Genomic DNA, 72,089 nt, shown 5'->3' on the forward strand with positions numbered 1-72,089 from the left:
CTTGGGTCCTGCACCCCATGGGAGACCAGGAGAAGCACATGGCTTCTGCCTTCGGATCAGCGCGGTGCGCCGGCCGCATCGGCTATTGGAGGGTGAACCAATGGCAAAAGAAGACCTTTCTCTCTGTCTCTCTCTCTCACTGTCCACTCTGCCTGTAAAAAAAAAAAAAAAAGAAAAAAGAAAAAAAAAAGTAATAGACACATTGAATTAAAAGAAGATGTTCTAAGATTTGTTATTATATAATCAATCATTAGGTATTATTAGAATGCTTGAACTTACAGGGTATCAGCCCTACTATCCATTCAAACCAATTAGGACTTCTTTTTTTATTTTTATTTATTTTTTTTATTTGACAGAGTTAGACAATGAGAGAGAGAGACAGAGAAAAAGGACTTCCTTCTGTTGGTTCACTCCCCAAATGGCTGCTACGGCCGGTGCTGTGCCGATCCAAAGCCAGGAGCCAGGTGCTTCTTCCTGGTCTCCCATGTGGGTGCAGGAGCCCAAGGACTTGGGCCATCCTCCACTGTCCTCCTTGGCCACAACAGAGAGCTGGACTGGAAGAGGAACAACCTGGACTAGAATTTGGTGCCCATATGGGATGCCAGTGCCACAGGTGGAAGATTAACCAAGTGAGCCATGGTGTATGTATTTTTCTATATTAAATATCTTTGAATGAATCCATTACAATGAATACAAAAAATTTAAGTAGTCAGGGGCTGGTGCTGTGGTACAGTGGGTTAACGCCCTGGCCTACAGCCTGGCATCCCATATGGGAGCCGGTTCAAGACCTGGCTGCTCCACTTCTGATCCAGCTCCCTGCTATGGCCTGGGAAAGCAGTGGAAAATAGCCCAATTCCTTGGGCCCTTACACCTGCGTGGGAGGCTGGGAAGTGACTCCTTGCTCCTGGCTTTGGATTGGCGCAGCTCCAGCCAATGAGGCCAATTGGGGAGTGAACCAGAGGATGGAAGACCTCTCTATCTCTCTCTGCCTCTCCTTCTCTCTGTGTGTAACTCTTTCAAATAAATAAATAAATCTTTTAAAAAATTTAAGTACTCATAAAAGCCCCCATTCTTGAAATTACTTCTCACATGACAGCATGAGTATTTCAGTGGACCAGCTCCCAGGTGAAACAGAAATAATTAATCTCAATTATTCAAAGACACAGTTACTTAATAGTCCATGGAATTTTCCTAAGGACATGCTAGAGAAAAATAAAAACCATATATCAACTTCTTGGTGAAAACAGCCAAAGCCTGTGGCACTTAGTCTATGACCTGTTCCTCTGCCCCTTTTTGAGACCAGTGACACTGCAATGCAGGTGTGGACTAGACCACTGGACTTCCTCAGCCCATGGCTCACAGTTGAAAGAGAACCATTTATCCCAAAGTTTGTAAAATGCAGTGAGAGCATGTGACATTCATACAGGACCTGCTCTGAGTCACCCCTCCTAGCCAAATCAAAGCAATTCTATTATAGATAAGACTAGATTTGACCACAAGGCTACTTCCCCCACAGCTCCAAAGAGGAGACAGAACAGTCTCCCTTCTCCCATTCAGCCACAGTCATAATTCAGAGGTTCTATTCAGACACAGCACCCTGAGAATCCAATTACTGGCTAGTCATTGCCCACTTCATTCATAGTTTGGCAGTTACACAGTGGGAGTAGCAAACTAAGAATAGAAGCCAGAGACTCACTCCTCAAGAATCACAATCAGAGATGTGTGTCACTGTCCCTGCCCCAAGTTCACTGTGATTCCGTTATCAAGAAATTACAAGAGGCATACTGAGATGACACAAAGTAAATTAGTACTTTCTTAGTACTGGAGGAATAGGAAATTGGTGTTTACAAGCACAAGGGATAAAGGGTATAAGATTTTTTTACAGTAACGAAATGCTAAAAAATTAATGGTGGTGGTAGCTACACATTTGCGTAAGTATACTGTAAAACCCTGAATTGTAAACTTTGAATTGACCTGTATATATAGGAGTTATAGTTTACCTACATTCTTATGAAAAAAAAAATCCCTGGAGCCATGCTATACAAGAAATGCAGGTCAGTTATATAATGAATGACTTTATTGCTGGTTCTGTGTCAGAGAGACTATAGACACAGGTCTCCTTGCAACTGCTCTTGGCATTGCTCTATAATCTCTTATGAAGAAGCATAGTTAAATTACTTATGTAAGTCATAGACTCCAAACTAGGTCAAAATATTTATTCATAAAAGAGACCCTAAAGGGGCCAGCACTGCGGTGTAGAAAATAAAGCCACCATCTGCAGTGCCGGCATCTCATATGGGTGCCAGTTTGAGTCCCAGCTGCTCCATTTCCGATCCAGCTCCCTGCTACTGGCCTGGGAAAGCCGTGGAAGATGCCCCAAGTCCTTAGGCCCCTGCATCCCCGTTGGCTCAGCTCCTGCCATTGCAGCCATCTAGGGGAATAAAACAACAGATGAAAGACTTCTCTTTCTACTTTCTCTCTCTCTCTCTCTCTCTCTCTCTCTCTCTCTCTCTCTCTCCCTCCCTCTCCTATCTCTCTCGCTCTCTCTCTCTCTGCCTCTGTTTCTCCTTAACTCTGACTTTCAAGTAAATAAATAAAATCTTTTAAAAAAGACACTAAAAGCACTCATACAAGCATTAGATTAGTTATGTTGCTTTTTCCACCTGCAATTCCAGTCCACAAAATCTGTTTGTTTATATGATGTATTTAATTTGATCAATATAAGTTATATTTTAACTACTTGATACAATTCTTCTGGAGTATAGCACGAAGAGTGACAGAAAGAGACAGCTTATGGAGAGGAAGCATCACATTTCACCAGGATGTCTGTGAAATCTGTTTCAGTTCTGCTACTGCTGCTACAGCTGAGCTGTTGCTTCAGCTCTGGGAGTTGTGGGAAAGTGCTGGTGTGGCCTATGGAATTCAGTCATTGGATGAATATGAAGGTAATCCTGGATGAACTTGTCCAGAAGGGTCATGAAATCACTGTTCTGAGATCTTCAGCTTCTGTTTTAATTGATCACAAGAAACAATCTGGAATTAAATTTGAAACTTTTCCTACAACTTCCACTCAAGAAGAACTGGACGTCTTTTTCACAAACTGGGTCAATATATTGATAAATGATGTGTCAAGAGAAAAATATTGGGAATATTTTCCACTATGGCAAAAATTCTTTTTACAATATTCTGAAATTTATGAGAATTTTTGCAAAGACCTAGTTTTAAACAAGAAACTCATGACAAAACTGCAAGAATCAAAGTTTGATGTGGTTTTTGCAGACGCCATTGCTCCCTGTGGTGAGCTGCTGGCTGAGTTTCTGAAAATACCCCTTGTGTACAGTCTTCGCTTCACTCCTGGCTACACGTATGAAAAGTATAGTGGAGGACTTCTGTTTCCTCCTTCCTATGTGCCTGCTATTACATCTGTTATAAGTGGTCAAATGACATTTACAGAAAGGGTAAAAAATGTGCTATGGATGCTTTATTTTGACTTTTGGTTCCAAACATTTAACGTGAAGAGGTGGGATCAATTCTACAGTGAAGTACTAGGTAAGAAATGCTTTTAATTTTTGATTTGAAGCCCTAACATACCTTTGATGTTGAAGATGAGTATGTATGAATGTAAAATCAGAGGAAGTAGTCTTTTATATGTAAAATATGAATTGAAACTATAACAAAGCCAAACAATCTTCCAAATTTATAGAAAGGGTTACTTTACAGGGTCAATGAGAAGCTAGCGGCTTGTCGTTAAGAAAGGACATTCTATAAAGTCACACAATGACAAATGCAGTAGTGTGGATTTTTATAAGCAACTACATGTCTATTGTATTCTATTTTATTCATGTTGTACAATGTTGTAGACAATTCTCTAATATGTTGATGAATGTAATCATGTACATTGAGGCATGTTTCTAGAACAACTATCAGTGTGCCACTGAGAAAATAATTGTTCCTTGTTTAAATCTGTCTCCTTCTTAAAATTAACATATTATCTGTATTACCTAAAAGATGCCTTTTCAGGTGAGAGCTACTTAGTAATATGCCATACACAAAAACCTATACATTGAGGTTTTTAATGTTCCTACATTCCTTCTTTAAGTCTGTGTAGTGCTTAAAATCTTTGGAAATATAGGCATATATATATATATAATTAGTCTATATTTTTAAATTATGTTTCTCCACTTTTTACAAAAGTGATCCAAATAAAGGTGAATAAAATATTTTTCTATAATTTAAAAAATTATGTAGTATCTGTTAAGTATTTCTATGTAAATAAATGCTAAGTTTGAAGGCAAAGCAAAAAGCAGCAGATGAAATTCAACCACATTCAAAGAATTCACAGTTCACCTGAAAAATCAAGGATTAGGGATAGCTTGTTAAATTGTGGAAACTGGACTGAATATTCCTGGAAAAGCGCTATGATTATGGTAGTATTACTTGATTGTGAAGCTAAAATAATTATTTATATTTCCATCCATTGCTTTTGTAACTTTATACAGAAAACAGTTGCTTGTTTCATTCTATAGTGGCCTATTTTTAAAGATTGATTTATTTACATGGAAGGAAGAGAAACAGAGGGACACACACACACATACACACACACACGCGTGTCCCTGCCTACAGGGAGATAGCATTATCTTCCATTTGCTGAATCACTACATGAATGGCCATAAATGGCTTACTCTAGGCCAGGTTGAAGCCAGAAGTCTGGAACAACTTTTTGGTCTCCCACATGGATGGTGGAGGCCTACTTGGTCCAAGCAGTCACATTAGCAGAGACTTGGATCAGAAGCACAGAATATGAGACTCAAACTGATACTCCAATATCAGATGCTGGTGTAGCAAGCAGTGGCTTAATGGACTGTGTCAAAATGCTGGCCCCTATGATAGACTATTTTAGTGACTATGATTGGTAATATGCTCAAGTGATATTAGAGAGTGTCCCCTTACATTGCATTTTGCAAATATTTGTAACATGTGAACAATGTACACATTATACATGTAAATTATACATAAATAAAAATGTTTGCGGCTGGTGCTGTGGCGCAGTGGGTTAAAGCCCTGGCCTGAAGTGCCAGCATCCCATATGGGTGCCGGTTCCTGTCCCGACTGCTCCTCTTCTAATCCAGCTCTCTGCTATGGCCTGGGAAAGCAGTAGAAGATGGCCTAAGTCCTTGGGCCCCTGCATGCACCTGAGAGACCCAGAAGAAGCTCCTGGCTCCTGGCTTCGGATAGGTGCAGCTCTGGCAGTTGTGGCCATCTGGGGAGTGAACCAGCAGATGTAAGACCTCTCTCTCCATCTCTACCTCTCTCTGTAACGCTTTCTTTCAAATAAATAAAATAAATCTTTAAAAAAATAAAAATAAAAATGTTTTATCTCTATGAAGACACTTTCTACATCATTAACTGCATCATTCTAACCTCTCCCAGGAAATTACATGGTACACTTCATGCAACAATTATCTCATTATCTTATCTTTTCTTCATTTTTTCTCTGCTCAGGAAGACCTGTTAGTTTCTATGAGCTAGTGGGGAAAGCTGATATTTGGCTCATTCGAAGCTACTGGGATTTGGAGTTTCCTCGCCCACTACTGCCAAATTTTGAATTTGTCGGAGGGCTCCAATGCAAACCTGCCAAACCTCTGCCTAAGGTAAATGTGTTACTATTCATTTTCTTATTTTGCTTTGCTTTTTCAGTACAAATGACTCTCCATTCTTCATTTAGCACATCTGACTCACAGGAAGAGATATTGGATCTGGGATAAAATGCCACACCAGCCAGAAACTTATTTAAGAGGACATCAAAAAGTATATGGAAATTTTGAATTAAAAGATAATATGCATTGTCCATGAACTTTTTGAAGTCCCCTTGTGTATTTCTATACCAACACATACATCCAGGCCTTATTACCATTGTAGAATAAAACAGAATATGTGGAAGAATTTGACAACAGAGCCAGTTAAATTAAGGTCTTCATTATTTGACATATAAAAATCAACATTTCATTCAAAGTATATTCACAGAGAGCCTTGGATATCAGAGAGACAAGTGCTGGACATAGAAACAAGGGAGGCACAAAGGTTCCACTCTCTGGACACCTGACTTTCTATTTAGAAGATAAACAATTAAAATAGTGGGAAAATATTTTGAAAAAGGAGGTCCACAATACTAACAGAACATAGAGTAGAGATCACAGACCAGCAAGAAAAGGAAAAGTTTTATTGGCATCACTATAAATTATAGAACATGTTTGAGGCCGGTGCCGTGGCTCACTAGGCTAATCCTCCGCCTTGCGGCGCCAGCATACCAGGTTCTAGTCCCGGTCGGGGCGCCGGATTCTGTCCCTGTTGCCCCTCTTCCATGCCAGCTCTCTGCTGTGGCCCGGGAGTGCAGTGGAGGATGGCCCAAGTGCTTGGGCCCTGCACCCCATGGGAGACCAGGAGAAGCACCTGGCTCCTGCCATTGGATCAGCGCTGTGCGCCGGCTGCAGTGCGCCGTGTGGCCATTGGAGGGTGAACCAACGGCAAAAGGAAGACCTTTCTCTCTGTCTCTCTCTCTCACTGTCCACTCTGCCTGCCAAAAAAAAAAAAAAAAAACAAAAAAACACTAAAAACATGTTTGAAGACATAGATACATTTACTAAGATTTTAACATTGCACAGTGTTTACAAGTATTAAAATATCTCACGTGTGCTATGAATAAGTATAGCTTTTATGTGTCAGGTAAAAATGAAAATATAAATGAATACATTAAATATCTGTGACAATCAGTAATCCAGAATTGACGTTGTGATTGTTTCTGTTTTTATTAGTACAATTAATCATCTAAAATGCAAACACTTCAGATATAGCCTCATTCAACAGGAAGTGGTTTACAAATGAATAAAATTACATTCTTAAGCCAAGTCATAGAGAAGAAAAATGCTTTAGTTTCATTTAAAAGTAAATATCTAAGTTTGGCAAAATGATGAACAAGATGAGGACTAAAGTTGTATTATAAGCACTGAGGCTCTTCACCAGTATCCAGCCTAACAGGAAAACAATTTCTCAATAATACACACGTGTGCCCTTCAAAAATATTTGCAGCCAATTCCAACGTTTAATTGCTTCCATCACAACATTACATCATTCCTCATTGCAATCCCAGAGGATTATATCAAACATGAAAGAATGGTGTTACCTTATGAGAGCCGTGTTTTCTGTCTAAGAGCAGCCTCCTGGATACCCCAGTAAAGCTCTCTCAGGAAACGTTTGTCTCAGCATCATCGATGCCTGACAGAAGTTGGTGACAAGGGAAACGCTCACTGCATTTGGAATGAAGACCCAGGAATTCCTGCCACTTTCACCTAGAAACAGCCTTTACTTGGTAATTGAAATAAATTTTGTCAGCCAGTAAAATAGTATACTTTACAAACAAACACAAGGATTTAACCTATTTCAGATTCATATCCCACTATAAAGATTTACGTAGAAAACAAGTATTTTTACTGCAATATTATGCAATCTTTTAAATACTTCTTAATCTACCTGCTATTATAACAATATAAAACTAATATCAAATAGCTAATACCCAATTCCTACTTTGGATGCCAGTAGTTTCAGCTTTTTAAAGTAAATTTCACAGGTACAAAGGCTCAGGCAATATTAGCAAAAGTCTTTCACAATGCATCTCTATGCTCATAATTTCCTGATTTGTCTGAAGAGAAGGTGACAGTGTTAGTAGCAGGAGGAAAAGAACAAGACATGAGAAACAGAGGAAGGGAGGCACTATTATGTTGATGACTATTTACAATATCTGTTGTTTCTCAATTGTGCAGACAAGATTTGAATCCAACACAAAGATTCTGAAGTCAGTCTTTGAAATATCTTTCTGGGCACGTGCCATGACACAGTGGGTTAAGACACCACCGTGATGCTGGCATATGGGAATGCTGGTATTTCAGTCCTGGCTCCTCTGCTTCTGATCCAGCTACCTGCTAATGCACCTGGGAAGGCAGAGGATGATCTGCTGCCCATATGGGAGACCTGGATGGAATTCCTGGCTCCTGACCTCAGCCCTGGCTGTTGTGGTGATCTGGGGAGTGAACCAGGGAATAGAAGTATTCTTTCTTTTTCTCTTCCTCCTTCTCTGTCACATTGCCTTTGAAACAAATGAATACATCTTTAAAAAAATCTTTAATTCTCAGTTAATCTGTCCTTTCAGAAAAAGAAATAAGAAATTTGACAGATTGCATCATGAGTTTTAAAAATACTTATAGCCTTTGTCTGTATAAGATACCACACATGAAACTATACAGAGAAGAATAACTTGGATGTGCAAAATCAATATTTATAGCAGCTATTTATAAAAACAACCACTAGAAATAAATAGTGTTTATAACACTATTATAAGTAATTCACCAAAAAATTTTAATAACACTAAATCAGTCAAATGTGGGATGTAATTGATAGTAGTTGGACAAAGAAGATAAATATGCTTACTTTTTTTTCTGCAGATGACAAATAAATATAAATGGATTACAATTCTCTATGTCATATAAAATGTACATAAACTATGAAGGCTTTATAAGAAAAATAATTGGGGCACATTGGTAGCACAACAATGTGATAATAAATAATAGGACCACCGATACACTTTGAAATGGAGAAGATGAAAATTTTATAGCTATATGTCTTACCACAGTCCCCACTCTAATAATGACTGCTTCTACTCCATTTTTTCTCCTTCGTTGACTGCGCTAGTCATTTCAATACTGTTTGCTGTGCTGCTGCACGTTTGTGATGGAGCAAATTTTCTCTTCCCAGGAGATGGAAGCCTTTGTGCAGAGCTCTGGGGAAGAGGGAGTGGTGGTGTTTTCCCTGGGGTCCATGGTCAGCAACATGACAGAGGAAAGGACCACTGTGATCGCATCAGCCCTTGCCCAGCTGCCACAAAAGGTGAGAAAAAATGTCCTAAGGGTGGGCAGCGACTTAGTGAGTCTGACAAACTCTGCAAAGTGACCGGTTACAGAAACTTCCTGTGTGAAAGGTAAACTGTTTATAGCAATGATTTATCTCAGATATCACTTTACCAACAAACACTGGCTGGCATTGTGGCACAACAAGTTAAGCTGCCATACTGGTTTATCAAATCAGAGTGTTGGTTTCAGCCCTAACTACTCCACTTTTTATCCAGCTTCCTTCTAAAGAACATAGGAAAGCAGGGAAACATCGTCCAACTATTGGGTCCCTTGTCACTCAGGTGGGAGACCAAGATGAAATTCCTGATTCATGACTTTGTCCTATCCCATTTGGGGAGGGAGTCAATGGATGGAATATATCTCCCTTTCTCTCTCTCTCTCTCTCTCTCTCTCTCTGCTATTCTCCCTTTCCAATAAATAAATAAATCCTAAAAAAAAAAAAAAAAAACCTAAACTCTACTTATCAGGTGCAAAAATTTTCACAGAATGTGTGTAAATATTTTGGAATTAGTATTTGATCAGAAAGAGATATATTTAACAGGTGCAATGGGAAGCTTCGTTATCATCACAACACTGCCCTCAGGGACACAGAAATCACCATGCCCCAACCTCTAGCCCTGTAATTTGATGCCACTGTGTGCATTAAAGGTGTTATCAGAAAGGAGTTAAATTGTAGTTGTTAACTGCACTGATAAAACAGCAGTAAGCAGGATTGGATAAAATTTCTGAAGTGTTAATATGTAGCTTTGGATTCCCAGGTAATTCCTGACTCTTTAATCCCCCCAATTTTGCATTAGGCCCCTTCACAGTGCTGTTCAGTAATCTATTTAGTGGAAGGAAGATCAGGGCTCACTAACCCTGGGCTCAGGATTCAACTCCATCAAACAGATTTAGAAAAAAATAGAATACTCTTAAGGCTGGATTTGGCTGTGCCTGAAGCAGGAAGATGTAAGAAAAAGTGGGGAGATGGGTTTTCCCAAAATAGACCCAGTGCATTATAATATGTGGCCCCACAGGATGTGTTCCTGGCCCATTAGATTAACACCTCCTGCAGACTGAGGAACAATAAAGGAATATAAGAAGGAGTCAGAGGAGCAGGCCTGCCTTGGGAAGAGGTTCAAATGTTCCCTATAGATACTAATTTTCTAATCTGTGCAAGAAAACTTTGACCTTCTAGTATTTAGAAACCTTTTAGCTTCCTATCTGATATGGGTTTCTATTAATCACCTATGTTAGATTTTGGCAGAGAACCTGACATTACTTTTACCACTCACATAGCAAACAGAAACCAAATCCTTGTGGACTGTACCCTGATCTATAAGAAGAATTTATAATTTCCAAGATCAGTGCCTTATTTTGCTGCGGGGCTATAACAGCGTTTAGTGACTTTGGCTGTCAGTGTGTTGTAATGCATCATGGAGGCCTTTCTAGTCAGTTAAGCAAAAATTTAACCTGACAGTTTCGCATCTTTTCCAGCCACCATGTTACGTATGAGCTGGCTCTTCTTTTCTACCACTAAAGACTTTCAAATACTAGAAACAGTGATAATACTGGTGTTTATTTCAAACATGGCACTTGAGTGGCAGGTGTTGTGGTGCAGCTGATAAGCTACTGCTTGGGATGTTCACACTCCATATCGGAGACTTTGGGATGAAGTGTCACCTCTGCTTCCGATTCACTTTCCTGCACATCTGTGTCCTGAGAGGCAGGTCGTGGTATATATACTCCTTATCCCTGAAACCCACAGGGCTCTCCCAGGTGGAGTTTATAGCTTGTACGGCCTCACCCTAGCTGTTGTGGGCACTGGGCAGTGAACCAGTGGATGGAAGATTTTTCTCTATCACTCTTTCAAGTAAACAAGCAAACTTTTTCAAAAATGTCACCTGAAATTCTTCCTGGAAATGAGGCTTAATCATTTGTAATCTAAAACATTAGGCATAGTTCCTAAGTATAATTTGTTTCTCACACATAGCTTACTTCATGCATTTACTTTTTTGTGAATTTAAAGATGTGAAATTCTAATGAAATAAATTATAAACCAGTGGATATTAGTAAAACCTCATTTCATCTTAAAAAATAAAGTTGAAGATAAAACTAACATAGAAAATACATGTATTTAAAAGTGTAGATCCTTAATAATGTTATTCTTTTTTTGCACTAGAAGTACACATGCATACCTTTTCTTAAATATTATACTTTGTCACTGATCATCTCACTTGACTAAAGCACTAAGTGTGAAAATTGTGATTATTTCACACCTGGTTGAATATAAAAATAGTACTGCAAATGTTAGTATTATACTTACTCAACATTTTAGCAGTTCTCATCCTTGATATCTCTTGTCTTCCTTTCCTTGTCTTTCCTGTGGAAGGCATTTAACTAGGGAACCTCTCAACCTCTGTAGAATTCTAACATGTTCTAATTTGAAATTCAACTCATGAAACAGATATTTTGTTTTTACCTAATAGGTTCTTTGGAGATTCGATGGAAAGGAACCAGATACCCTAGGTCCTAATACTAAGCTATATAAGTGGATGCCTCAGAATGACCTTCTTGGTAAGACACTGGAGAGCAAATGCTGAAAACACGAGTAACAACCAAACAGGATGAGAGTAGTTCAACAGGAAACTCATTGACCATTCATTAAAAAATAAGAAAAATTAAACCAAATGTCTTCCTGTTTGTTTTCCAGTTCTAGGGAAAATATAATGAAGTAAACTCTTGGCTTTTTATCATACATAATCAAATTCTTACTGTGTAGAATCAAAGTATACTTATGTTGACTATAGTTACCTCTTACTGAGATTTCTCAATAATTCCTGTGGGAAGGGAATTTGGCACAGCTGTTAAGATGCTTCTTGTGATACCAGCATCCCACATTGGACTGCCTAGGTTCAAGTGCCTGATCCACTTACAACTACACCTTCCTGTTCATGTATACATTGGGAGGTAGTATGTGATGCTTCAAGTCTTTAAATTGCTGTTGCCACATGGGAAACCCAGACTGGATTCCTAGATCATGTCCCAACCCCAGTGGTTGTAGGCACTTAGATAGTAAACCAGCAGATGGAAAATTTCAAAAATCTCTCTCAGTAAAATAGGTAAACTTTAAAAAGTAACAGTAAGAATAATCTCTTGGGTTGTCTCCCTGTGTCCTATTTCAGTTATTACATCTGTCCTTTCTCCTAGTATGCTTTTTGAATGCCACCAAAAATGATCTGTCACCCATTATGACTGAAATCATATTTTCTAAGGGAAAAACCTATGATATCTATCATAAAATGATAATAAATTTTAAGAGGAAGGTTGGCCTCTCCTGTTTTTTTAAAAAAAATTATTTGAAAGAATTACAGAGTGAGGTAGAGACACAGAGAGAGAGAGAGAGGTCCTCCATCCACTGGTTCACTCCTCAGATGGCCCCAGTGGCTGGAGCTGAGCTGAGCCGAAGTCAGGAACCAGGAGTTTAATCCGAATGCAGGGGCCCAAGGACTTGGGCAATCTTCTACTGCTTTCTCAGGCTATAGCAGAGAGCTGGATTGGAAGAGGAGCAGCTGGGACTCGAACTGGAACCCATATGGGATGCCGGTGTTTCGGGCTAGTGCTTTCACCCACTACGCCACAGCGCTGGCCCCTCTCCTCCTTCTGCTTCCAGCACCATGATCATGCCATCCTCTGTTGCCTTATATATCCTCCATGCAATACTCAGTGGATGCACCACTTCATTCAGAGAAAATGTTTTAACATGCACTTGGCCATTTTTAATTTTTTTCTGGCATATGCAAATTTCTTTTATCCAGAATACACTATCTTTTTTCCACTTGTGAATCTTGCATTCACTGTTCAAATTTCTATTTTATACACCACCTCTTCCATGTAGCCTTCACCTACCTCTGCAGGGGACTTAGATGTCTCTTCCTCTTGACCTGAAAGGAATTTAAATACAGTTACATGGCTATTAAATTTTCTAGACAGCTCTGACTCTGTTAGTGGCTCATGCTATAAATTTCTCATTTCATTTCTAGGACTTTCCATTAATAATTTTACTGAAAATCGCTTAATTCTAGGTCATCCCAAAACCAAAGCTTTTATAACGCATGGTGGATCCAATGGCATCTATGAGGCGATTTACCATGGAATCCCTATGGTGGGGCTTCCCTTGTTCTCAGAGCAACCTGATAACATTGCCTACATGGCAGCCAAGGGAGCAGCTGTTAGACTGGACTGGAAAACAATGTCAAGTACAGATTTCCTCAATGCCTTGAAGACAGTCATTAATGATCCTTCGTGAGTATTGCTTTCTTTTGATTCCGTAGTATTTCTAGATAAGTTTTCACTTGAAGTCTAAGGAGACAATAGTTATTCTGAAGATGAACAATATGTTGACATTCATGAATAATTCATCAGGGTTTTATAGAAGTATTTTCAGAAGTTCAAAGACAGTATGCAATGTGTCTAGTAGCCAATAAATAGAATGAGGGGAATCACAGAACAAGGTAGCGGGATTACAAGGAAGCATTAGGAACAGAGCTGAAGCTGGGAACTGTGAATGTTATAATAGTTCTTGCTGACTTTCAGCAGTTATAACTTTCCTACAACATAAGAACTCACCACTTATTATCTTAAAATAAATTCTATTCTATATATTTCATTTATAAAACATGGTATATGGAATATATAGATAGTAAGAGAAAAAGAAGAAATTAATTAATTTCCATTATCTCATATAGTTACTCATATATTTGTCTTGTAAAATTATTTTAAATGATTTATTTTCAGTAAATCAGTATAACTTAAAAATATCTACTTCCCTTGACAATTAATACTTCCCCAAATTTCTCTTCTAATATTTTCATTCTATTTCTTTTAAGTAGTAAACAACTAGGGTTTTCAAATTTACTCCATTAAAACTAGTTTTTTTTTAAAAAAGGCAGTATTTCTTTTAATTTTTTTAAATGTATGCTTATTTTATTTTTAAAAGTTTGATTAGTTTTTACAGATTTGATGTGCTTTGTAGATACAATTCTAAGAACATAATGATATTCTAATCCTTCCTCCCTCCATCCTTCCCTCCCCTTTCCCTCACACCCTCTTTTCTTTTTGCTTTTTGACTTTATTTTAGTTTTTTGTGAAATAACATATTTTAAATTTACATTCCAGTAACAAAGCCTAATACTTCACTGAATAAGATTAAAAAGGAAAAAGCAAAAATCTCTTAGTTTAGTGGGAATATAGACAATGGATATAAAAATAATTAAATTGAAAAATCATCATTTCACTCACATATACTACATTTAGTAATCACAGATCATTAACTACAGTAGTATAAATTCTTTTTTGAGAGATATAAAGCAAAGTTTAACAAGCCTATATTTGCAATAATACTGTTAAACATAGACTTTTCTTTTTTCTCTTTTCTCCTAATTTTAGTGTTTTTTTTTTTTTTTTTTTTTTACATCTAGCTCTGACATACAAGGAATAAGATGTATTATTTGTCTTTCTGGGTCCAGCTTATTTCACTCAACATGGTAGCCGTTTGTATTTCTTCTTTTGAGAACTGTCTGTTGAAGTCCTTTGTCCATTCCTAAACTGGATGGATTTTTCTGTTGCCCTTGTTGAATTTTTTAAGTTGCTGATGTATTCAGGGTATTAATTCTTTGTCTTATAGGTGGTTTGTAAATATTTTTCCCATTCTGTTGGATGTCTTTTCATTCTGTTGATAATTTCCTTTTCTGTGCAAAACCTTCAGCATCTTAAATTGCCCCATTTGTTAAGTTTCTTGCTTTTGCTGCCTGTGCTTTGGGGTCTTGTCTAAGTTGTCTCCTATACCAATGTCTTGGGGTTTTTTACTTATGTTTTCTTCCGGCAACTTTATAGTCTCAGGTCTTAAGTTCTTTGACTATCTTGAGTTTATTTTGGTATATTATGAGAGGAATATATATATCCAGTTTTTCCAGCACAATTTGCTGAAGAGAATATCCTTACATCTCTGTATGTTCTGAGCACTTTTGTTAAAAATCAGTTGTATATATGTATGTGGATTAATTTCTGGGCCCTATTCTGTTCCATTGATCTATGTATCAGTTTCTTTGCTAGTCCAAACTGTTTTAATTACAATAGCTTTGTAATATGCTTTGAAGGCAGATATTGTGATGCCTTGAGCTTGTTTTATCTTGTTCAGGATTGCTTTGGCTATTCTGGGTCTTTTGTGATTCCATATGAATTTTCCAATTGCTTTTTCTTGTTACGTGAAGAATGTTATCCGTATTTTGATAGGGATTGCATTGAATCTGCAGATTGCTTTAGTGAGTATGCACTTTTTTTATTTTTATGTAAGGTATACAAACTACATGCATTTCATAAATACAAATTTAGAACATATGGATTCTTTGCACCCTGCTCTCTCTCCCACATGCATTTCCACCCTTCTTTTTCCTCTCTCTCCTATTCCCATTCTTGTTTTACTGAGATCTATTTTCAATTAATGTTATTCACATAAGATTAACCCTATAATAAGAAAAGAGTTCAACAAATAGTATAAAAAAAAAAAAAATCTGTTCCTCAACAGTTGAGACAGGAGCTATTCAAAGTCAACACATCTCAAAGTGTCAAGGTGTGATATTGATTCTTCTGATTCATGAGCAAGGAATATCTTTAAATTTTTTTGTGTCTTTGATGGTTTCTGTCATCATTGTTTGATAATTTTCATTGTAGAGGGTTTTCACTTCTTTGGTTAAATTTATCCAGATATATTTGATTGTTTTATTTCTATTGTGAATGGAATTTCTTTCCTAATTTCTCCATCTGTGAGTTCATCATTAGAGTACCAACTCATGACGTTTATTGATTTGAGAATGTTGAATCACCCTTGCATTTCTGGGATATATCCCACTAGATAATGGTATATGATATTTATGATGTGTGTTTGAACTCAACTTGCTAGTACTTTGTTAAGAATCTTTGCATCTATGTTCATGAAGGTTATAGGTCTGTAGTTTCCTTCTCATGTTGTGTTTTTAGTTTTGTTATCAAAGTAATGCTGGCCTCATAAAAATAATTCATCATACTTAAATACTGTTTAATATTTCAGAATAGTTTTTTTAAAAGATTTTATTTATTTTATTTGAGAGATGGAGTTACAGACAGTGAGAGGGAGAGACAGAGAGAAAAGTCTTCCTTCCATTGGTTCACTCCCAAGTAGCTGCAATGGCTGGAGCTGCACCAATCCGAAGCCAGGAGCCAGGTGCTTCTTCTGGGTCTCCCACGTGGATGCGGGGCCCAAGCACCTGGGCCATATTCTACTGCTTTCTCAGGCCATAGCAGAGAGCTGGATTGGAAGTGGAGCAGCAGGACTAGAACCAGCACTCATATGGGATGCCAGAACCACAAGTGGAGCATTAACCTATTGTGCCACTGCAAAGGCCCCAGGAATAGTTTGAAGAATATTGGAATTACTTCCTTTTTGAAGTTTTATAGAAGTTGATAGGAAAGGAGTCAGGTCCCAGACTTTTCCTTGATGGAAGATTTTTGATTACGGCTTCAATTTTGTTGCTTGTTATGGATTTGTCTAGATCATTTATATCTATTTGATTTAATCTTGGTAGGTTATATGAATCCAGCAATTAATCCATTTCTTCAAGGTTTTCCAGTTCATTAGCATATAGTATGTCATAGTAGTTTCTTACAGTCTTTTCATTTCAGTGGTGTCAGTTATAATGTCTACTTGTTCATCTTTAATTTTTATCTATTTGAGTTTTTTCTTTCTTTTCATTTTGTTAGTCTGGAAAGAGGTTGATCTATTTTGTTTATCTTCTCAAAAAATTTTTTTGCTGTGTTGATCTTGTATTTTTTTGCTTCAATTTCATTTATTTCTGCTCTGATCCTTTTGATTTCTCATTCTTTACCAATTTGGAATTTGGTTTTTTTTATGCCTTCAAGATGCATCATTAGATCTTTAAATGTGAAACATTTCTCATTTTAATGTAAGCATTAATTCCATAACCTCATCTCATAATAATGCTTATGCAAAAAAAAAAAAACACTTATGCTCTATCCCAGAGGTTTTAATATGTGTGTTTTCATTTTAATTTATTTCAACAAAGTTTTTTATTTCCTTTTAATTTCTTCAATGACCCATTGATAATCCAATAGTATATTGTTTAATTTCCAAGTCTTTAAGAGTATTTATTATTTTTATTATTGATTTGTAATTTTATTCCTTTATTGTCTGAGAAGATACTTGGTATGATTTCAATCTTTTTAAATTTTCTGAGATTTGATATATGGCTTAATACGTGGTCTATCCTAGAAAATGTTCCATGTACTGATGAGAAGAATGAATATTATGTAGCTTTTGGGTGAAATTTCTTGTAAATGTCTGTTAGGTCCATTTGCTTGATTGTATGCTTCAACACTATTGTATCTTTATTGATTTTTTGGTCTGGATGACCTGTCCACTGATGAGTCACCCACTATTGTTGTATTAAAGTCTATCTCTCTCTTTAGGCCTAATAATATTTTTTATATATCTGGGTGCTGCTTTTCTCTTATACTCTTTAGGATTCTTTCCTTGTCTTTAACTTTTTTTTTTTTTTTTGACAGGCAGAGTGGACAGTGAGAGAGAGAGACAGAGAGAAAGGTCTTCCTTTGCCATTGGTTCACCCTCCAATGGCCGCCGCGGCCGGCACGCTGCGGCCAGTGCCATGCGCTGATCCGATGGCAGGAGCCAGGTACTTATCCTGGTCTCCCATGGGGTGCAGGGCCCAAGCACTTGGGCTATCCTCCACTGCACTCCCTGGCCACAGCAGAGAGCTGGCCTGGAAGAGGGGCAACTGGGACAGAATCTGGCGCCCCGACCGGGACTAGAACCTGATGTGCCAGCGTAAGGCGGAGGATTAGCCTAGTGAGCCGCGGTGCCGGCCTCCTTGTCTTTAACTTTTTACAATTGACAACAATGTGCCTTGGCAAAGACATTTTCTGTTGAGTCTCCTTGGGATTCTTTGACCTTTATGTTCAGGATCCAATTCTAAGGGAATATTGTATTCTTGAGTTGGAGGTGTCATGCTATCTTGATTCTTCATGTCTTCTGTGTCCCTATGTCAATGTCTGCCCATCTGGTGTAGAGGTCCCTTCTTTTTTATGGAATAAGAAAAGACCTTATGGTTTAGCTGGAAAACATGGTATCACTTGGCTTGTTGCCTTGACTTTGGTTACACATGAGCACAGGATTGTTGCAGTTGATTTCTCAACAATGTTGCAGTGGATTCATTTTTGAGAGGAGGAGCATGGTGGAGGCAAGAGGCGTGGAGTCACCACACAGACCCTGGGAGTTGGGTGAAAGCGGGCCTGAAGCGAGCAGCCCACAGACTCGTTTATTTCAGTTAGTACAACAGCTTATATAGTCAAGACCAGTCAATCCGGTCAAGGGGTGGTCTATGCCCCAACCAATCACAGCCTGTTGCCAGGCAGTTTCCAAAGCCATCCAATCATAGCATGTTGCCAGGCAGGCTCTTGTTGCCAGGCAGTTTCTGAAACCATCCAATTTCGGCCTGCCATCAGTCAAGTTTTTTTGTCATGTGGTTTCCTCTGTTGTCATGTGGTTTCCGAAGCCATCCAATCACGGCCTGTTGCCAAGCAGTTTCTGGTGTCAGTGGCCATCTTGGCATGACCTTTTCACTTCAGCGGCCATCTTGGCATGAAATTTTCACCTCAGTGGCCATCTTGATATGACCTTTTCACCTCATTCCACCACATTTTCCCCTTTTTGTTTATTTTTGCTACAGCTGTTTATATAGCCAAGGCCAGCCAACCCAGTCAAGGGGCAGTCTATGCCCCAACCAATCACAATCTGTTGCCAGGCAGGCTCCATTTGCCAGGTGGGTTTCAAAGTCATTCCTGAGTAACTGACGCTCGCTTGCCAGTGGCCATCTTAGCATGGCCTTCTCATTCCACCAAATTTCCCCCTTTTCATTTATTTTTGAGCAACGGGAGGCATGATTCTCGACCATACCATTATTGACCCCATTTCCATGTGGTCTCTGTACACAGCTGTGCCTGTCTTAGGTTGTCCCCATATCTTACCCGTCATTGACTAACAGTGGTCAAAACAAGAGACCACAGGAGTGCTTGCTCAGATAGGGGTAGGAATGAGGAATAATTGTTATCAGGAATGGCATGACCACACACAGGCTATGGGCCATTTGAGTGTCTGACCAGAGTTAGTGTGGTACAAAACAGTAACAGATGTGGCTATGGGCAGTTTCTCAGGGTAGGATGATAGGGCAGGTGCGTCTGCTAACAAGGCAGACTCTCAGTCTTGTTCAGCTGATTCTGATTAGCTGTCAGTTGCAGGCTTGATGTTTCTGGCTGGTATCTAAATGGGCTATCCCACATTCTCTGGAAAGACATAAGCGGCCGGCGCAGCCATAGCTCAATAGGCTAATCCTCCACCTGCAACGCCGGCACACCGGGTTCTAGTCCCGGTTGGGGTGCCGGATTCTGTCCCGGTTGCTCCTCTTCCAGTCCAGCTCTCTGCTGTGGCCTGGGAAGGCAGTGGAGGATGGCCCATAGTGCTTGGGCCCTGCACCCGCGTGGGAGACCAGGAGAAGCACCTGGCTCCTGGCTTCGGATCAGCCCGGTGCACCAGCCGTAGCGGCCATTGGGGGGTGAACCAATGGAAAAAAGGAAGACCTTTTCTCTGTCTCTCTCTCTCTCTCACTGTCCACTCTGCCTGTCAAAAAGAAAGAAAGAAAGATATAAGCATATCCTCGACCCTTGGTTAGCAGAGGGTGTGGTCCTTTCCATTCTCCTGTCAGGGGGTCTTTCCACCTAACCATAGGGGCTGGGGTCTGCCATGGAAAGGACCCCCAGTGTTTATAAGCTGGGCTGATTCCTTGGGAATCAAAAGTAAGAAAATTGATAGTGAAAGGACCTCAGTCAAAGCAAGCTGTGGGTCTGAGGGCATATGATTGTTTTTCTGTCTTTGTAAGAGATCTTTAATTGTTCTATGAGTTCTTTCAATGATTGCCTGTCCCTGTGGATTGTATGGGATACCTGTGGCAGACTGTATGTTCCAAGATTTCAGGAAGGAATTAAATTCCTGTGATGTATACACTGGCCTGTTATCAGTCTTTATGGTCCAGGGGACACCAAGGAACAGCATGGCTGACTTAACCACCTTTATCACATTACTAGCCTTTTCTCCAGATTGGGCTGCTGCAAACACAGTCTTTGAATAAGTATCTACCACCACATGGACAAACTTAAGTTTACCAAAGGAGTTAATGTGGGTGATGTCCACTTGCCATAGCTTATTAGGAGCAAGGCCTCGCGGGTTCACTCCTGCTTGTTGCAGTGGGCCTAACGGGGCGAGGGGTGCACAATTCTTGCAAGAGTGCACTAGGTGTTTGCATTGCTTCATTGTTAGCTCTGGGAAAAGCAATTTTATGTTGCTTGCTGACATATGAAATTTTTGGTGTAAAATACGGGCTTGTTCTAAATGTCCAATGGAAGCCATGTTGCAGGAGATAAGACGATCAACCTTTCTGTTGCCTTGGAAAATAAAGCCAGGTAACCCAGTATGTGATCTTACGTGTGAGATATACCATGGATGTTTTCTGTTCTCAGTTAGCTCTTTAAGTGTTGTGAACATCTGGTCAACTGGCTTATTGTTCGGATTAAAGACTGCAAAAGGGATCATCTTTGCTACCTGTACTGAGTATTTGCTGTCTGAAAATATATTTACCGGTCAATAATGGCTAAGGAGTAGAACCTTGACTATTGCTCTTATTTCTACCAACTGTACTGATCCCTCGTGGGATTCTACATGGATCTTATTTTTTTCTGTTAAAGATTTGATCACAAACAGCAACTTGCTGGCATCCGTAAATGCATGTGGTGCCATGGGTATAGATTGATTAGCAGGGAAAGCATGTTTTGGATAGTCTATTTCTAAGGTTTGTAGTGTCTGGAGTAGCCTGTCTGCTGGCAGGTGATTGTCAACCTGTCCTGGGAAATTCATCATTAAAGTTTGGAAAAGCATGCTATTCTGCATCAATGTGGACAGTTCTAATTGTGATAGTGGTAATCACCTCAGCGGCCATCTTGATATGACTTTTTCACATCCTTCCACCACACAGGATTGTAGTTTTGAGATTTCTTTTGTCATAATCAGTGTCAGCTCTAGCTGTAACACAGTGGTCTGATCTCTGTTGCAGTTTGTAGGGCTTGAAGTGTGGCTTTGAGATGAATAACGGTTCCCTTGAGTATGCATCTTTGGCCCACAGTAGGTCGGTGTCAGTCTTCCTGATGAATGTGATAACAGGGCCTTTTACTTAGTACTGAGAGAGACAAGGGTGGGTGACCCCTTGTCCTATGGGCACGCTGGCATCACAAGCAGTGGCTTTACCTTCTAGGTTACTATGCCAGACCCTGGACACATATTTTAAAAGTGCTGTACTTTAATTTGATTACAAATGTTGTTCATCCTATTGAGCACCCTGAAGAGCACATTTATTTTTCTTTTTTGAAAAGGAATATATCTTTCAATTGCTAATTTACTATAGAAATGTCTTTCCACATTCTTAAATTGTTAATAAATGTAATGCTTAAGAATGAGAATGTGTTAATTAGCTGATAAGTTGAGTGTGTTTGATGTGACACATATTGTACTAGCTTTTTGCACATACACTGTGACTTCTTCATTATAGCCTTTCCCAATTGTGTTGCCAAAATATATTAGGAGTCTTGTACTCCTCTTAAACAGTCCTCCCACCATTTTATTTTTAATTACAGGATTAAAATTACCTCATTTGTGATTGCTACAATGTTAAGGAATACACTTTGTGGCTTATACATGTATCCTTCTGTCTTGTCCATTAGTCCTTGATAATTTCAACACAAGAAACAACAGTAGTTGAAGTGATTTGAGTACCCACCACATTCCAAATTCACAATAGTATGAAAATAAACAACTATAATAATAACAACATTCACTGATGGCCTATTGTATGATACGAATAATTTTAAATATTCTGAGAGTCAATATATAAACATAATAAATGGATAATAACAATACTGTCTTTTTCCATTTCTTTTAATAATGAAAAAGTAGGATAAGAACAATTTATTAAAAAGGACAAGAAATTTTCAGCTTCAGTAACCAAAGTAAGACAATTGGCTTCATATGTTCATAGTTTTTCTTTTTCTTTTTTTTTTTTCTTTCTTTTTTTTTTTTTTTTTTTTTTTTGACAGGTAGAGTTAGACAATGAGAGAGAGAGACAGAGAGAAAGTGGTTCAGCTCCCAAGTGGCCACTAGGGCTGGCACACTGTGGCCAGCGCACCGCACCAATCTGAAACCAGGAGCCAGGTGCTTCCTCCTGGTCTCCCATGCGGGTGCAGGGCCCAAGCATCTGGGTCATCCTCCACTGTGCTCCTGGGTCACAGCAGAGAGCTGGACTGGAAGAGGAGCAACCAGGACAGAATCTGGCGCCCCAGCCAGGAATAGAACCCAGGGTGTCGGCGCCACAGGCAGAGGATTAGCCTAGTGAACCCCAGCATCGGCCTATTTTTTTCATAGTTTTAATTATTAATGGATATATTCATGATTAAGGTCAACACCAATTCCTGATTGATATGGACTCCTTATCATCTTTGTCCAGAAAGTACCTGAACCTTTTCATGGAGTTGTATCCTATATGTGAATTTCAATACTGATTTGAATCTTGTATATCAGGTCCATTAACCATTTCTCATAGAATAATTGAAGCCCCACAACTAAGATTATAGTTTTGTTTTGTTTTAGTTACATACAGTGTATGAAGCATTACTTACAAAGTCTTTCATGCTTTACACATCAAATGAGTTTTGTTGTTATTGTCATTTTTGGTTTTCTTTGCTTTTAAGAATTAACTGATTCCAATTTCTAGTTTTGAAGGATAGAATATTGTTTTCTGCCAACCCATCTCAATGCATTTTGTAATCCTGTACATCCAACAAATTCCAATGAAGAAACACAGATCTCTGTGATGTTTACTGAAGAAAAGAATTTATTTCCCCTACTCTTTTATGAGACATTCATTTTACCATTTCTGGTGCATCCTATAAATTTATATCAATTGATTTTCCTTCAGCTATAAAGAGAGTATCATGAAGTTATCAAGAATTCACCACGATCAGCCCATGAAGCCCTTGGATCGAGCAGTCTTCTGGATCGAGTATGTGATGCGCCACAAAGGGGCCAAGCATCTCCGCATTGCAGCCCATGACCTTACCTGGTACCAGTACCACTCTCTGGATGTGATTGGGTTCCTTCTGGCCTGTGTGACAATCATTACTTACCTTGTCATAAAATGCTGCTTATTTGTTTATCAAAAGCTTGCTATGACAGGAAAAAAGAAAAAGAAAGATTAGAACTCTTTCAGGCATAAGAATAGTAATATGACAGATGACAGCATTCAATTTAATTCAGTCACTATGGATAAACGTGTGGCAAGATTTCCTTTCATATGTACAAAGCCTGTTCATCCCTAATTCATGCAAATATTTTATTATGTATTTAAAAACTAAGACATGCATAGTTCTAATATCAGAAATCATCAAATAGTTCTACTTTACTGCTGACATAAATATATGTGTATATGTGTATATAAAATCATAACAAAGTATGAGATTCACTTGAACTTCAGCTTGTTGACTTGAGAAGATGGAAAAGCATGAAGTTTTCACATGCGTTCACAGAAAAATCATCTGCCTGAATACAATGCAATCAACTGGTGTATACATGTTCTTATTGAAGAAAAGCAGAGCCAGAACCTTGTTACAGGTTGCAAAACAGATATTATCTAGACTTCCGTGACATGAAGAAAAGCTCCAGGATAAAGTGACTTCAACTGCAGCTAAGACAAAAGTGAATAATTTTAATTAGAATTAATAATTAGCATTGGGTAGTTAAGAAGCATGAACCAAAGGCAACTACTAAGCTTCATGTAAATGGTAAAGTACAGAAAAATGAATTGAAATATTAGTAAACTGGTTTAGTAAGGTGGACTAGAAAGTATTGTTTGCGATTTGACTGGATTGTTTTCTCATCTAAAGACTAGACATGGTGGCCAGATTAAGCTTCAAGGGTGTAATCCAATTCTATGTGTAGATAGAGGACAGGCTATTATTGGTAAAGTCTCCTAGCGCAGTGTTCAGGCAAATCTTTTGTTCAACTTGAAATTAGGTTCACATTTCTTGTGCCATAGAAACATGCTATAATAAAATTTTTGCTTTAAATTTTTGGATGAACCTTACTTGCTTTATAACAAAGTCTATGCATTCTAGTGAAATATTTGGTTAGAAAATAAAAAATTAAAAGTTTCCACATAAGGCTTTGAATATGCTTAAGTTAGAAGTAACTAGATAGCAAGCCCCCACACACACATACACACAATGGAGAGGCTAGGTTCCTTTAGTTAAGAATGCTATCCTTATCCCAACTAGTAGTCCAATCCCTCTAGCTTGTAATATTGGAAGATTTCCCTCCTCCTGTAATAATACCTCCCATCTTAGTCTTGCTTTGTCCAGAAATACTTCAAACTGCTTTAATACCCGGCATACACAGGATATGGGAACCAGAAGTTTATATTAACTTTTTATATAGCCTCCCTTCACAACACATTGAAGAGAAAATGGATAACATGAAGAGCCAAATATTCTGTACAACAATTTTAAAGCCTACTCTATAGAAAGCAGTTAAATAGCACAACATTTCATATTATGCTTCTAAATATTGTTAACCATATACTTGGTACTCAGAATGCAGATGGCAAAGCATACACAGAAAGAAGAAAATAATTTTACAGCTATGTTTTTGCTGTGTATTTTATTAGATATACACTAATATAGTCAGGTGGAAGAGGGACTGATTTTTTTGACTAGAGAATAAAAGCTCGTCAAAAGGAGCAGTGAGGACTATAAAGTGGATGCCTAACAATTTACCCTCAAAGCACTCACATATTACCTGTGTTTGATGAACAAAATGAGCAGAAATATTGTCATGGTGGTTAAGGACTCATGAAAGCTTTCTTTAGCTAATTAGCCAAGCTAAAGCTTGGCTAAATTTCTAAAATGCCCTTATAATAACAGAGGTTATCATTCTTTTGCCCTCCAGGAAACCAACCAGCAAAATACTGTAATCATCTCTGAATCTACTGCACACTCTTTCGTTGTAACTAATCCACTTGGGCTTTGACTGGGCCACTTCCGTCTCTGGGGGGCCTTGCTTTGATTGTGCTTTTACTAAGGGGTATATTGGTAAGGCTATGTTTCCTTTTCTGTTACAATGCTTAAAAAATGTTTCAGGATCAGAAAAAGATCTCAAGCACAACACATTTTAGTAAAATATTAAGAAGTAAAACATAAAGCAAGCATCCTAAAATATGTATGATTGAACAGTCATAATATCTTTGCAGGATATCCAATTAGATTAACAACTGATTTCTCATCAGAAACTACAAGCTGGGAGAGAATGGGAAAGCATAGTCCAAATCCTATAAGAAAAAAAAAAAAAACTGTCAACTCATAATACTGTATCCAAGGATGTTCTCATATCTATTTTAAGGTAAAATGAAGACTTTCCAAAACAAACACATTGAAAGAATTTGTCATCATTTGTCCAGCTTTATAAATGATTCTTAAGAATATGCTACACACAGAAGCAGAAAAAGATAATCTGCATCTTGAAAGAATGTGAAAGCAGAAAATCACCTACATAAAGGTGGAAAGGAAATACAAAACAACAAATAAGAATATTTATGGGAAAATGGCAGGACCAAGTCATTACTATTTGAAAATAATCCTTAATGTAAATGGCCTAAATTATTCAATTAAAAGATATAGATTGGCTGAATGAATTAAAAACCAAGACTCATCTATTTGCTGCCTGCAGGAAACACATTCCACCTATAAATATATACACAGACTGAAAGTGAAAGGATGGAAAAAGAAATTCTGTCCTAACAGAAAGCAAAAGTGAGCAGAAGAAGTCATCCCAATATCAGACAAAAAAGACATGAGGGCAAAAACTGGTAAAATAAAGGAGGGCATTATGTCATGATTAAAGGATCAATTCTATTGGAAGTTATGACTATAATAAATGTTTATGCATGCAATGATAGGGAACGTAGCTGTTTAAAACAAATGTTAATGGGTGTAAACACAGAAATAAGTTCCAATACGATAATAATTTGGGACTTCAACACCCTATTTTCATCATGGGACAGAACAACAAGATAAAATATCGATGAAGAAACAGCAGAGCTAATCTATAGTAACCAAGTGGATCCAATTGATATCTAAAGGGCATTTTATCCCACAGCTGAAGAATACACATTCTTTTTATCTGTGCATTGAAATTTATCTAGGATAGACCATCCTAGGCCACAAAATAAGTCAACAAGTTCAAGAAAATTAAATTCATACCATGTACCTTTTCTGACCACAATGGAATAAAGCTAAAAAATAACAACTTAAGAATCTCTAGAAAATATGCAAACCCATGAAAACTGAACAACATGCTCATGAATGACAGTGGTTCCATAGAAGAAATCAAAAGGTAAATCAAAGGGCCAGTGATGTGGCATAGTGGGTTAAGCCACTGCCTGTGATGCTGGCATCCCAAATGGGAGCCAGTTTGAATCCTGGTTGCTTCACTTCTGGTAAGTCTCCTTGCTAATTGTCTGGGAAAGCAGTGAATGATAGCCAAAGTGCTTGGGCATCTGCACCTACATTGCAGATCTGAAAGAAGCTCCAGGCTCCTGGATCTGTCCTGGCAAAACTCCAATCATTGAAGCCATTTGGGGAGTGAACCAATAGATGCGCAATCTCTCTCTCTCTCTCTCTCTGTAGCTACTCCTCTCTCTCTAACTCTGACTTTCAAATAAACAAATAAATGTTTAATAAAATGAGATAAAATATTCTAGAAATGCATGAAGATGACAACACAACATATCAAAACTTGTGGGATATAGCAAAAGCATATTAAGAAGAGAGGTAATAGCAATTAGTGTCTCTATCAATAAATTTGAAAGGAATCAAATAAATGATCTAACAATGCATCTCAAAGATCTTAAATAAAACAAGAATAAACCAAACTGAAAATCTGTAGGAGGAAACAAATAATAAAAATTAGAGAACAAATGAAAAAAGCCTAAAAAATCAGTGAAATGAAGAGTTGTTTTTTGAGCTGTAGAAAATGATCTATTTAAGATCAATAACCAAGGAAGATATTGAATCAGTAATGAAGAAGCCCCCAACAAAGAAAAACATACAATCAGCTGGCTTCACTGCTGAATTCTACCATACTTGTAAAGAACTAATCCAAATTCTTCTCAAACTGTTCAAAACAATTGAAACACAGAGATTCTACCAAACTCCTTCTCTTAGTCTAGCATCCCCTTGGTCCAAAATCAGAAAAAAATACAACAAAGAAAGAGAACTATAGACCAATATCCCCAATGAACATAGATGCAAAACTCCTCATTAAAATACTAGATAACCAACACATTAGAAATATCACTCAACCCGAGCAATTGGGATTTATCCCTTGTATGCAGTGATGGTTCAATATATGTAAATCAATATATGTGACACATCATATTAACAAACTGAAGAATAAAAATCATATGATTATCTCAGTAGAAGCAGAGAAAGCATTTAGTAAAACACACTATTTTTTTTAATAATATAAACCTTAAGAAATTGGGGATAGATGGAAACTATTTCAATATGCTCAATATATATGACAGATCCACAGTGAGCATTATATTGAATGGGGAAAACTGAAAGATATCCACTGACATATGAAACCAGACAAGGATGCCCAGTCGTAGCATTATTACTAAAATAGTCCTGGAAGATTTAGACAGAGCCATTATATAAGAAAAAGAAATCAAAGGAAGACAAATGGGAAAGGCAGAAGCTCAATTATCCCTGTTTGCAGATGATATGATCCTACACATAGGGGAACCAAAAGACTCTACCAGATTATTGAAACACTTGAGAGAGTTTTAAATGTTGCAGTACACTTTGGATACAAAAACAATGAGTGTCTGGGAAAGAACTTTTACCATCAGTCCCGTTTGTAATAGTACAAAAATTTAACTACCTTGGGATAAATTCCACTAGGATGTGAAAGCTCTCTACAAAGAAATTGCAAAATATGAAGGAAAAAAATGAAAGATAAGAAAAAATGGAAGAATCTTCCATGTTCATGTATTGGAAAAATTAATGTCATTAAAATGTTGATACTTACCAGAGCAAATATACACATTCAATGTGATGTCAATCAAAAAGCCAAATATATTTTTCTCATATCTGTAAAAAAATGACCCTAAGGCCAGCGCCATGGCTCACTAGGCTAATCCTCAGCCCGCGGCGCCAGCACCTCAGGTTCTAGTCCCGGTAGGGGCGCCGGTCACGTCCCGGTTGCTCCTCTTCCAGTCCAGCTCTCTGCTGTGGCCCGGGAGTGCAGTGGAGGATGGCCCAAGTCCTTGGGCCCTGCACCCGCATGAGAGACCAGGAGGAAGCACCTGGCTCCTGGCTTTGGATTGGCTCAGCACGCTGGCCGCAGTGTGCCGGTCATAGCGGCCACTTGGGGGGTGAACCAACGGAAAAGGAAGACCTTTCTCTCTGTCTCTCTCTCTCACTGTCAAACTCTGCCTGTCAAAACAAAAAAAATGACCCTAAAATTCCTATGGAGTCACAAGAGATCTCAAATAGCTGAAGTAATCCTAAAAAATAGAAATAAAGATGGAAGTATCACAATACCAACTTTTCAGAAGTACTACATGAAGTTATAATCAAAACAGCCTTGTACTGGCACAAGAATAGATGGTGAATCAATGGAAGATATTAGAGATTCTGGAAAGGTATACGTGCATCTACAATGTCTAATCTTTGACAAACAAGCTGAAATCACTCCTTGGAGAACAGACATTTTCTTCGGCAAATGGTATTGGGACAATTGGATTTCTACATGCTGAAGTATGCAACAAGATCCCTATCTCACACACTATACAAAAAACAACTCACATGGCCGGCGCTGCGGCTCACTAGGCTAATCCTCCGCCTGTGGTGCAGGCACCCCTGGTTCTAGTCCTGGTAGGGGCACCGGATTCTGTCCCGGTTGCTCCTCTTCCAGTCCAGCTCTCTGCTGTGGCCCAGGAGTGCAGTGGAGGATGGCCCAAGTGCTTGGGCCCTGCACCCTCATGGGAGACCAGGAGAAGCACCTGGCTCCTGGCTTCGGATCAGCATGGTGTACCAGCAGTAGCAGACACTTGGGGTGTGAATCAATGGAAGAAAGGAAGACCTTTCTCTCTGTCTCTCTCTCTCTCACTGTCCACTCTGCCTGTCAAAAAAAAAAAAAAAAAAAACAACTCACAGTGGATCAGGAATCTAAGTCTAAAACCTGAAAACATCAAATCACTAGAGGAAAACATGAAGAAAACTCTGCAATACAATCATGTAGGCAAAGACTTCTTGGATAAAACTCCAGAAGCATAGGCAATAAAGGTAACTTTTATAAAAAGTAAGAAAATAGTGTAATATATAACAGTGAAATTCATATTTTGATATTTATTTATAGACCTTGTCTATACTTACGAGGAACAATGATTTTTCTGTTTAGTACTTGCTGAATTCTTTATATTCTTTATTTAGTGGAGGATTAAGCTTATAATTATGAAGTAAAGTGAAAGTATTCCATTTTTACAATTAAAGAAAAATAAGAATGAAAGCAAGAAGAAGGGTGGCAACAAGGGAGAGAGGGAGGGTAGGGTGGGACTTATTGTTATGCACTTAAAACTATAAATATATGAAAATTATTCACTTCATATAAACAAAAAATTTAAAAATTAAAAAATCCAATTCTGGAGATGAAATTCCAATCCCCAAATATAAGCAAATTAGTAAATAATGTAACAGAAAGTATTGATAGCTGAACAGAAGACATAACCAATGAAGTTGAAGACAGGTTATTTGAAAATAAAGCACCAGAGAGGAAAACAAAAGGAAAAAGAATAAATAAGAATGAAAAAAGCAGAGGAGAACTATGGAACAACATTCAATGGAAATATTTGAGTTACAGGGATTCAAAAGGAGACTGGAGGATGCCAAAGTGATACAAAACATGTTCAAATCAATAATAAAAAAAATCCCAAACATAGAGCAGGTTACAAATATCCAGATACAGGAATTTTAGTAGTCACCACTACAAACTCAACTAACTCTGCCATAAACTCAAACGTTAAAGAAAAAAAGAGAATTCTGAAGCAACAAAGTTGACATATAAAACATAAGATTGTTCAAAAACACTTGACGTTTGACAACTCATAGGAGGAGGGGGTTTATATATTCAATGTGCTAAGCAAATAAAACTTCCAAGGACTTAGGCCATCTTCTATTGCTTTCCCAGATCATAGCAGAGAGCTGGATCAAAGTGGAGCAGCCAAGACTCGAACCAGGGCCTATATGGGATGCCAGCACTGCAGGCAGCAGCTTTACCTGCTACGCCACAGCACCATTATAAGTTAATTTTCAAAATGAAAGGCTGAACCAAATACATTAGTTAGGTGAACTAAAAAAAATTTAAAAAAAAAACCTCAAAACAAATAAAAACATCATTAGAGGTTGTTATGCACAACGATATGACTACAAACTTGGTAACCTGGAAAAACCCAATATTCAATTCCTAGACACACATACCTTACCAGGATTAAATCAAGAAGAAATAGAAATGGTCTGGCTCTGTGGCATAACAGATTTAGCAGCTGTTTTTGGTGCTGGCATCCCAGCTGTGGCCATTGCGGCCATTTGGGAAGTGGGTCAGGGGATGGAGGATCTCTCTCTCTCTCTCTCTGTAACTCTACCCTTCAAATAAATAATATAATAAAATATGAAATAGAAATCCCAGATAATAACAAGTAATGTTATTAAATTAGTAATAGAAACTTATTATTAAAGAAAATTCAGGATCAGATGGATTCACTGATAAATCTATACACTTCAAGAATTATAACAATTATCCTTAAATTATTCCAAAAATTGAAAAGGGAATTCTTACAAATTAATTTTATGAGACAAATATTATCCTGATGACAAAACTCCACACACACCCACACACACACACACACACACATGTACACACACACAGACAACCCACTACAGACCAACATCCCTAATAACCATGAATGCAAAAATCCTCCTCAAAATACTAACAGACATTTGAAAGATTATTCATGAGGCTTGAGTGGAATTTATCCCCAGAATACAAGGATAGTTCAACATATGCAAATTAATAAAAAGGCTATATTACATCAAGACAATGAAGGACAAGGCCCATATAATCATCTGAATAGATGAAAGAAAAAACACTTTTAGGCCGGCGCCGCGGCTCACTAGGCTAATCCTCCGCCTAGCGGCGCCGGCACACCGGGTTCTAGTCCCGGTTGGGGCGCCGGATTCTGTCCCGGTTGCCCCTCTTCCAGGCCAGCTCTCTGCTGTGGCCCGGGAGTGCAGTGGAGGATGGCCCAGGTGCTTGGGCCCTGCACCCCATGGGAGACCAGGAAAAGCACCTGGCTCCTGGCTCCTGCCATCGGATCAGCGTGGTGCGCCGGCCGCAGTGCGCCGGCCGCGGCGGCCACTGGAGGGTGAACCAACGGCAAAGGAAGACCTTTCTCTCTGTCTCTCTCTCTCACTGTCCACTCTGCCTGTCAAAAAAAAAAAAAAAAAAAAAAAAAAAAAAAAAAAAAAAAAAGAAAGAAAGAAAAAACACTTTTTTAAAAAGCAACACTACTACATAAAAAATATAAACAAATTAGGGAAAGAAGAAATGCATCCCATCTTTCTAAATACGAGGGTAACTCACCAACAGTTAATATAATACTGAATGGAGAGGAGATGGAAGCTTTCTTTCTAAATTCTGTAAACAAGACAAGAGTGATAACTTTTTCCACTTTTATTGAACATAGTACTGGAAATCTCAGGCAAAGCAATAAGGCGACAGAAAAAATAATAAATAAAGTGTATCCAAATTGGAAAGGAGGAAGTCAAATTGAAACTCTTTTAAAGTGACATAATCTTATGTGTAGAAAATCTCCAAATATTGCCAGATTTTGCCACTAGAAATAATAAATGAAGAAAATTTTCCAGATACAAAATAAGCATGCAAAAATCAGAAGCATTAAAATATGCCAATAGTGCTTTGCCTGAAAATTTAATTAGAAGTGCAATGCTTGCAATGCTATTAACAATATCAACAAAAAGTAAAACTAACTGGCAATGACTAGAACCAAAGACATGAAAGAGCTTTATAATTAAAGATACAATAAACTGATGAAAGAAATTGAAGAATGCACAAAATGCAGACATCCCAAGTTTACAGATTGGAAGAATTAATATTGTTAAAAATGTCTATACCACCAAAAGTGATCTGCATGTGATTCAGTGCACTTTGTAACAGAAATGTCAAATGCATTCTTGGAAGAACTGGATAAAACAATTTAAAATTTCAGATAATCTCAAAAACACCCATAGCAATTTTGAGCAAAGTGAACAAATTAAAAGGTATGAAATTACCTGTATTCAAAGTATTCTATAAAACTATAGTAATAAAAGCAGCATAATAGCAGACATATATGCCAACAGAACAAAAACAGAAACATGCAAATAAGACTATGCATCTAAGGTCAATTGATTTTTGCAAAGGTACTGAGTACAGCCATTAGGAAAAGGACAATATCTTAATAAATAGTGTTGGGAAAATTGGAAATTCATATGCAGAAGAATGAAATTAGGCCTGTTTCTCACTATATAGAAAAATAAACTCAAAATAGGTTAAAGACTGAATTGTAAAACCTGAAATAATGAAAGCTTTAGAAACAAACATAACTAACATGCTTCATGGTGTTAGAATGGAGAAAATAAATTTGGATAAAACCCCCAAAGCACAGACAACAAAGGAGAAAGAAAAGTACAACTATTTTGCACAGTAAACTATTAAAACAATGAAGAAAATATATTCAGAAAGGCAGAAAATATTCACAAAGGATTCATCAGATGAAGAGTTAATGTGCAGAATATAAAAGATATTTAAGTAATTCAATATTAAAAAATCTGCAAATTTATGTCAATTAAATATATTAAAAATTCATATTTCCACCAGCGCCGCGGCTCACTAGGCTAATCCTCCACCTAGCAGCGCCGGCACACCGGGTTCTAGTCCCGGTCGGGGCGCCGGATTCTGTCCCGGTTGCCCCTCTTCCAGGCCAGCCCTCTGCTGTGGCCAGGGAGTGCAGTGGAGGATGGCCCAGGTGCTTGGGCCCTGTACCCCATGGGAGACCAGGAAAAGCACCTGGCTCCTGGCTCCTGCCATCGATCAGCACGGTGCGCCGGCCGCAGCGCACCGGCCGCGGCGGCCATTGGAGGGTGAACCAACGGCAAAGGAAGACCTTTCTGTCTCTCTCTCTCTCTCACTGTCCACTCTGCCTGTCAAAAAAAAAAAATTCATATTTCCATTGACTTCACAGTAAACTCAATGAAACTGTATGGAAAATAGCATGTAATAATAAAAATTAATTACAATAATTAAAATTGATTATTATAAGTTTAATATATATGAAGAAGGATTTAATAATCTATATTGTGTTCACATGACACTACTACAATCTTTGTATAAAAGAATATTTACCTAAACTGTCAGCCATAATGCAAGTTTATTTGAAAACTCAGGATAAATGTGATACGTGTAATGATTTCACTAATTTTTTGCAAGATAAGGGGCAAGCGATAAGATCATAATGTTTTACATATGTACATACACGTTTATTTATATGAACAGAATAAATGCAAATAAATTTCCAAATTTTCTTACGAGTTAAATTTATTTATTTATTTATTTATTTATTTATTTTGAAAAACAGAGACAGAGTGAGTGAAAGAGGAGGAGAGACAGACAGTCATCTTCTAAGTGCTAGTTCACTCCTTAAATGCCATCAACAGTCAGGGCAGGGATAGGCTGAAGCTAGGAAGCTTGAAGCTCATTTGGGTCTCCACCCAACTAACTGAATGATCATATGATAGCTCCTGAGATATGTTATCAGTAGGCTGAATCTGAAGCAGAGGAGTTGAGGCTCAAAACAGGCACCCCAATAGATACATTAACAAGACATAATACTGAATACAAGCTAGTACATATTGAAACTAATGCTACAAGGTAAAATTCTGTTTTTAAAGAATGATACTGGTGCCGGCGCTGTGGTGTGGTGGGTAAAGCCACTGCCTGCAATGCCGGTATCACATATGGGCGCCGGTTCGAGTCCCAGCTGCTCCACTTCCTCTCCACTTCCTATCCAGCTCTCTGCTGCAGCCTGTGAAAGTAGTAGTAGATAGCCAAGGTGCTTGTGCCCCTGCACCCACGCAGAAGACCTGTAAGAAGCTCCTTGCTCCTGACTTCAGATCAGCCTAGCTCCGGCCATTGCAATCATCTGGGGAGTGAAGCAGTGGATGGAAAGTCTCTTTCTTTCTGCCTCTGCCTCACTCTAACTCTGCCTTTTAAATAAATAAATAAATCTTTAAAAAAAGAATGATATTGAAATGTATCATCTACATAGTCAAATGAAAAAATATATGATTTTATTGTTATCTATGAAACATTTTTAAAATTAAACTGTAGCCACCATCTAGGAAGAGAAAATATACTTCCTAAGTTAGAAGGTCATTATTTTACAGGAGAAAAGTGAAAATAATAAATTGAAAACAGAAGGTCTCACAAAATATGAGCATGTAGTTTTGAAAAAATATCCAAGAAAACTTTGGCTCTCCATTTTATTTTTTAGTGGGGCAAAAATCGAGAAATGTGGAATTTCTCTTTTTTGTTATTGTTGTTTATGTGGCAAAGAGAAAGAGAGAGAGAATGCTTCCACCAGTTAGTTTATTCCCTACCACCAAATACCCACATTGACCAGAACTGGGCCAGCACAAGAGCCAGCCAAGGATTCAATCCATGGCTCTTACATGGGTAGTAGGGACTCAACTACTTGGGTGATCATCTGCTACCTTCCAGGGTCTACATTGGCAGGAAGCTTGAATCAGCAACCAGAGCTGTTAAGTTGAATCTAGGAACTCCTATGGGCATCTTAACTACTCTCTTAACCTCTAGGCCAGTTGTCCATTCTTGAACATGTTTTTGCGTAGGCTATATAAGGGAAGGATCAAGTACCACTTATAAGAAAATTATTTGAACAATTCCAGGAGAACATTTCAACAGGGGCTGTATATACTCAGTGTGAGCTACTCAAGAGATTTACCAGATCTCCAATAGAGAATGACCTGGTAGACCACTTCCACTGTGGAAAAAGTGCTCTCTGTGGGAGACAGTAAAGTGGTGAAGAGGGTCCTGCATAGCTGGTTATACATTAAACATTTTACTGGGACATTAATTGTATGGTATAATTTTAGGACAAAAAGTGTAATATATAAACTAGATCAGAAATACAGTCCACAGATATCAGAAATATGCTCCACAGATACAGCAGAACTAAAAACATAAATAATACAGATGAAAAAATATTTTATAATATGACATCTTCTAAGAATATTTATTAGTAATTATTATAATAACAAGCAAAGATTCTGAGTACAAAGTTTCCTGACAGTGTCTCTACCTCCTGGGAAAGAAGGACCAAATGCTTGGGGCCCTGACACCAGATGGGAGACCCAAATGAAGCTCCTGGCTCCTGGCCAGAATTGGCCATTGAGGGCATCTAGGAAGTGAACCAGCAGATGGCAAATATCTCTCAATTTTTAAAAATATTTATTTAATTATTTGAAAGGCAAAGTTACAGAGAGGCAGAGAGAGAGGGCTTTCATTCGCTGGTTTACTCTCCAAATGGCCACAATGGCTAGAACTGGACCTATCTGAAGCCAGGAGCCTTGAGCTTCTTCCAGGTCTCCCATGTGGGTGCAGTGGCCCAGGGACTTGGGCCATCTCATGTTATTTTCCCAGGTATGTTAACAGGGAGCTGGATCAGAAGTGGAGTAGCAGAATTTAAACCGGTGCCCATATGGGATGCCAGCACTGCAGGTGGTGGCTTTTCCCATTATGTCACAGTGCCATCCCTGGAAGATAACTTCCTCTCTCTTTCTCCCTGTAATTCTGACTTTCAAATAAATAACAAATAATTCATAAAAAATGTATGTAAAAAATGTATGTAGCCAAAGGTTTTTTGTTTTTTTGTTTTTTTTTTTTTTTGAGTGGGGGATATCATTGATCATTGACTAGAACATGAGTAAGAGGATCAAGGAGGATTCTAGCTCAACTAGATTAAACAGATTCAGCTAAATATTGGACATTGCAGGTACACTAACAAAAGCCCAAAAGTCATTACCTAGAGAGAAACAAATTTAGAGAGGTTTGACCAGAATTTTATCAAGGAAAGGATCATCAATTCTATTTATTCAAAGAAAGAAGTATCACCCTTTTCTTCTGAATGATATAAGACCATATTCTCATTTTGTCATTTCTTTATTAAAGACCAGATAAGCCATCTGTAGTGAGAGTTGAGGATGTTTACTACATGCAGTCATTAGGCAAGTATTTAATTGGGGCAATTTCCATGAAAACCAAAGAAAAGCAAAGATTAATCAATTGAAGCCCTGTATCTGATGCCAGAGGGGAGTTGATCAAGATTTTTTGACTTGAACTCAAGCTACCTTATGTTGATGGAGGACCACACTTACCTATGCTTTATTCACAGTCCTCAGGGAACAGCTTACCCATGTGGGGACATTTGGCAATTCTTGGCCAAGGTGACTCTGCTAGAATTGGAATGACTCCATTCATGGACACTCACTACCTATTGCTCTGAGGGTGAGGACTCACTTCATTCCATATTATTGGGTTTCCTTTGCCTTTCAGAAAATTCAAAAGCCTACTCCTCTCCCTCATTTTTGGCTGACATACCCATTTGTAAAAAGCATGGGCTGAAAAGACTTAATGCTTCAAGCATGAGTAATTGGAATCGGTTTAATCCCCAGACTCAAAATAGAAGTGTCTAGTTTTCCTCTGTTCTAGCCCCAGTAAAAACTTCCAGAACCAGAGCCCTGGCCTTTAATAGAATTCTAATCTACAATAATGTAATTCTATTTGTTCACAGTTTTTAAGGCATCTATTGCCTGTCATAATTCTACGGAAGTACAATCTCCAGCAAGGTAATGCTGGACTGATTCATGCCAGAAAACAGATAAAGCAAACTTGAACTTTAGATTCCAGGTAAAGTTAGCATTTAAATCGATTTTACTCAGTCCTTCTAAAACTTCTTTGTTATTCAAATGTGGCTGAGTCACTGTCACTGTCTCCTAGATTCTCCCCTCCCACATGGAACAGGACCAACAACTAGGTCAAATCCACCAGGGCAACAAATGTAATTTGGCTATAGGATGTTTAATCAGTGGTATGCTCAGGAAAAGGTCTTGATCAAAACGAGGGAATAAAAATGAAGATGGAGACACTGGTGTCAACCCTAAACCAAATTAGATAAAGTTGAGAGTTATAAAGAATGATTCTTATGCATGACAGCCTGATAGTAACTGTCACAAAAGACTCTTCTAGAACTACACTCTCTAGTGAGGACACTCATTTCAAAACAAAGATGCTAACTAATTTAGAAAAGCTGAACATTGTCATCCAAGGCTGGCTAACGTGTTTGGGAATCAGAGGCCCTTTAGTATTGCAAGAGAAAGATTGGTTCTCTTTTGAGCAGCCCACCACAGTACACACAGCTCATTATGTGCTGCCATTTCAGCTCAAGTGAACATAGTCGTTAAAGCAGTTCTCCAAACGGAATGGCTTCAGATGTCTTTACATCTGTCCAAAGGGAAATCTGTGCCCTCATTAAAATAGAGTGCTGTGTGTATATCCCCAATAATTCTGGAAATATCTCCTTAGGTTTTAAGATAGATACACCCAAATTAGCACTGAGGGAGCTCAGGACTAGACACAGGCCAGATTGCCAGATTGGCTCCATCATGCAGCTCTTTGCCAACAGGTGCACACTAAACAAAACAGGATGGAAGTCTATTGTGACAAATATTTGCCAGCAGACAACAAGATTTAGGCTTCAGCAAAAACAAGTTAGAAAAGTCTACCTTAAGACTTACCCTGCCTTCACAGTAGCTAGTGTAAAACCACTGCATTTGCTCTTTGGGGATATCTTGTTAAGGATACACAAATACCCCTAGACTCCAAGACCTCAGAGGCTTGATCTGTCTTCCTACAAGCCCTTCCATTTATTTAGGGTCTTTATTTTTCTTACTTAAATAAAACTTTATTTTTTCTACTCACACAATTATGGCTGGCCTTGTAAATTGTCATTGACACCAGGACACAAACCCAGACTCATCTCATCTGTTTTCCTGCTACTGTACCATGTATCACCCCACAATAAGTCTCAATCAAAATAGTTCCTCCTGGTTTGGACTGGAAACCCTTGGAGACAGAAGCTATACCATCTTTATTTTAGTTATAAATACAGGAAAACTTTATTGTTGCTGTGGAATGATGATGTACCTGCAAGATATAAAAACTCACTGGGCCAAGCCCTCTCATGATGATAAAATCCCTTCAGTTCCACCATTAATAGGGGTTTTCTTGAAGATAATGTTTATAGTGTCCTCTCTTCCAATCCTGAAATGTCACACTATAGCACTAAAAACAATTCACTGGATTGAGAAAGTGGTATAACTAGCCTCACATGGCTCTAAAAATGATACTTGACTAGTCAAAGGAAAGCCAAAACTCTTATAAGTGCTTTGCCCTAGTATCCCCTCAGGTTAATTGGCCTCTGGGTTATGTCACTGCTTTCCAGGCATAGTGTAAGGCCACCAAACACACATCAAACACTGGAGTAAAGGGGAGGAAAACCTGACAGGCTGCCTCCCAGTGCATGAGAGAACAGCCTGTACTAGGACAGGCCTTATGCTTAGCAGAGATAGGAAGTAAGTGCAACAAATTCCATTAGGTGGGGTGAAGGCAACACATATGGTTGGGCCATTTGGTCACCTGATTTCTAGTAAATTAGGCAGGGCTTAGGACTGAAACTTATCTTGGGGAAACTAAAACATATTTCAAAGGACGGTGACTGGGTCAGAGCCTAAGATGGTGCCCAAGGCTTAAGATGGCACCTCAGATAAAGAGGCACCATTTTCACTAACACATACGTGTTTTGATTTCTGTATATGTAAGCTTTTATGCTGTTCTATCAAGCCAAGCTAATAGAGAGTAAATAGAATATACTTGTTTTTACAAATTTAATTATTTATTTGAGAGGCAGAGAGGTCTTCCAACCACTGGTTCACTCTCCAAATGGACACTGTCCAGATGGACACTCCTATCCATCATGAAGAAGTTACCATTGCTGCCTTTCTGTCCTCGCTGCAAGGGACTCCATTTTAAGGGGTCTTCCTGGTGGCTCCTTTGCAAGGCACTCATCCCTCACCAACACAGGACTGTTACCATTCATTGTGGAACAGTGCCCTCTTGTGGATCTTCTGGCATTCCTTCCCACTAAATGGGGCAGCTAAATAAAACTCTATCATACCCATGTTCTTTACTATCTGGTTCTTTTGGCTAAATATTGAACTGCTCAAGCCAAATGTTCTCTCTGGAGCATTTAGCAGGAGAATGTTTTTTTAACAACCCCTGTACAACCATTTCCCAAACTCCACTTGGTTTGTCGAAGATTGTTTCTAAAGCCCCTATCTTACTTTTCTCCTTTACCTCTGCCCTTTCTTGGTTGATAAGAACATTAAGTTCTCAAAAACAAATTCTTGAACTACAGAAATCCTTACTGGACAGGATAGAAAATCTCTCTCATGAAAATGAAATATTAAGGAAGAATCAAAATGAAATGAAGCAACTAGTAGAACATGTAACTGTGATAATGAAGAGAAATCATAATGAAATGAAGAATTCAATAGATCAAATGACAAACACATTAGACAGCCTTAAAACAGAATGAGTGAAGCAGAAGACAGAATATCAGACTTAAAAGACAGAGAACAGGAAAACATACAGTCAAACCAAAGAAGAGAAGAGGAAATTAGAAATCTAAAAAATATTGTCGGGAATCTACAGGATACTATTAAAAAAACCAACATTCGGGTTCTAGGAGTTCCTGAAGGCATGGAGAGAGAGAAAGGATTAGAAGGCCTTTTTAGTGAGATACTAGGAGAAAATTTCCCGGGTTCAGGGAAGGACAGAGACATCCTAGTACAGGAAGCTCGTAGAACACCTAATAAACTGACCAAAAGAGATCCTCACCACGACACGTTGTAATTAAACTCACCACAGTGAAACATAAAGAAAAGATTCTAAAATGTGCAAGAGAGAAACGTCAGATTACTCTCAGAGGATCTCCAATCAGACTCACAGCTGGCTTCTCATCAGAAACCCTACAGGCTAGGAGGGAATGGCGAGATATAGCCCAGGTACTAAGAGAGAAAAACTGCCAGCCCAGAATATTATATCCTGCAAAGCTCTCATTTGTGAATGAAGGTGAAATAAAGACCTTTCATAGCAAACAGAAATTGAAAGAATTTGTCACCACTCGTCCAGCCCTGCAAAAGATGCTCAAAGATGTGTTACACAAAGAAACACAGAAACACTGCCATCAATATGAAAAAAGGTAAAGGAAGAAAACCACCCAATAAAAGATCACAGGAAGCTCAAAGCATATAGTAGAAAATATCTGAGAAAATGGCAGGGCAAAGTTACTACTTATCAACTGTCACATTGAACGTTAATGCCTCAACTCTCCAGTTAAAAGACACAGACTGGCTGAATGGGTTAATAAGGAACAAAACCCACCGATTTTTCTGCCAACAAGAAACACATCTTTCTAACAAAGATGCATGCAGACTGAAAGTGAAAGGTTGGAAAAAGATATTCTATGCCAACAGAAACAAACAAAAAAAAACCAGATAAGTGATTAATAACCAGAATCTACAAAGATCAAGAAACTCCACAACAACAAAACAAACAACCCACTTAAGAGATGGGCCAAGGACCTCAATAATTTTTCAAAAGAGGAAATCCAAATGGCCAACAGGCACATGAAAAAATGATCAAGATCACTAGCAATCAAGGAAATGCAAATCAAAACCACAATGAGGTTTCAACTCACCCCAGTTAGAATGGCACACACTCAGAAATCTACCAACAATAGATGCTGGTGAGGATGTGGGGAAAAAGGGACACTAACCCACTGTTGGTGGGAATGCAAACTGGTTAAGGCACTATGGAAGTCAGTCTGGAGATTCCTCAGAAACCTGAATATAACCCTACCGTTCGACCCAGCCATCCCACTCCTTGGAATTTACCCAAAGGAGTTTAAATTGGCAAACAAAAAAGCGGTCTGCACCCTAATGTTTATCGCAGCACAATTCACAATAGCCAAGACCTGGAACCAACCTAAATGCCCATCAACGGTAGACTGGATAAAGAAATTATGGGATATGTACTATATAGAATACTATACAGCAGTCAAAAAAATGGAAATGCGGTCATTTGCAACAAAATGGAGGAATCTGGAAACATCATGCTGAGTGAATTAAGCCAGTCCCAAAGGGGCAAATATCATATGTTCTCCCTGATCAGTGACAACTAACTGAGCTCCAAAAAGGAAATCTGTTGAAGTGAAATGGACACTATGATAAACGATGACTGATCAGCCCTTGTCCTGACTGTTGATGAACAACTTAATACTTTATCCCTTTTAGTATTTTTTTGTTCTATTTAATACTATTGGTTGAACTCTGTAATTAATACGCAATTATCCTGAAGTGTTGAAACTTAACTGAAAAGTGATCCCTGTTAAACATAAGAGTGGGAATAAGAGAGGGAAGAGATGCACAATTTGTGACATGCTCAATCGGACTTGCCCCAAATGGTAGAGTTAGAAACATGCCAGGGGATTCCAATTCAATCCCATCAATGTGGCATGTACCAATACCATCTCATTAGTCCAAGTGATCAATTTCAGTTCACAATTGATCATACTGATAGGAATAAGAGTCAAAGGGATCACTAAGAATAGTGTCTGCAAATACTAACTGATAGAATTAAAAAGGGAGAGAATGATCCAACATGGGAAGTGGGATACACAGCAGACTCATAGAATGGCAGGTGTCCTAAACAGCACTCTGGCCTCAGAATCAGCCCTTAAGGCATGCGGATCTGGCTGAAAAGCCCATGAGAGTTTCTCAGGCATGGAAAGCCAAGACACTGTGGCAACAACAACAAAAAAATGACCTAAATGAAAGATCTCTGTGAGTGAGATCCCAGTGGAAAGAACAGACCATCAAAGAAGGAGGTACCTTTCTTTGAAGGGAGGAGAGAACTTTGACTATGACCTTGTCTAAATATGATCAAAGTTGGTGAACTCAAAAGGCCTCCATAGCCTTGGAAACTCATGACAAGAGCCCAGGGAGATTACTGACTCAATAAACAAGAGTGTCAATTGTTAAATCAACAACAGGAGTCACTGTGCACTTAATCCTTATGTAATATCTCTATCCTTAATGTGCTGTACATTGTGATTTAATCCTATAACTAGTACTCAAACAGTATTTTTCACTTTGTGTTTCTGTGTGGGTGAAAACCGTAGAAATCTTTACTTAATATATGCTAAATTGATCTTCTGTATATAAAGATAATTGAAAACGAATCTTGATGTGAATGGAACGGGAGAGGGGGCGGGATATGGGAGGGTTGCGGGTGGGAGGGAAGTTATGGGTGGGAAGTTATTGTAATGAAAAAGTTGTACTTTCGAAATTTATATTTATTAAATAAAAGTTTTAAAAAATCAAAAAAAGAAAAACTTGGAAGGTTTTCTGAAAATCCCAATGGGTACAATGGGCTTTTTAACAAATTACTCTGGTTTTACCTTACTTGGATGCCATCATATCTAACACATAGAGGATAATGATGAGTACAGTGAGAGGATAGAAAGTGTGTTGTCATTCTTAATGGGTGGTAGCTACCCACTGTCATGCACAAAGACCATATAAGTCTATAACACCAATGAACATGCTAATTTTAGGGATTGTATTTGTTTTGTATTAAAAAATGGCCTTTAAGCTAGCCACCAAAACGTCATTAGCTATTCTAAGGCAACAACCATCAGTCAGGAGCAAGCAGAAAATCCTAAAGCCTTCGCTGAGCATCTAACAGAGGGTCTTACCAAATCCACAAACCTAGACTTATCTTCCTATAAAGAAAAAATAATTCTTAAAAACAGATTTATAGTCAAAATGCTCCAATTTAAGATGAAAACCCTAAAACCTGAAGTGACTCTAGATGAGCTGTTTACCACAGCTACTTTGGTCTTTCATTATTGACATCAGGAGATTGAGGCCAAGGTTCAGGACAACGATTGACAAAAACAAGACAGACATACCCGAATGATGTCAGCTCTTCAGGGTAAACCCATAACCAAAGGTACTCCAGGCAATTTTAAATATGCCATCTGCTATCAAACAGGTCTTAGGGCAAAAGAATGTCATAATACGGACAGGCCATTCATGTCTGCCTGCATTTGATGTAAGCAAATGGGTTATTGAGTTGCTTTCCTGACCTCTGAATTGAAGGACACTTTTGTCAGAATGCAATGCCAATATCCTGTTTGTTCAAGACTGAGGATGCTCTCTTTAGTCAGCCTCCACACAAGAGGTCACCATCACTGGGCTGGAACCAAGGGTAAAAATGGATGCAGCAAGTAGGAAAATGACATATCTTTTGGATACTGGAGCCATCTTCAATTTTCTGACTTCATTCTTCAGATCCTTCTCTCACTCCTGTATAATTTTAGGACTATCAAGTAAACCTATCAGTAAACTTTTATCAAAATTTGGTAAGAACTAACATCATGTAATTATAGGTAATTACACAAAGGCTGTGGTAAAATATTAAAAGATAAACTTTACATACAATCACCTCTATTTAGGATCAATTAGCAACAAAGTAAGGTCATACTTATTCACAAAACTTGATTTGGCTGACTGTTACTAAAATGCAGAAAGAATGGTTATCAAACATATAGTGTGTAAGTAAAAGGGGAGCAGAACAAAGTGGGCACAGGACACAGACTCACAGTCAAAACAAATTTATTCAAGGGAAAATGCATTCCCAGAGGTGGCCACCTGCCATCATGCACACAGACTGAACACATGGTAGAGGGTACAGTCCTCCAGCAGGTTGGGCCTTATATATCTTAAGGTGGGGCTTTCTGAATTTAGAGAGTAAAGCTCAAACATTTCTCAAGGGAGATAAGATTAGATTTACAACAATCTCCCAAGTATAAGAAGTTAAGAAAAGAACCACAAATCTCCCTTCACTTTCAGAAATAGATTTTAGGATAAATATCTCTTTTACAGGTCCCTGTGAAATTTAAAATGTTCTTGACATACAAATAAGGGGCTTTGTTTATCCAACTGTAATACAGTGAAAATGTGAATAGGGGACCAAGCCAATTTTTCCAAAGAGATTTTGTAAATATTGGCTCCATAAAGTCATCTTTACGGGATTCTAGATGATGTTTTATTACATATAATAAATTGCGCAGTGAACAATCAGGTAAATATGCTTATCTTTTCAAGCATTTTACATTTCTTTATAGTGAAACCATTGACTTTTATTATACATAATCACAGTCTTCATGGGCAAAATCAAAGTATCCCCTTTTCAGGTGTAATTATGTGTAACAAATGATTTTAATGACTTCTTGGATTATCTCTCTACTTATTCTAACAATTTTAAATCTATATACATGAGTATTTCAAAGGTCATTGAAAAAAAGGCCTTCTTTTATTACCAGTGACTCTGCATTTTCTATGAAAAAAATCCAACTTTTATATGAAGTGACGGCACATTCCATGATGAAATATAATCTCTCCTTCCTTTTTTTCAAGCACCATCCTACTCCCCACTGCTTGACCTGCCTACAAATGAGACTCAATGACTTTATTATGCCTTTAGTGAGTATGTGTTAATGAGTAATGTCTTTAAAGAATATGCTTTTCTGTGCTTCTTTTTTTTTTTTTTTTAATGAGCTCTTTTACTCTCATTTTGCTTATCAGGCAATCTTGTACTCAATTTTTAAGTCTGAATTCTCACATCACCTGTTCCATGTAACTATCACAAACCTATCCAGTGAACTTAGTCCATTTTGCTTCAACATTTGAAAACAGTGTCAGTTATCCAGAAATTTTTCATTCTTAAAGTGGATATGGATATTATAAACTATAAGGTCTGATATTTTTATATGTAGTCACATTTTTATGGCCAGACTATCTTATTTCAAATCTAGTTATTTATCACAGAGAATGTTTCTATTACGATTCTTTCCATGTTTTTTTTTTTCTTTTCCAGAAAAAAGCTATATAGTTATTTGGAGGCAGATTGGCATAGAAGGAGAAAGAGATTTTCTATCAGCTAGTTCACTCTCCAAAGGGTCACAACCCCTAGGTCTGGGCCAGGCAGAAGACAGGAGCCAGGAATTTCACCAGACTCTCATGTCAGGGGCAGGAATCCAAACACTCGGATCATACTTGTCTGCTTTCTCTGGCAATTAGCAGGGAGCTGGATAATTAGTCTGTTATCTGCATGTTACGGGGGATGGCTGGAAGAGAGGTTCTTGTCCCCCATAAGAAAAGAATTTCTGATGTGAGAAAGAGATTGACAATAAGCAAGCTAGCAAAGATTAATAAAGCAGTACAACTATTGGGCCAGGTTGGCAACTCAGCAAAGAACTGAGATCCCAGTCTGCATTTAGACTGTGGTTTATCTGAGTATAGGGCAGAACTTTTCTGTTTCTTTGCCTCACCTCTGTCTTCTGGGACATGGCTGGGTAAAAAGCTTTTTGAGTGTGAAATTCTTGATATGCCTCCTGGGGCTTTATTACACAGGGTTTTTGGACTGAACAGCCTTGTTGGGACTGAACCAGGAAGATTCATAGGATATAAACCAGGAAGGTTTATAGGATATAACAGGACATTTGATGTTTAAATACCAAGCTGCTTTCTAAGCATGCTTCTAAGGGCTTCTGTGATCTCTCCTAAGAAGTCCCTGCTGTGTGTCTTTTTCCTTCAGCCCCTCTCACACACATAGCCTAAAGTCTTCCTTCTTACCCAACACAGGGAGTACCATTCCTTTGGTTGTCTTACATTACATATTTCTCATTTTATTTCTAAGATTTATAGTTAATAATTTATAGTTAATAATTCTGCTGAAATCCAACTAATACTTGGTCACCTAAAAGCACAGCTTTAATAATCTACGTTGGAACCAATGGCCTCTGTAAAGTGTCTGCCGTGCATCCAAAGGATGGGCATTCCAGTGTTTGAAGAGCAACTTGATAAAATTTATTTTGTGAAGACCAAGGGAGTAGCAGTTAGATTGAACAATTTTTAAGGAAGTGAGGTATATTTTTTAAACACATCGTTCTTTTCAATCCAAAGTATACATTTCTCTATGGTATAATTTAGGCTGATGTACTGATGTTTATTCCCACCAACATATGCTAAATGCCACTCAAAGGAAATTATTCTCCATCTTGAGCATTTGAGGTCCCAACCACATATACCACAGACTGATGCAAAACATTTCTCAAAGCAGGCATAATTTTAGCTCAAAACCATATTATATGCCATTCATTAATGGCAAAAGAAAGAAAAAATTCAAATTACTCAAGAAAGGATTTTATGACTCAATAAGTCAGGATGTTTTATATGAATTATAGGAATCCCTCAGGCAGCCCTGTTCTGACTTCCTCACCTCTCATGAGCCATATTTTCATGAAGAACAAATGTTATTGTTTGCCTGACAATAAACACAATGTTAAGTACAGATTAGTTTTTGCTTTGAAGAGATTCATCAACACTCTCTCTTCCAAGTGCACGAATTTTAAAACAGCCAATAAGTAGAATGAGAAAAATTGCTTAAGACGATCACAGCCAGATTACAATCACTAAAAACAAAGTTAAAACAAGTAGGGAATTGAAACAGAGCACCTGCACTGGGCCTTGAGGGCAGATGCTACACATCACCAGCACCCAGTCTCTCAGCCTCTTTGCTGTAGCTTAAAGTGACCTTGCTCTGCCTTTTTGATTGCAAGTCAATATCTTACTAAAACAAGCTCCCTTAATTGAGGGAGTGGCAGGGCTAGTCCTACAGGGTGCTAATCAGACTCATGAAGCCATTTGTTTCTCCAATAAATCACAGCTTAATGTTCTTTCTTGTCTCAGGAGGTTTATTTTACAGGAACTGTAGGCCAGGAACAAACTGCAATTGCCGCCTGCTTGTAGCTCCCAGGTTGACGGAGGTGCACTTGATTATCAAAATTTCCTGAAGGACACAATATCGTTGAGTAATCAGAGGAGGACCATGAACACTGCCTACACCCAGGAACTGGACAGGAGTGGAGAACACTACTCTCACCCCCAACTTCAACCCATAATGGCCTTTACCCCTAAACTCACAGGGAGTTGGTGATTACGCAGTAGGTGAGGTGCAGTGCTCCTTGCTCTGTCTTTGCAATCAGCACCTCCTTTCTATCACCAACCAAATGCCAGTGAGTGACTTTCTGCATGTCAAGCTAGCAGATCCAGTCTGGGCTGTTCTACAGCAACTCTTCCAACCCTTTTTAAAGATTGTTCAATATCAGAACCGAGTACTAATCTGCAGTTACCACATCCTTTCTTCGTAGAAGTTTAAATATTTTAAGCTCATCAAAAATAGTTTTATTTTAAAAAATCAGCAGAATGTAATGATTACTGATTTCCATTAGATATTTTTGTTTTTAAAAATTTATTTATTTTTTAGTAGGTGAGATAGAGGTCGAATAACAGACAAAGAGAATTCCCATCTGTTGATTTGCTCCATAAACACAATGACACCCACTTGGGGCTGAAACCAAAAGTTGTAAATGAATCCAGGTCTCCAAAGTGGGCGACAGGGACCAAAAATTACTGGACCTCCTAGGGTCTGCATTAGCAGGAAGCTGAAGTCAGGTAAACTAGAGGAATGTTGGCCTATCAGTTAAGATGTCAGCTAAGGCACCTGCTTCTCATATACTGGAGTTCTTTAGTTCGGTACTTGGTGGCAGCTCCTTGCTCAGCAGAACCTGGGTGGTGGCTCAAAGAGTGCTTTCCTGACATCCATGTGGGTGATTTGCATTGAGTTTCCAGCTCCTCCTGGCTTTAGCCCTGATGGTTCTGGCCATTACGGTCATTTGCAAACTGAACAACCCAACTAGGGTATTGTCTCTTTGTCCCTCTGCTTCTTGAATCAGTAAGGAAAATAATTAAAAATATCTTAGACTACACAAGAAGAAATTTATTCTTTTAAAGCACAAAAGATAAACAACTACTGCTTTCAAATTTATTCAATTAAATATCTTGGAAATAAATGGATATTACTTATAAATATGAATATATTCTAAATTATTTTGGTCGAGGTTATCTTTGTCTTATTTTTAAGAAACTACAGAATTAAAATAAATTTGTTGGAATATTATTGGTTTATAGCCTAAAATTCTGAAAGCAGAAATTTTGATTTCCAAATTATTTAAAAACATAACAAAATTCAGTTATGTTATTGCTTTTCTTTTTAGTTTTATAGCAAAGAAAAAGAGAAAGATGGCTGGTGCTGCAGCTCACTAGGCTAATCCTCAGCCTGCGGTGCTGGCACTCCGGGTTTTAGTCCTGGTTGGAGTGCCAGATTCTGTACCGGTTGCTCCTCTTCCAGTCCAGCTCTCTGCTGTGGCCTGGGAAGGCAGTGGAGGATGGTCCAGGTCCTTGGGCCCTTCACCCACATGGGAGACCAGGAGGAAGCACCTGGCTCCTGGCTTTGGATCAGCACAGCATGCCAGCTGCAACACGCTGGACATAGCGGCCACTTGGAGGGGTGAACCAATGGAAAAAAAGAAGACCTTTCTCTCTGTCTCTCTCTCTCACTGTCTAACTTTGCTGTCAAAAAAAAAAAAAAAAAAGAAAGAAAGAAAAGAAAAAGAGAAAGATGAAGAAGAGAAAGAAAAAAGAGCGAGCGGGCAGCGAGCACACTTCAGTAGTCAGGAGTTCAAAAGAACACAATTAATCGAGCCATCATTGTTGCCTCCCAAGATTTGTATTAATGTGACTGCATTGCCTAAAAGAGAGTGTTAAACAATCCATGGACTCAAAAATAATCATACTGGCAAGAAAAAAATAACAAAAAATAAAATAATAAACGTTTACTGAAATTGTTATACAACTGTACAATAAAACTAATTCTAAGCAGTTTAAATATTAAAAATCTAAGTATTTAGGGCTCACAATAATCACATATTCCTATCAATTCCACTTCACAATGAAAAACTGAAGAGCAAGAAGAACCAAAAAAACAGTAATTAATTTCAGAGCTGGGATTCAAACAAAGATAATATACTTTCAGACTTTCAAATATGAATTCTGATATAAAATAATATCAGATCCTGGTTAATAGTATTACTTGTCAATTTTCAGTATGTACCTGAACCTCATCATCGAGTTGCCTCTTATCTCTGTATTTTGATACTGTTTTAAACTTTGCACACCAGGATATTAATCTTTTAGTTAATCTATTGCTTAGTGGATAATTAAATTCTACACTTTAAAATGATGCTGTTTTCTCTGCTTTTCCTTTGGAATTTAAATCCATTCCATTCTTTAAGTTAGCAGTTTTGTTCTTCCTCAACTTCTGTCTTCACGAGTTGAAATGCTGTGTATCCAAAAAATTATAGCCTGTAAATTAATATCCTTATAATCATAACTGAAAAATAGTTATATCTTCTATTTATGTGATATGTATTTTCAATATCTGCATAAAAATTTTACTGATTTTATATTTTCTAATTTACTCCATATGTTGATGTCTTTGATTTTCCTTCAGCTATCATGAGAATTCCAGGTGGGTGCCAAACAATCTCCATGATCATCTGTGAAGGCCCTGAATCTAGCAGTTTGTTGAATCAGCAAAGGAGTTAATCACCAATAGCAAAAAGCCTGCAATCTCACCTGTTTCCAGTACTAATTTTTTTTTATATGTGACTGTTGCTGCTGGTCTGTGTTGCAATCATAATTTGTTTTTTTAAAAAATATTTATTTATTTATTTATTTGAAAGTCAGAGTTACACAAAGACAGAAAGAGCCAGAGAGAGAGAGCTAGAGAGGTCTTCCATCTGCTGGCTCACTCCCCAGTTGGCTGCAATTGGCTTGTGCCTATTCCTATCCGAAGCCAGGAGCCTGGAGCTTCCTCCTCCCATGCAGGTGCAGGGGCCCAAGGACTTGGGCCATCTTCCACTGCTTTCCCAGGCCATCGCAGAGAGTTGGATTGGAAGTGGAGCAGCTGGGACTCAAATTGGTGCCCATATGGTATGCTGAACACTGCAGGCGGTGGCTTTACCCACTGCGCCACAGCGCCGGCCCCTGTAATCTTAATTTCATTATCATAAAATATTCCTTCTTTGACAAAAGTTCGTGACAGAAGAGAAGAAAAAGAGGAAAAGTTCTCTGAGATCAAGGGTAGTAGATGTGGTCAGTCCATTAATGTAACCACTAGAAATTAAGTTGTGGGTGTGACAAGAATATACTTTACAGCGTACAGGAATAAAATCTTTCTGACAAATATTTACTCGTTGATGAACATTTAGCAAAGTACAGTTTCAATTCCAGAATTCATTAAATATTTTTCTATAAAATAATATGTCATTGCATAACTAAAAATATGATTCAGTGGAAATTAAACCTATGGATTTAGATGGGAGGCTAATATTTTTACTGTAGAGTTTTCAAAAGCCTCAGTATTTGAAGTATAGTCAAATGGAATATGCAAGGGATCTTCAAAATGTTAATGGAAAATTTATTACTTCAAAATGTTAATGGCAAAAAAAGTCAAAGATTTCAAATTTTTTTCAACAACCCAAACATATCTTTCCATTCCATTTTTCTACAGACTTCACTATATCTTCATATGTATCCACCTCCAAGAAAAACAACTGGACATTAAATAAAGGTGACAATGCAGATTTTGTTCTTATTACTGTAATATGGCAGGATAGTCCAGTATAAACTGAGTTCATCTTCATTTAACACAAAGGTGACTTTAGTTTTCAAAGGGAGAACAAATAAGGAACAAAATGGGAACATAGGTAAGTAAAAAAGGATGAGCTAATTATTAACATGATTGGCCACCTTTTCATTGCATGATGATCATTCAAGATTTTGTTCACATACCGCATTCCCTTTCTTTTGTGATTTTTTTATACCAGCTCTTCCCTGATGCAGAGACGTTACAAAGTGTAAATGTGTTCTTTTTAACAAGTCAAAAATTCCAAGTCAATAGTATAGGGCCTCAGAGTGACTGGCAAACAAGCAATGTCAATAAAGTTCCAATAAAGAGTTACAAATTAATCAGAAATCCTGGTCAGAGAAGGTGAGTTTGGGAGCAGGATTAATTGCCATTGTAAGGACATTCAAGTTGAAAGGATAGGATAGAATGATCAGAATTGAGGCAAACAGATGTAATCAGTTACAAGTTCTTTAGTAAAGCATAAGATCAGTGGAAAATGGAAGGAACACAGAAACAGGAAATATTCAGAAGCTTTAGGAAAATAATTCTGAGATATCATAAATTAAAGCTGGGAAGATGGAAAGAATGAAGAGATTAGAAGAGCTTATATCATTTTTTTTTTTTTTTTTTTACAGGCAGAGTGGACAGTGAGAGAGAGAGACAGAGAAAAAGGTCTTCCTTTTTCCATTGGTTCACCCTCCAATGGCCGCTGCAGCCGGCGCTCTGCGGCCAGCGCACCGTGCTGATCCGAAGCCAGGAGCCAGGTGCTTCTCCTGGTCTCCCATGCGGGTGCAGGGCCCAAGCACTTGGACCATCCTCCACTGCCTTCCCGGGCCATAGCAGAGAGCTGGCCTGGAAGAGGGACAACCGGGACAGAATCCGGTGCCCCGACCAGGACTAGAACCTGGTGTGCTGGCGCCGCTAGGTGGAGGATTAGCCTATTGAGCCGTGGCGCTGGCCCATATGGTTTTCCAAGATGACTGAAAAGGGAAAAGACATGCTGATTTTGACTAGGGGAAGATAGCAGAAGAAAAGTTGCTGAAGTGCATTCCCAGAGGGAGAGTTAGCGAAAGGTTTGCTATGGAAATTCTACAGAAAGAAGAGAGATGGCTTAGAGCAGCATGGAAAGTGTGGACACACAGTAGTGAGCAGGGATACCACCCAGAACTCCTGCAGCCAAGGCCTGGAAAAGACACCGTCATTTTCTGAGAGCTAGCACGTGCCTCCTGATATCCACTGAAGGAGCAGACACTCCACTAAGTTACAGAGCTGTACTTCAAAGATAAAAATCATCAAAGGAGAACATTGGGGGAACTCTAAAAGATGTTGACATAGTCAAAAACTTCTTGGAAAAGATACTAGGAGCACAGGAAGCAAAAGCAAAAACAGACAAATGAAATTACATCAAGCTAAGTAACTACTACAGGGCAAAGGAAAGACCAAAAATACAAAGAGACAACTGAGAGAATGGGAGAAAATATTTGCAAGCTATGTAACTGATAATGGGTTCCTATCCAGAATCAATAAAAAAAAAAAAAAAAGAAAGTCAACAACAACAAACTATACAAACCAGATAAGAAGTGGGTAAAGGACTCGAACAGGCATTTTTCAAACGATTCGAATCAAATGGCCAACAGACACATGAAATCACTAGCCACCAGGGAAATGCAAATCAAACCACAATGAGGTTTCATCTCACCCCAGTTAGAATGGTTCTCATTACAGAAATCAAAAAACAGTAAATGCTGATGAGGGTATGGTGGAAAAGGTACCCCAGTACACCATGGACATGTAAACTAGTATAGCCATTGTGAAAGATAGTATGAAGATTTCTCAGAAATCTGAATGTAGATCTTCCATATGACCCAGCCATATCATTCCTGGAAATTTACACAAATGGAATGAAATTGGCTTATGAAAGTGTTTTCTGTACCCACATATTTATTACAGATCAATTCATAATAATTAAGATACGGAATCAAATCAGATGTCCAGCTACCAATGACTGTACATAGAAAATGTATATATACACTGTGGAACACTACTCAGCCATAAAAATGAACTCCTCTTTTTCAACCAAATGGGTGCAACTGAAAGCCGTTATACTTAGTGAAATAAGCCATCAAAGAGTCAAATATATGTTTTCCCTCATCTGTGTTAACTAATAGAATACAAACAAAGTAATGTATATGAGTGAAACTGACATTTTTATATTTGATTATTGTTTACAATCCTTGTCTCTACTGTTGAGGAATAGTACTTTCTTTTTTCTGCTTCTTATTATTTGTTGAATCTTTACTTAGTGGAGGGTTAAGCTGATGATTATAAAATAAACAGAAAGTATGTCATTGTAAAAATTAAAAGAAATAGTAAGAAAGGAAGGAGGAGGAAGGATGGGAGTGTGGGAGGGATGGTAAGATGAGAAGTATCACTATGCTCCTAAATCTGTATATATGAAATACTAAATCTGTATATATGACATACTTGAAATTATGTCCTTATATAAATAAAAATATTTTAAAAAGAAAGAAAATTACTGTAAAATTCAGACTATGAATTAGTTTTATGTTTCAGTTTATCATCACTGTATAGATTTAATGTAAGAGATTTATGTTTTCTTTTTTCAAATTTTCATCTTACAATATCTTGACATCTTAGAATCAGTGTTACCAAATATTACACATCATGCAGATGATGGCTTAGGAAATTTGCTCCAAGATCCTCTGAGTTCTTCTACATGGACTGCAGAGACCCAAGCTCTACTGCCCACGATGCTAAGTGGGTACCTGAATTAGAAGTGGAGGTGCAAGGACTCAGCTGGCACTCTGAAATGGGATGCTGACATCCCAAGTGGTGACTTAACCTATTGCACAAAAGCCTCTTCCACAAATGATTCTCTTAATTGTTATTTTTATCACTTCATTTTATTGTTTTCCTACATCATAAATTTTCATTTCTAAAACTTTTTAATTTGTTTATCTTAAAATCCTATTCTTATTTTTTCTCTGTCTATAATCATTGAGCATGGTCTGTGTGTGGTCTGCTACTTCCTCTGTGGTTTTCAGAGTTAATGTGGATTCCTGACAACACTGAACATGTTCTGACTTGTGGCAGCATCTCTTCAGAATGGTTCATTTAATCTCCACTGCTGTGTGTTAATGGGATCAGCAGTTTCATTATAATTCATTTGAACGTTCTCTTCTTTGCTTGTAGTCATTATATTCTGTAGATAGAGTAAATTTTGGCCCTTATTTTAAAATATATCCTTATTTGTGTTCTCAACCTTTTTAGAATTCCTACATGCAGCTATTTATGAATACCTCAAATGCTAGTACTTGGCTGTGTGTGCTTTTCTGTGTTTTGTTTTTTTTGTTTGTTTGTTTCTTCTTGCTTTGTGTGTGTTTCAAGGACAGTAGAAAATAATATACCACAGAATGAAGTTATTAAAGGTTAGAGTTCTAGAGTAGTTCACCTATCTTATGCCTCATCTCACAAGTTTTTAGCCCAGTTTTGTCTTCAGCCTTTGCAGTTGCAAGGAGCTCTGCACAGTCATCATCTGATGGCCCAAATTCCCACCTTCTGCATGGGGACTTCTCTGACACCTCCACCCGGAACCCCTGAGGCCCTCATCTAGCACCCCCTCACACCAGCGTAAACCGGCAGTGTGAGCAATAGCAGCTGCTGAAAAAGGTTCCCTCTTTCCCACTATGGTTTCCTGCTGAGTTCCAGTTGTTCACAATGCTAGTTTTACTTTTTTTCAGCAATTTCCTCGTTTGGTAATTTTTTCAACTGGAAAATATGATCAACTAGCAGCATTACTCTCAGACACCATACATTTCTTTTTCTGTAGACACTCAGAGTATAAACTAGACCCTTGGTAGGTTCTTTGAATTATTCTTGTTTCTTTTTTTAACTTTTATTTAATAAATATAAATTTCCAAAGTACAGTTTATGGATTACAATGGCTTTTCCCCCCATAACTTCCCTCTCACCCACAACCCTCCCATCTTCTGCTCTCTGTCCCATTCCATTTGCATCAAGATTATTTTCAATTATCTTTATATACAGAAGATCAACTTAATATATATTAAGTAAAGATTTCAACGGTTTTCACCCACACAGAAACACAAAGTGTAAAATACTGTTTGAGTACTATTTATAGCATTAATTCACATTGAACAACACATCATTTTTTCCAGATCTGAGAAGAATGTCTGGTATTTTAAATTTAACTGAAAAGTGATATCTGTTAAATACAAGAGTGGGAATAAGAGAGGGAGGAGATGTATAGTTTGGAACATGCTCAATCGGACTTGCCCCAAACTGTAGAGTTAGAAACGTGCCAGGGAATTATTTTTGTTTCTACAGGCTTCGTTGTTCAGTACACGTGGAAGTCCTTGGTCCAGTTAATGGCTGCTCATAAGAGTATGGCTCTTGAAAGAATACAATACCCAAGAGATATTATCACTAAGACCAATAGAAGGATAATAATAAGAGTTTGAAAAATGCTTTTAAACCAAAGTATTCAAAAGCAAAGATATTACCAGATGTAGGATTTTCAAATGAATTGGACTGCAAGGAATTTCTTTGTGTCAGGAGAGCTGAGAAGAGACTAAACAATGGAGCTTCTCTTTGGGGTTGCAGGGAAACAGATTCCTCTCTCCCCTTCCAATCTTGTTAAACAGGAAAAAGTGATACACCTGAACTTGGATAGCCAAAAACTTAGTAATGGTTCATGACTGGTAAAGACATGACATCTCAGAAGCTAAGACAGTAGAGACAAGATCTTGGTGGTTATACAAAATGAGTGTAAAGGGTTCCCTTGGGTACCTGCACTTGTTCACTGGCCTTTCTTTGGATATCACTACTGTTGCCACAAACCATCAAAAACAGGATGGAAGGGATAAAGGAAGGAAGGAAAGATGGAATGAAGGAAGGGAGGGGGAGAGGGAAGGATGGAGGAGGGATGGACAGACTTATCAAAGACTTAGTGAAAGCAGTGAGGGTCTGTGGCATTTAATCTATGATCTTCTTCAGCCCCTTGTAGTCCAGTGTAACAGCAATTGCACTGCCGACAAGGATACCAGGTTCCTTCTACTATTAGCTGCTAGTTAAAAGTTATGAAATAAGCCCTACACCTACGGAACGAAAGAACATCAGGCCTCCTCTCTTTTTATCAAGCACAGCTGTGTTATGTGCTATAGAAGACAAATTGAGAAAAGTGTGACCAAGAGAAAAAAAAAAAGAAGAAATAACTTTATCAAAGACAAGATAAAGAAACAATGAGAGTCTGTTTCTGCTGCATCTTCCTAGCACACTGTCAAAGCAATTCCACTGGAGGTAAGTGCACATTATACCACTGGACTTTCAGCTCCCAAGAAAATATGGACGAACACTCCCTCCCCACTTCTTCCGTAAATCAGAAGTAATACAGAGGTTGTACTGATTCATAGCCCACTGAGAATTAAAACTACCAAATAGATACTGACCAACATACTCATAGCTTAGCAGGTCCATGATGGGAGAGGCAGAAAAGACTGGAACCTAGAGACTTACTACTCCAGCAGGGATGTCACTCAGAGAGATTTGTGCCCCTGTACCTGCCCCAAGCCACATACGATTCAATTTACATGAAATACCCACAACTGGAACATCTATGGATAGAGAAAGCAAATTAATACTCACGTAGGACAGGAAGAATAAAAAATTGCAATATGTTGGCGGAACAAAGGATAAAAGGCACATGGGTTCTTTTTGGAGCAATGAAGTGAAAAAAATTGATGGTGTTGATAATTACACATTCCTGTGAAATGCTGAATTATAATGTTTGAATTGTGAATTGTATAGATGTGAATTATATTTTATCAAAATCTTTACATACATACACACAGGCAATCCTTTGATCCACACTTTCAAAGAACTGTGGATGAACTGTCTAATTATTTTTAGTTCTGTGTCAGGGAGACTACAGATGCAAGTCACCTCTTACTTTCCACTGCTTTTTCCATCTTGCTTTTTCTACCTGCCATCCTGGTCCACAAGCTCTGATTGCTCTTATAATGTGTTTATTTTGGCCAGTATAAGTTATATATTAACTATTTGATAAATTACTTCCTGATTACACATGCATAAAAGCATGAGTAGTGAAATAATGAAACAGCATTTGGAGAGGAAGAAGTGCATTTGACCAGGATGTCTATGAAGCACAGTTCAGTTCTGCTGCTGCTGCTACAGCTGAGTTGCTGCTTCAGCTCTGGGAGTTGTGGGAAGGTGCTGGTGTGGCCTATGGAGTACAGTCACTGGATGAATATGAAGACAATCCTGGATGCACTTGTCCAGCAAGGTCATGCAGTAACTGTTCTGAGATCTTCTGCTTCTGTTTTAATTGATACAAAAAATGAATCAGGAATTAAATTTGAAACTTTTCCTACAACTTCTACTAAAGAAGAAATGGAAGCATTTTTCATGTATTGGATAAAAACGTTGATAAATGATGTGTCAAGAGAAAAATATTGGGAGTATTTTCCATTATGGCATAAATTCTTTTTAGAATACTCTAACACTTATGAAAATCTCTGCAAAGACCTAGTTTTGAACAAGAAAGTCCTGGCAAAGCTTCAAGAATCAAGGTTTGATGTTGTTCTTGCAGATGCCATTGCTCCCTGTGGTGAGCTGCTGGCTGAGCTTCTGGAAGTACCCCTTGTGTACAGTCTCCGCTTCACTCCTGGCTACACCTATGAAAAGTATAGTGGAGGACTTCTGTTTCCTCCTTCCTATGTACCTATTATTGGGTCCAATTTAAGTGGTAAAATGACATTCATGGAGAGGGTAAAAAATACTCTATGGATGCTTTATTTTGACTTTTGGTTCCAAACATTTGATGAGAAGAGGTGGGATCAGTTTTGCAGTGAAACTCTAGGTAAGTCTTTTTTAGCTGCTTGTGCGAACTTCTAACTTTCCGTTACAGAATCAGCTAGAAGCCAGTAGCCTGTCACTATGATAGGATATTCCAGGAGGTCATGCAACTACAAAACCACTTAGGATTTCTTTAACCAATTACTTGCCCAACTACTTTAATTTTTTTTTTTCATATTATAAAAGCATGGTGGACACTTCTTAAATTTGTTGATGGATGAAAGCATGTAGATTGTCCTGTTGCATACATATCTAGTACAATGATTAATGGACCTTGAGAAAACTTTTATCTTTTTATTTAAATTTAAAGTTTTTGTATTATCTAAAGTATTACTTAAAATTAGGGAGACACAGAAACCTACAAATTCAGGCTTGCAAAGTTGTCACATTTATTCATTAAGTCATTAATAATATTTTGTGTAAGGCATAAATCTTGATGAAATGTAAACATGTGTGCAACCAGTCTCTAATGTTTAAATTGTTTCTCCATTTTTTAACAAATAAGATCCAAAATAAGGGTGAGTAAAAACTCTATTTCCATAACTAAAAAACCTTCCACTTGATACTTGCAAGTATTTCTATACAAATTTCTATGTAATAAATATTTTAAGCCCCACGGGTGAACCAAAAGCAGTCATAGGTCAAATAAATTAAGCCAAACTAAAAACCTGACTGTTCACATGGAAAATGCTGAATTGTGGAAAACAGGCTGAATTCTTCTAGGAAAGCTGTATTCATGATTTTGGTAGGATTTCCTGATTCTAGAGCTAAACTAGTTGTTCATGTTTGCATCTGCTAGTTTTGCAACTTCAGAGTATTAAAAAAAAGGTATGTTTGATTCTACAGTGTTCATTTTAATGACACGGATTAACCCTACTGAGTTGGCATGAGAGACATCCCTTTGCATGAATCTATTATATGAATAATGCATAAATGGTGTATGTATTTTATGCATAAGTAAGCATATTTGCAGTACCAATGCCCACTAATCACATCATTGACTGCAAAATTCCAACACATCTCAGAGAATGCATGTGGTTCTTCATGTAATAGTCCTCTCATTATCCTCTCATTACCCTTCCTTTTTTTCATTTTTTCTCCATTCAGGAAGACCTGTTAGATTCTCTGAGCTAGTGGGGAAAGCTGCTATGTGGCTCATCCGAAGCTACTGGGATTTGGAGTTTCCTCGCCCACTCTTGCCAAATGTTGAATTTGTTGGAGGGCTCCACTGCAAACCTGCCAAACCTCTGCCTAAAGTAAATAAGTTCCTGTGTGCTTTCTTTCTCTTTTGTTTGCTTAGCATTTTCCACAGAAATGACTCTGCATTATTCATTCAGAGCATTTGACACACAGGAAGAGATACTGGAATTAGGATAAAATGCCCTGCCAACCAGAAACTCATATGAGAAAACTGAACAAAGAGCATAGAAATTTTGGATTAGATGATAATGTTCATTTCCATGAATTTTTGAAGTTCTTTTATATATTTCTACATGTATCCAGATTTACTTGTCTTGATAGAATTACACAGAATATCTAGAAGATAAGAGTCTGTTAGAGTCATTTACATTAAGGACTTCATTATTCAACAGTAAGAAAATATTGCTTAGTTCAGTGTATATTCATAAAGTGACTAGGATACAAGAGAGGCAGATGTTAGATATATAGAGAAAAATTTTGGAAAGATAGTCAATAAAAATGGTGTGAAAATGCTTTGAAAAAGGAACACAATGCTAAAAATACATCCAGTAGAGAATATAGAAATTATCCCAAAGTTACTGAAAATAAAACAAATATGAATGATGTACAGGAACACGTTAAGGATGAAGGGAGAGAGAATAAGACAGTAAAAGACAAGCATGTAGAATTGTTTTTATTAAAGCAAGTTAAGTTTAGGAGGAGAAGTTGAGTAAAGAGACTGATTTTGTTAGAGAAGTAATTTGGTATCCCATAATATCAAAAAGTTTAAAATTCACTAGGTAGGGAATAAGAGAAAAGAATTGACCTAGGAAGAGGTATGAAGAGATAACCTTTAACAGAAACAAACAAACAAAAAAAAACTTTATGATACAGTCACTGGATTATATTGCAGAGGTTTATATTAGTGGAGAGTGAGAATTGAGGAGGTTGTAATAAGAGTTCAGCAAACATAACTGAGGACTAGACTACAAATTCAAAGACATGATTATTCATGTGCTTATAATAATAATGCCACCCTGTGTATGATTTGAAAAAAATGTTATTACAATAAACACTTCAAATATCTATATATCCAAAGGAAATTTTTCAGTCTTCCAAAAAGACATCTGCATTTCCATGTTAACTGCAGCACTACTTTCAGCAGCCAAGAAGCGGGACAGTCTTCTGTGTGCGTCTGCAGATGAAGAGATGATGAAAATGTGGCACATATACACAAAGGAATACTGCTCAGCTGTAAAAGCAGCAAAATCTTATGATTTTCAAATCTGCATAAATGGAACAGCAAATCATTATATTAAGTAAAAGAAGCCAGGCATGGGGAGACAAGTATTGCATGATGTCTTTCACATGCATAATCTAACAAAATTGATCACATAGATGTTGACAGCAGAATGATGTTTACAAGAGACTGGAGAGAAAAAGAGAAAAGTTCATTAACAAAAACTAAGTCATAGGAAGACAGGGATGAAAAATTCTTGTGTTCTAATGCATAATTGTGTGAGTGTACATAATGACAATTTACATGTTTTTCTCAAAAAAACTAAAAGAATAAAGGATCTTTATTGTTTTTACTATAAAGAAATAAATGTTGAGAAGACAGATACATTTACTCTGATTTTAACATTACAAAGGTTTATATGTATTAATGTATCACATGATACCAAATAAATACATAATATTTCTATGCCCTTAGAAATAAACAAAATAAAATTCCAAGCACTTAAGTCAGCAATCCAAAATTAACATTGACCATTGACATTATTGCTACTTTTGTTTTTATTAGTAGTACAATTAATAACCTAAAATGTACCAAATACTTTGAATATAACATCATTCAATATAAACTAATTTTCCAACAGAATCAAATTACAGTCTCAAGCAAAATCATAGAAAGAAAAAAAGAAAATAATATATACTTATTTAAAATTGCATATATAAATTTTGGCTAGATGATAGACAAGATGAAAGCTAAAATTTTAAGTATGGAGGTTCTTCACCAATATTCTAGGCTCCCAGGAAAACCATTCTTCAACAGCATAAATATGTCGCACCCCAAAATGTTTGCGGCCAAAACCAGTGTTTACTTGTTTTCACCACTGCATTACACCATTCTTCACTGCTATCTTAGAGGTTTACATGCAGCATAAAAGGAGCTAACCTCACCAAACATGTGGTGTCTGCCTTACACGGAGTTTACAGGACACCTCAGAAAAAGGCCCTTGAGGGCATCTTGGCACTCCAGTGACCGGACAGAATGAGAATAGGGGAAACATTCAGTGAATTTGGAATGAAGACAGCAAAAATGCTTACTACTTGCATCTGGACAGGTCTTTTAGATAATTGTAATAGAATTCTTTCAGTATATAGGATGGCATTTTTAATAACAGAACATGAAAATTTAATCTATTTAAATTCATATTGTACTATAAAGACATATGTGGAAAGTATTATAATTGCTATATTTTGGTCTCCCAAGTGATACTTTTTAATTTATCTTCTTATTACAGCATCATCCAATTGATATTGAATGATTAAATTCCAATATCTATTCTTTTTTTTTTTTTTTTTTTTTTTGACAGGCAGAGTTAGACAGTGAGAGAGAGAGCAGAGACAGAGTGAAAGGTCTTCCTTTTCAGTTGGCTCACCCCCAAAATGGCCACTACAGCCAGTGCACTGTGCTGATCCGAAGCCAAGAGCCAGATGCTTCCTTCTGGTCTCCCATGCGGGTGCAGGGCAACAAGCGCTGGGCCATCCTCCACTACCTTCCCAGGCCACAGCAGAGAGCTGGACTGGAAGAGGAGCAACCGGGACAGAACCGGCGCCCCAACTGGGACTAGAACCTGGGGTGCCGGCGCCACAGGCAGAGGATTAGCCTAGTGAGCCGCAGCGCCAGCCCCAATATCTATTCTGAATGAATTTTTTTGACTTTATATGGTAACTCACAGGTCCAAAGCCTGAGGCAATATTAGAGAAAAATCTATTCAACATATCTTTATTCGTAATTATTTTATGATTTGCATAAAGGGACAGTGACAGTATTTATAGGAAAAGGGGGAACAGGACGGCAAAAGAATCATAGCACTGTAATGATAATTAATATGTGTCTTGCTATTTGGTTGTACAGATAAGGTTTAATCCCAGATTGTGCAACCTGTCTTATTCTTTGCTAAATATATCTTTCTTATCTCTAACAACTTACTTTACCATTATTTGTTAAAGTCTCAGATAATGTCTGTCCCTTTTTAAAAGTGAAATAAGAAAATTGACAGATTTTTAAATAGACTTAAAAACTTTTAAAACTTTTGGCTTTACAATATACTAGTGGGGCTGGCACTGTGCCGTAGCAGGTACAGCCATTGCCTGAAGTGCAACTATCCCATTTGAGCATTGGTTTGAGTCCCAGCTACTACATTTCTGATCCGGCTCCCTATGAATGCACCCAGGAAAGCAATGAAAGATGACCTATATATTTGGGCCCCTGCACTCACAGTCGAGACCTGGAAGAGGCTCCTAGCACCTGACTCTGAAATTGGCCCAGCTCCCGCTACTGTGGACATTTGGGGAGTGACCCAGTGAATGGAAAATCTCTCTTCCTCTGTCTCTCCTCTCTCTCTGTATCTCCGCCTTTCAAATAAATCAATAAACCTTTAAAAAAGATACTGGCATTGAACTTTACAGAGAGAAGAAATTAAGATGTGCAAACAGTTGTTTGTAAAAATAATCTTTGATAGTATGCTAAATCCAATTTTAGTAATGAACAAATAAAATATATGTATATATCAAACCATTACATGTGGTTTAACAAAAAACTTTAATAGCATTAAATCATAATAGGATGTTTAGTTGGAAACAGGAGCAAAGAAGACAAATCAGATCACATTTTTTTCCCATAGAAGGACAAATATAAATTAGGATTACCATTCCCTACCTTTGTAGCTCATAAGGCACATAGGGTATAAAGGTTCAATTTTATAAGAAAAAGAAATCACTTTGATTGTAATTAACAAGAACATCTGTATACTTAGAAATGGATAAGATGGAAAAATTTTGTCAGCCATGTCTTTAAACACAATGACCACTACAATAATCTCTGGTAAGACCTGATTTTTTCTGCTTAGTTGATTGCACCAATCCTTTCACTTGTGTTTGTATGCTGCTGCTCTTTTGTGATGGAGCAAAATATTACTTTCACAGGAGATGGAAGACTTTGTTCAGAGCTCTGGGGAAGAGGGAGTGGTGGTGTTTTCCCTGGGGTCCATGGTCAGCAACATGACAGAGGAAAGGACCAATGTGATCGCAACAGCCCTTGCCCAGCTGCCACAAAAGGTGAGAAAAAGTGTCCTAAGGGTGGGCAGCGACTTAGTGAGTCTGACAAACTCTGTAAAGTGACCGGTTACAGAAATGCTCCCTGTGAAAGGTAACCTGTTATGAAAGCTGATATTTATCTCAGATATTCGCTTAGAAATGATTTGGCTTGTCATGTGCTAAAATAGCATAGAGGGTGATATTAATGATAAATAACTCTTACATTAATATTTGATTAGAAAAAATGTATTTAGCAGGTGCAGAAGGAGCTTTTGTTATCATAATGACATTGCAGGCAGGGACAAAGAAATCACTAAAGTCTGCAATGTCACTTGCTGTTTTCCCTTTGCAGGGTTGTTGATGTCACTGTATACACAAAAAGTGTTATCAGAAAGGAATTAGATTGTAGTTGATTACTGCAGAAGTACAACAGAATTGAAAGGTCTGAAGTGAAACATGTAGTTAAGGATTTCCATGGAATCTGACTCTTTACTTCCCCTGATTTAGGTTTAGCCCCATTCTAGGTACTGTTCAGAAATCTAATTAGCGAAAGAAAATCAGGGCTCATCAGCCCTAACCTCAGATTTCAATTCAGATAAGTAGTTTAGAGAAAAAGAAAGAGAGAGAGAGAGAGAGAGAGAGAGAGAGAGAGAGAGAGACTGCCTGCCCTGCGTCTGGACCCTACCAGTGTTTGAAGCAGGAAGGTGTAAGGGAAAGGGTGAAATGGGTCCTACTCTAATTGTGAATCCGTGTATTGTAATATGTGACCCCACTTTATTGGGCTCCTTGCTCAATAGATTACCAGCTCTTCCAGCTGAGGGAGGAGAAGGGAATACAGGAAGGAGATTAGCACAAGCTGGCTTGGCATGGGAAGAGTTTCAGATGTCCCCCTGAAATATATAACATGTACTCATTTTCTAAACTATGCAAGTTGGCTTGGATCATTGGGTAGTCATGAAATACTTTTTAGATTTTTATATGATATAGGTTTTCAATAATCATCTATGTTAATTTTTTGCTGAGATCTGAAATTGCTTTTAGCACTCACATAACTAACTGAAATTAAATACTTGTGGACTATACTCCTTTTATGAGGATAGCTTGGAAGTTCCAAGGTATTACCTTATTTTGGTATTGGCTATGGAAATTATCTGGCTATAGCAGAAATGAGTAATTTTGGCCATCAGTGTTTTATACTGCATCATGGTAGAGATAAGTCAGATGAACAAAATTTAGCACCATCACAATTTGGGACTTTTTCAGCCACTGAATTACTACAAACTGACCCTTACATCCTAATTTAAAGAGTTCCCAATCCTAGCAATAAGATAATGCTCTGGATTTATTTCAAAAATGCCACTTTATGGTGGAGTGTTGTGGCTCAGTGGATTAAGCCTTTGATATGGGAGGCCCTCAACACACGTCAGAGGGCCTGTGTTGGAATCCTGCTTCTCCTTGTTTTAAAAGATTTCTTTTTTGAAAAGCATAATTACAGATAGAGAAGGAGAGGCAGAGTGTGTGTATGTGTGTGTGAGAGAGAGAGAGAGAGAAAGGGAGAGAAACTTCCATCCATTGGTTCACTCCCAAAATGGTCACAATGACAGGGTCTGGACCAGGCCAAAGCCAGGAGCCTAGAATTCCATCCAGCCATCTAGGTCTCCCACATGGGTGGCAGGTTCTCAGGTACTTGCACCATCCTCTGCTGCTCTCCCAGGTTCATGAGGAGGGAGCTGGGTCAGAAGCAGAACAGGTGAGTCTCCAACCTATGTTCAAATGGGAAGCTGGTATCACAGGTGGCAGCTCAAACCACTGCACCACAATCCTTGACCCCAGCCTCTTTTTCTAATGCAGCTTCCTGCTTATGAGCAACATCAAGTAATGGATCAGATATGTGGCCCCCTGCCTCTTCCCACATGGCAAACCAAAGTGGAGTTCCTTGTTTCCGCCTGGCCGAGCCACAGCTGTTGGTGGGAGGCATTTAGAGAGTGAACCAGTGATCTCTCTCTCTCTCTTTCTCTCTCCCTCCATTCCTCCCTTCTTCCCTCTCTCTCCTTTTCAAATAATTGCTAAGCAAATAAATGAATAAATAAATATTAAAATGTAACTTAAATATTTCCTAGAAATAGAGCTTAATCATTTGTAATCCAAAACAAGTTAAATATACTTCCTAAATAGAATTGATTTGTTTCTCATACATAGTTTATGATATGGATTTGTTTATACGTTTGAACTCAAAAATGTCAAATTACAATGAAATATTTATTTCTTAAATAAAAAAGATATTCAGTCTGGCATTTTAGGTCAACATAGCAATTACTATAATTAAAAGGATATATTGGTAGTAATGAGTTACTCTTCTTTGTACTAGAAATTTGATCACCTAATAAATTTGTAAAATAATGAATTTTTCACTCATCTCACCTAATATACTGTGTTGTAATCTCATGATTATGTCCATGCCTGACTGATTATAAAAACACTGCAGAATGATATTCTACCTACCAGAATCTTTTAGTATTCCTTACTTTATCTTTCTTGTTCTCCTTCCCTTAACTTTCCTATGGAAGACATTTTACCAGCTGATCTCTCAACTGCTCTCAAGCTCTCATTTAAAATTCAAGTAATGAAATAGATAATTTCTTTACCTAACAGGTTCTTTGGCGATTTGATGGCAGAAAACCAGAAACCTTAGGACCCAATACTCGAATCTATAAGTGGATCCCCCAGAATGACCTTCTTGGTAAGACCCTGGAGAACAAACACTGAAAAGATGAGTAGCAGACAATCAGGATGATAACAGTTCAGCAGGAAACTGGATGACCATTTAGTGCTGAGAAACTCAGTATCAAACATCTCTAAGTTTATTTTCTAATCCCATGAGAACTATAATAATTATAACAGTTGCCACTTTAATACACATAAATATCCTTATTTTATATGATGCTATCACATATAAAGAATTTTTCAATAATTTCCTGGTGGGAGGACATTTGGCAGAGTAGTTAAAATATCAATTGGAATACCTGCATTCCATAGCAGAGTACTTGGGTTGAAGTTCCACTTCTGCTTCTGATTCCAAATTCCTGTTCATTTGTACCATGGGAAGTAGCAGGATTAAGCCCTTGTGTCCCTGTTATCCACATGGCAGACCTGGGTTGAGTTCATGCCTTCTGGCTTTATGCTGCTCATCCCTCATTTTAGGCATTTGAGTAGTGAATTTGCAGATGGAAATTCTCTCTCTCTCTCTCTCTCTCTCTATATATATATATATATATCTTTCTCTCTCTCTCCTCCCTTCCCTCCCACCCTCTTTCTTTCCCCCCTTCCCTCCTCCCTCCATCTCTGTATCTGTATTTCAAATAAACCTGTTAAAATAATTAAAATAATTTCCTGGGTTATCTGTTTCCTATTACAGTCATCACCTCTGTTTTTCTCACAATATAGGAATTTGAAATGCCACTAAAATAATTAGCACATTGATATGAATAACTGCATTTTCTGGGAAAAACTGCAGCCTCTCTCATGAAGTGATAGTGCATCTCAAGATGAAGTGTTGGTTCCCCTTTCCCTGATTGCAGCACTGCACTGTGCCACTTCTTGCTGTGCTGCACATCCTACCTATCAGATTCACTGAATGCACTGTTTCTTTAAAAGAAAATGGTCTACCTTTCATTTGAGTTTTGTTGTTGTTGTTATTATCTGTGGTCTCCTTTACTAGTATGTGCCTTTTTTTCATGCCCCCTTGTCAATCAAGAATTCGCTGGTCAAGTTTCAAGCCACACATCACCCTTTACACACAGCTTTCACTTATCTACCAGGTGGACTTAGCTGCCTGTTCCTCTTATCTGAAAGCAATTTAAATGTAGTTTTACAACCATTATGATCTGTTATGGCGAGGGCACTTTTAGTGCTTATTATTATTAGTGCTTATTATGGTACATTTTTCATTTAATTTTTAAGGCTTATCAATCATAATTTTATGAAAATCCTTCAATCCTAGGTCATCCAAAGACAAAAGCTTTTGTAACTCATGGTGGAGCCAATGGCATCTATGAAGCAATCCACTATGGCATCCCTATGGTGGGTCTTCCTTTGTTTGGGGAGCAACCTGATAACATCGCCCACATGACGGCCAAAGGAGCAGCTTTTAGACTGAACTGGAAAACGATGTCAAGTGCAGATTTGTTCAATGCCTTGAAGACAGTCATTAATGATCCTTCGTGAGTACTATTTTTAACTACATAGTACTTACAGATGAATTTTCACTCAAGGACTAATTTATTCTAGAAATAAACATTATGTTGTGTACAAATTTGGTTACAATTAAGAGACACTCATTAATAATTCATGATGAGTGCCATAATAATTTTCCCAATGGTTTTAGAAAACTATTTTCAGAAGTTTAAAGTTAGTGCACACATTTTTGTAAATGGAATGTGGAGAGTCAGTGAAGAAGGTAATCATGTTACAAAGAAGTATTAGGAAGAGAGTGGAATACTGCAATAGCTCCAGTAACATTCTGCCCAGTTAAGACTTTCAGCATGAGAATTTGTAAACTATTATTTTGAATAGATTTTATTGTGCATATTTCAGATAAAAAGATGTATGCAATTCATATAGATAGTAAGTAAAGGCACTACAGTGGAATAAATTAACATATCTGTTATCTTACATATTTTCTTTTTAAAACTTCTAAAAAGTTTTTTAAAACTTTTAAAACTTCTACTTTTTATCAGTAAACTAGAATGACGTAAAACAACCTCTATTTCCCATTGCACTAAATGCTTCACAATTTTTTTTATCCTGATGTATTTTTAAAGATTTATTTTTATTTATTTGAAAGCTAGAGGAGAAAGAGAGAAAGAGAGAGAGAGATCCATCTTCACCATCTGTGTAAAAATTTGACATACCTACTTTTTTGTGCATTCTATAAATTGATGTCTATTGATTTTTCTTCAGCTATAAAGAGAATGTCATGAAGTTATCAAGAATTCACCACGATCAGCCCATGAAGCCCCTGGACCGAGCAGTCTTCTGGATTGAGTTTGTCATGCGCCACAAAGGAGCCAAACACCTTAGGGTTGCAGCCCATGATCTCACCTGGTTCCAGTACTACTGTCTGGATGTGATTGGGTTCCTGCTGGCTTGTGTGACAATCACTACTTACGTTGTCATAAAATTTTGTTTGTTTGCTTATCAAAAGATTATAACAACAGGAAATAAAATAAAGCGAGATTAGAGCTCTTTCAGACTTCAGGGTGGCAGCCCTGAAAGGTGAGAACATGCCATTTAATTCAACCCATATGGATCCAGGGGTGGAAAGATTTTTTGCACATTTTAGATCTGTGTCTTTTGATTTATCCAAATATTTTATTGTTTAGTCTATATTAAGAATGTAGATTCTTATGAATTTAAATATCAGAAATCCTTATGTATTTTTTCTTTAATGTAGAATTGTACACTATATGTACATTTAATAATAACTGAAAATGAGATTCATTAGATCTTCAGCCTATTGATTTCAGAAAAGTCACGACTTTTTCTTGTGAACTTCCAGAAACAGCATTTACTTTAACACAATGCAGTCAAATAAAGCCTGTGTGTCCTTGCTGAATAAAACTAGAACTGGAGCCTCATTGTAGGTGACAAGACAGATTTTTCCAGACTTCTGTGGTATGGATGAAAGACTCCAAGATGAGCGTGCCTCAAATTCAATTAGGACAAAAGTGATTGTAATTTTGCAAATAATGAAAAGTGAGAATTAATTAGTAAAGAATGTATATAAAATTAAATGCTAAAATTTATGTAAATGGAAAATTACAGAAGAATGAACTGGAAAAAATAGTAAAAATGATTTTGCAAGGTGGGTTAAACATAGCACATTTGTGAAATTTGACAGGAATGGGTTTTCTTAAGCAGAATAAGTGTGAATACAAATCATGACCCAGTTCAGATGCAAGACAAGCTTCATGACGATCTTAGCCTTGGTAGGCAAGTTTTGAGTCTAGATGAAATTTACTGTTTACATTTTTCATGGAATAAAAAAAGAGTTATCATGTAAACTTATTTATATATAAATTAAGAGTTGCTCTATTTGCTTCATGTCAAAATCTCTGTGATATTGTAAATTATTTGGTTAGGAAGACAAAGATATTTTCCATATGAAGCATTGAACATGCTTGAGTTATATTTTCCCTTTATTGAATGGTCTTATGTGACTTAGATAGTATAGGAGGACATAAAAGGAAAAACTAGCTTCTTTTAGTTAGGAGTGGTAGTTCAGAATCAGCACATTCAGTCCAGTGTCCCTAGAATGCTTTACTAGAAGATTTCCCATCTCCTACATAAGATCTCCCATTTCAAAGCCTGGCTTTGTCAAGTCAGTTGCTTTCAACTACTTTAACATCCAGGACACTGAAGATATGGAAACCAGCAGTTTAAATCATCTGTTTATGTAGTCTCCCCTCATAATACTTAGGAAATTATGTAGTAGGTGGAATAATAAAAAGACAACTATGTGCAGCAATTTTTAAAGCCCATTCTGGAAAGAGCAGTTTAAATGGAAAATGTGTCTCCACTTCTTGCCTTTACATATTGTTAAGTACAGCCTTTGGACAACAGACAGATTGCAAATCAGAGAAAACGAAAACCAGTTAAAACTGTGCTTTTGCCTGACAGGAGGTATATTAAAATAGTTAGATTGAAGAAAGGTTTCCTTATTATTTTTAAAATGGAAATATTTTTATAACACTCTTCTATATAAAATTATTTTAGAATTTATTTTCAGGAAAATTAATTATGACAATAATGTTCAGAAAATAGACAATGGATACTTTCTTTTATTAAACTTCGAACATACAATCAAGCCACTGAGAAGTCAAATGTAGGGGGAAGATTTTGTGGTGCAGTGGTCTCAGTTGTCACTTGGGATTCTTATGTTCCATATTGGAGTATTAGTTCAATTCCCAGCACTCTGCTTCCAATGTAGCATCCTGCATGGAAGGCTTCCTACTCCTGGAAGGCAGCAGGAGATAGTACAAGTACTTGGGCTCCTGCCATCCATGCTGAAGACCTAGATGGGGTTGTGGACTTCTGCCCTCAGCCTAGCACAGTCCTCGATGTTATTTATGGGCACTTGGGAGAGTGAACCAAAGTATGGGATGACTCCTACACATATGTCTCACTCTCTTTCTCTTGCTCTGCCTTTCTAGTAGATGAATATAATCATTTTTAAAAAGCAAATTATATAATACAGAGCAAAATACATGAGAGAAAAATATAATGAATTAGTGATGTTTAATTATTTTGAGGTATTTTTTAAAAAAAGAGGAAAAATCTCTTTTATCCTTTACTCTGAATCAATAAAGAAGCTCTACACGCACTGCTAAAACCAAATTCCAGTCTGTTTCTGTTTTCTTCATGAAGTAACTCTAACTCCTACAATTGATGACTTTCTCTCCTTCTCTCTCCCTCTCTGCCTCTCCTTCTCTCTTTGTGTAACTCTGACTTTCAAGTAAATAAATAAATCTTTTAAAAAAATAGTTGACAAGAAAGGTTACAGGGTAGAGTTTTAATATCACAAAGCTATTGAGATAGTCAGAGAGAGAGATAGATATTCCATCCTGTGTTTCTTCTTCAAATATCTACAAAATCAGGAGCCCAGACCTCAATACTTGTCTCCCTTTTGAGTGGCAGAGATGCAAGTTTTTAAGTCATCACCTACGAAGTACCAGGATGTACATTGACAAGAAGCTGGATCAGAAGTACAGTAGCCTGCTGGCGCTGTGGCTCAATAGGCTAATCCTCCGCCTTGCGGCACCAGCACACCGGGTTCTAGTCCCGGTTGGGGCGCTGGATTCTGTCCCGCTTGCCCCTCTTCCAGTCCAGCTCTCTGCTGTGGCCAGGGAGTGCCGTGGAGGATGGCCCAAGTGCTTGGGCCCTGCACCCCATGGGAGACCAGGAGAAGCACCTGGCTCCTGCCTTCGGATCAGTGCAATGCGCCGGCTGCGGCAGCCATTGGAGGGTGAACCAACGGCAAAAAGGAAGACCTTTCTCTCTGTCTCTCTCTCTCTGTCCACTCTGCCTGTTAAAAAAAAAAAAAAAAAAAAAAAAAGAAGTACAGTAGCCAGGAATCAAATCAAACACTCCAATGGTACCTGAGTGCATAAGCAGAAGCTTGACTGCTCTACCACACACACATTCCTGTTTTAATTTTTAATAAAGGTTATACCACATTTTTGAGTGAGAAAATTTTAGTTCTTAATGTTAAGGCCTTTGTCTTATTTGATTCCTACTAAAGGCTGCTTTTTAAAAATAGTTCCCACAAAGATCTTATCCATGGAACTCTCTCATCTGCTGAAATAATTGGTGGATATCTTTTGTTGGTTTTCACATGACTATGAATGTTCTTTTTGATGGTGAACATGTATGTGGTTGGAACAGAAAAAGGAAATGATTGGATCAGTTGGTTGGTCTACTTACCGCACTGAATGGGATTCTAAAATTGGAGGTGGATGATTTCTTTTTAAACAATT

At 37.8% G+C, this 72,089-nt stretch overlaps 2 protein-coding genes across 4 annotated transcripts; both read left to right on the forward strand.

Moving 5' to 3' along the window:
• Window positions 1-2,778: 2,778 nt before the first annotated feature.
• Window positions 2,779-26,474, forward strand: LOC138842998 (UDP-glucuronosyltransferase 2B16-like). 2 transcript variants are annotated; one of them, XM_002717132.6, is made up of 6 exons: window positions 2,779-3,549; window positions 5,503-5,651; window positions 8,806-8,937; window positions 11,429-11,516; window positions 13,025-13,244; window positions 23,087-26,474. In XM_002717132.6, exons 1-6 carry the CDS (start codon window positions 2,823-2,825, stop codon window positions 23,364-23,366), a joined length of 1,596 nt encoding a protein of 531 aa, XP_002717178.1. In that variant the 5' UTR covers window positions 2,779-2,822; the 3' UTR covers window positions 23,367-26,474. The 2 variants fall into 2 exon arrangements, with proteins under 2 accessions (XP_002717178.1, XP_089158813.1); XM_089302687.1 differs by lacking the exons at window positions 8,806-8,937; window positions 11,429-11,516; window positions 13,025-13,244; window positions 23,087-26,474 and adding an exon at window positions 7,214-7,365.
• Window positions 26,475-57,286: 30,812 nt separating this feature from the next.
• On the forward strand, window positions 57,287-69,174 carry LOC138842999 (UDP-glucuronosyltransferase 2B16-like). Of its 2 annotated transcripts, XM_002717134.6 has the most exons (6): window positions 57,287-58,054; window positions 59,158-59,306; window positions 63,445-63,576; window positions 66,208-66,295; window positions 67,556-67,775; window positions 68,515-69,174. In XM_002717134.6, exons 1-6 carry the CDS (start codon window positions 57,328-57,330, stop codon window positions 68,792-68,794), a joined length of 1,596 nt encoding a protein of 531 aa, XP_002717180.1. In that variant the 5' UTR covers window positions 57,287-57,327; the 3' UTR covers window positions 68,795-69,174. The 2 variants fall into 2 exon arrangements, 1 of the variants encoding a protein (XP_002717180.1); XR_016212137.1 differs by lacking the exons at window positions 59,158-59,306; window positions 68,515-69,174 and having other exon boundaries at window positions 67,556-67,696.
• Window positions 69,175-72,089: the final 2,915 nt, after the last annotated feature.

Source organism: Oryctolagus cuniculus, chromosome 8 (genome assembly GCF_051225735.1).
Source record: "Oryctolagus cuniculus isolate XC-2025 breed Fujian yellow rabbit chromosome 8, ASM5122573v1, whole genome shotgun sequence".
Lineage (NCBI taxonomy): Eukaryota > Metazoa > Chordata > Mammalia > Lagomorpha > Leporidae > Oryctolagus > Oryctolagus cuniculus.

Bases quoted from the DNA above. Each gene is read 5' to 3' on its own strand.
- LOC138842999 (XM_002717134.6), top strand. From the start codon at position 57,328: ATGTCTATGAAGCACAGTTCAGTTCTGCTGCTGCTGCTACAGCTGAGT. The intron at 59,307-63,444 runs GTAAATAAGTTC...TTACTTTCACAG, and splicing joins CTGCCAAACCTCTGCCTAAA to GAGATGGAAGACTTTGTTCA. The intron at 67,776-68,514 runs GTGAGTACTATT...ATTTTTCTTCAG, and splicing joins ACAGTCATTAATGATCCTTC to CTATAAAGAGAATGTCATGA.
- LOC138842998 (XM_002717132.6), top strand. From the start codon at position 2,823: ATGTCTGTGAAATCTGTTTCAGTTCTGCTACTGCTGCTACAGCTGAGC. The intron at 8,938-11,428 runs GTGAGAAAAAAT...TTTACCTAATAG, and splicing joins TTGCCCAGCTGCCACAAAAG to GTTCTTTGGAGATTCGATGG. The intron at 13,245-23,086 runs GTGAGTATTGCT...ATTTTCCTTCAG, and splicing joins ACAGTCATTAATGATCCTTC to CTATAAAGAGAGTATCATGA.